Below are 67195 nucleotides of genomic sequence, written 5' to 3' on the forward strand. Positions count from 1 at the left end.
CATTCTATATATTCGTACATATATGGAGTGATCAATAAAATCCTTAACCAATATTCCTTCTTGAATTTTCTCTCTCCTGCTCTTGATCGATGCGTTGTTGTGCGATCCTTACAACTGGTATCAGAGCTAAACGAGATTCACCATGAACTGTGAAGATGGAAATTACAAAGATTGAAATTGAGAAGTTTGATGGATCCGACTTTGGTTTCTGGAAGATGCAGATTAAAGATTTTCTGTACCAAAAAGATCTTCACGAACCCCTGTTGGGGGTGAAGCCGGATACCATGACCATGGAGTAGTGGAAGCTCAAGGATCGTCAGGCCTTAGGGTTGATTCGATTAATGCTATCCAGAAACGTGGCGTCCAACATCATCAAGGAAAAGACGACGTCAGACCTATTGAAGGCATTGTCGAATATGTACGAAAAACTGTCGGCTATGGACAATGTGTATTTGGTGCGGAGGTTGTTCAATCTACAAATGTCTGAAGGTGGATCTGTTGCTGATCATATAAACGAATTCAATATGATTGTAAGTCAATTGAGTTTGGTGGAAATTAATTTCGAAGATGAAAATAAAGCATTGATTTTGATATCATCATTACCCATGTCGTGGGATACTGTTGTTGCTGCGATCAACCGTTCTCGAGAATCTAATAAATTGAAGTTCGATGAAATTTAAAATGTAGTTCTGAGCGAAAGTATCGCAAACGAGAAATTGAAAATTCATTTGGTAGTACTCTCAGTATTGACCAACGGGAAAGAAGTAAACCGAAGGGCCCAAACAAAGGGCAATCAAAATCAAAGAGTCGAGAAAAACCTCCAAATAGACCAAACATAACGTGTCTGAATTGTGGGAGAAAATGTCACTTTCAGATAAATTGTACAAGACCAGAGAAGATTCTTGTCACTTTCAGATAAATTGTACAAGACCAGAGAGGATTCTTTTTACAGATAGTCAGGATGTCTTATAGTTGGAGAGGAACCCGATCTATCGTTCAAAGACAAGACACAGAAGGTGATACCATTTCACTCGCAGGTTAATGAAAAATGACGATGTATTTGGAGAAGATAGATGGTGCAAGTAATCCAGCAAACATGTTGACAAAATGTGTGAATGTTGGAACATTGAGGTTTAGTGTGAGTGTTGGAACATTAAGGTCAGCTAACGTGTTAGAACTCATCATAGAGTTTTCATATCAAGTTCGGATCGTCTAACCCTTCTCACAGTTGGGTTAAACATGGATTTGGACCATCTAACTATGCTCCATATGTTTTTAGATATATTAAATATAAAAGAGAAAAATATATTTTTATATTTGATATATTAAATATTAAAATAACTAAATATAATCGATATATTAAATAAAAAATATATTCAAATTTATATAAAACTTAGATCGGTTGAATTTATATTGAGATATTTAAATATAATTTAAATAAATATTATACATGTATCAGATATTCAAACATATTATTCTATATTTGGCAAAATTCTATCCAAGCTCATACAAACAAAGACTCTTAGGTTAAGTCAAATGTGTATTAGACATTTTTCTCTTCATACGACTCACGCACCCGCACATGAACCCCCAAGTGACTCTATATACGTATCCCTAGACCTGGTCTGAACCCCCAAGTGACTCTATATACATATCCGTAGACTTGGTCTTCAGCTAGCGTGCACTCATGCTGTGGGTATACCACGAAGGGAAGGGATCGCGCATAGTTGTACATAATATCGTATCATGTCATCGTAGTGTATGCATCTGTATTGATCATAATGGAGAAGTATCCTAATTCACGTGAACAATACAATATGCATGAGATCCTCATCGTTTAAAATAATAACACATATCAGTGATATAATACATATCTTCGTTCATTTCATGTCATTACATAAGGTAAAAGTACATTAAATACCATATTTTTTTCAATTTAAGTTATTAAACAAAATCAAAGTCGATTTGAAATCTTATGTTCATGAATGACATGTTCATTCCCCATTCACAAGAGAAATGACCATATGATTCAACCAAAACGCTAAGAGGCTAAGAATTAGTTGACGATATTAACGATCCCATTTAGTAAGCTAAGAATGGAGGCTAATAATAATACATCGTAAACAACGTCTTAAATTACATAAACACGTGGCAAAGAAGGCAACTTTATTCTTTATTCAAAAGTAGTTTTGAGCGTCTAGTTTGAGAGATAGACAATAAGATGAGGATATTATTCAAAATTAAAGTTTCAAGCACAGTGCTTTGTGCAGAAGCACCGACGGCGGAAGCCCCTGCAATGGCCGCCGTCAAACCCCTCTGTCTTGCAGACACTGCCACAATTGGTGTCACTGAAGCATAGACCGTTGAAATTGTGGCTCTGGGATTCGCATACCCTCGCCTCTGCTACTATTGGCCCCATCCCTGTCCCACCAAGAGCCCTCGCCTCTGCTACCATTGGCGCCATCCCTGTCCCACCCAAAAAAAAAAAAAACAAATGACTTGTTTTAAAATTTAAAATATAGCACATATTTCTTATTTTTTTCGATATCCTTATAAAAATGTTTAGTTTCGTGCTCAACTAATATGAGATCTCACAATCCACCTCATTTCGGAGCTTAGAGTCTTCGCCGATACTCGTTCCCCTCTCCAATCGATGTGGGTTCTCACAATCCACCCCTCTTCAGGGGTCATCTCCAATCGATGTGGGTTCTCACAATCCACCCCTCTTCAGGGGTCATCTCCAATCGATGTGGGTTCTCACAATCCACCCCTCTTCAGGGGTCATCTCCAATCGATGTGGGTTCTCACAATCCACCCCTCTTCAGGGGTCAGTGTCTTCACTGGCACTGACACTGGCGTGAATTGTAAAACCCCACATTGGTTGGAGAGGATAACGAAAAGAACGCTCGACCACTCACATTGGTTGGAGAGGATAACGAAAAGAACGCTCGACCACTCACATTGGTTGGAGAGGATAACGAAAAGAACGCGCGACCACTCACATTGGTTGGAGAGGATAACGAAAAGAACGCGCGACCGCTCACATTGGTTGGAGAGGATAACGAAAAGAACGCGCGACCGCTCACATTGGTTGGAGAGGATAACGAAAAGAGCGCGACCACTCAGGGGTGGATTGTGAGACCCCACATTTTAGTTGGAGAGGGAAACTAAATATTATTTATAAGAGTGTAGAAACCTTTTAGTAGAGAGTCATTTTAAAAATCTTGTATGAAAACCCGAAATGGAAAGCACAAAAAAGATAATATTTGCGAGCGGTGGGCCTGTTATAGGTAGAGATGTTTATTTAACTCAGGAAACCACCTCAAACCAAGGATGAGAGACGGAACTAAAAGATATTTCATTGGATAAACGAGACTAGGGACGGAGATTACATTCGCCGTTTTCTGTCTCCGTCCCCACCCAATAAACATATTTTCATAATTCTNAAAAAAAAAAAAAAAAAAAAAAAAAAAAAAAGTAATCAATATTTCTAATCAAACATATATTTTCATGAACAACGTTGGACAAATGCTTTGAACAAAATTCAAGGCAAGCATGATGATTTTGAAGGTGAGGAGACAATTTTCAACCAGCATGCCATAAACACTTTCAATGACCCAAAACTTAAAAAGCAATGCCTCCAAACAAGCACAAAGATTCATTCAACAAACACAGAAAGCAAACCTGTGCCAAAAATGAGGAGCAGCAAGAAGATTGCAGCTGAAAAGAACTTCATGTTCAAGTTGTGTTCTTGAGTTATGTTGGATGAAAGTTGATACCCAAGTAGGGTTTATATAAGGGTTGAGAGAGGTATTAAAATGATGATGATGATACACAAAAGGCATATAATGAGCACTTGGTTTGGTTTAACTCAGTTGTCTGATTCAATATCCCTTTGTCTCCCACCAAATTTCACTCTTTAATCAATTAGATAGCAACTGGTTTTAGACTAAATCATAATAACTGAGTCATGGGGATTCTTAAAGTTAAACCTAAAATCTTGCCTTTATACTCACAAACCCACTTTAATTACCTCTTGTTTTAGCACATGAATTCAGTTAGATTGAGTTGGGTTCCAAAAAATCTTTTGACCAATACAAAAATTTTGATTAGTTGAATTGGTACCAGAATAACTCGCTTAACCCTCTATTTTTCGAGTAGTTGGATTTTTTTTTAATTATTTAAAAAATCTTGTTCAAATATTAAACATTCACCGATCACACCTCATCACTAACATTAGTTATAAATAAATATTTTAAATTTTTTTTGTAATAGCTTAAGCCCACCTCTAACAAATATTATCTTAGACTATTATGCATTGTTGTCGGCCTCACGATTGTAAAAAAAGTCTACTAGTGAGAGTTTTCCACACCATTACAAGGAATGTTTCGTTCTCCTATCCAATCAATGTGGGATCTCACAATCCACCCTCAGTGTCCTCCCTGGCACACCCATCACTACTAGATATTGTCCGCTTTAGCCCGTTACATATCGTCATCAGCCTCACGATTTTAAACGTGTTTTATAATTCTAACACGTTTTTAAATTGTGAGGTTGACAGTGATACGTAACGGGCTAAAACGGACAATGTTACTAGTGGTGGGCTTGGACCGTTACTTTTTTTAAAAAAGTAGAGTTTGATTGGATTGTAACTCTATTTTCGGGTTGGTCAGGTTAACCCAACTCAACCTTATAATTGGGGTTGGATAATTGAGATTATTAAATCATAATTTTGTGCGTCCAATTTTGAGAAAGTTACGGTTTAATCTTGTAGTTGGTATGTTAAGGTAAAATTCTCTTAACTTTTGTTAAATTTCATACCCTCGAAAACACTCTTATTTAGATTCGGTCTCCGTTCATTCCTATCTCTTTCTTTTTTTACCGGAGTATTACACTATAGGACTTAAAAATAATAATAATAATATAGAATTCATGATTAAAAACGTTAGGCAAAAGTGGGTTTACTACCTTTAAGATAAATTAAACATCGATTATTCTTAATTAATTTCAAACACAAGTGGGCTACTTGATCATGGTTAATTATTTAAAAAAAACAAGACACTTCCTTTCCAAATGTAATTTCGATGTCCAAAAGGACAACCTGCGATGTCGGCTGCTCCATTAAAAACAAGACAAGACTTTGAAAATTAGGTCCATTGATTGAACGTGATACATGATTTTATGAACATTTCGATCTCTTTAGGATGAAAATCAAGAAATCCAACCCTTTTACGTTTCTAAACTCATGCATGTATTATAGTAATCAAAGATTTCCGAGTCCCATCATAAGATTTACGTTAAATATTCAAAACGAGATTACTAGAACTTCGTATCATTAAATGTGCTCGTCGTGAGACATAAAAACTCGGACACCATTTAAAAAAAGAAGAATAGTTTGAGCGGGTATAACATAAAAAAAATTGTGGGTTCTTGTTACTTGACACGTATTAGTGTGTAATTGGCTAGAACCTTGTCAAACCAAGTTACATTCGTGAGCTAGCCATAAATGACTTCTTGTTATTGGAAGTAGTTGGTGACAATCTTCATCATAGTATCATCATAAACATAGGAGGAGTGACCTAGTGTTTGTGTCTTACCAACGAAGATACATATGTGGGTCAGCCATGCAACATTTTATGAGATCTTTTGCTTGCATAGAACAATATGAGCTATGTGATATAAACTTGTAACGATTACTCATCTGTGTACATAGAAATTGCGTTGAAGCTGTGTGTATGAACTTGTGGCAATTACTCACATATGTGAGATCTCACATGGGTTGGAGGAGTGTGGAAACCTCTTCTTGTTAAACGAGTTTTAAAAATCTTGAGGAGAAGCCTAACAAAAACAATATTTGTTAGTGGTGGGTTTGGGCTGTTACAAATGGTATTAGAGTCAGACACCGGACTGTGTGCCAGCGAGGATGCTAGGCCTCGAGGAGGTGGCTTGTGAGATCACACATCAGTTGGAGATGAGAACGAAACATTTTTTATAAGGGTGTGAAAACCTCTTCATAGTAGACGCGTTTTAAAAACCATAAGGCTGACAACGATACGTACGGTGAGCTTGAGCTGTTATAAATGGTATCAGAGCCAGAGATCGGGCGATGTGCTAGTGAGGACGCTAGGCCCCTAGGGGTGGATTGTGAGATCCCACGTCAATTGGAGAGGGGAAAGAAACATTTCTTATAAGGGTGTGGAGGTCTCTCCCTAGCAAATGCATTTTAAACATCGTGAGACTGACAACAATACTTAACAAGCTAAAGCGGACAATATCTGCTAGCGGTGGGCTTATGTTGTTACAACTCATTTGTGACGATGAGAATTATGTCATCACTTTGTGATTGTAACTCATGGTGTCTACTCACCTAGGTGCAATATCTAGTTTGAAAAGGTTCCAAGTCCCTCAATTTTACAATACATTTTTGTTATACATATAAATATCTAACATCAACTGGAGACATCCTTTCAAAATAATTTTTTCATGACGAGGAACGTTGCTAGTTGCATCATGAACCCGTGTCTTCTTATTTTTATATTTAGCCTCCACACATTCGTATCAGATCGAAGTTCAACCATCCTCATTTATTCTTAATTCTATCGAAACAAACACTAGAGTAATTGAGATTAAAACTTTAGCTTAAAGCAGATATGAACATATGAAAAGTTTCACTTTCTTAAAAGCATTAAAGTTTTGTTTTTTAGGCTGTTTTTGTAACAATGATTACACCCTGTATGTGAAAAAGGGTGTAGATGAGAATATGGTGGGGACTAATGGAATTGAAAGACAGCTCAAAAAACCCAAATCATATGGATCATGGAGGAATGGAGATCTAAAGCTTCCGCAACACTTAGTGCTCTATGACTCACTCAATCTTCACTTTCAATCTCCTTTTCTGGATCATTCTTATGCCAATTTAAGCGCCAAAGTGGTCTCCCAATCTTTATATAAACCGCTTTCCACATTCCACATTCACTCACTCAACACAAAATCCTCTGTTTCTCTCTGTGAATATGAAGTTCTTTTCAGCTGCAATTCTGCTGCTCCTGCTGCTTCTCGGCACTGGTTTGTTTGTTGTTCTGTTCTTTGATCTTTTTGTTTTCTTGTGTTCTTTGAGCTCGGTTAGATGATTAAAATGGTTGATTTGGTCCAGGGATGGCGCCAATGGCTACAGAGGCAAGGACATGCGAGTCTCCGAGCCACCACTTCAGGGGGTTGTGCTTCAGTAAGAACAACTGCGGCCATGTCTGCAAAACAGAGGGCTTCCATGGTGGGCATTGCAGAGGCTTCCGCCGCCGCTGCTTCTGCACAAAGCACTGCGTTTGAGTGGTCTTTGTTGATTCAAATCAGTTGTCTATCAGTTGAAGTGGACACTGATGAGACCTTTATGGGCGTGATATTATAGAATAAAAGTGGCCATCTTTTGGGTATTGTTGTGTTGTGTAAGGGCGTTGTTTCATTTGCTTTGGTTATGGTTTGGATTAATGTAATGTTATTCATATAATGGTGTCTTTCATGCTTCGTTTTGGCTCACTTGAGCTATTCTTTGACACTCTCAGCTTCATTGTATGTTTTAACCTCCTGTCTTCCCATACATTGATATCAAGCTAGAGTATGCAAACTACACTTTTGTCAAACCCCTTCTCCTCCATTTCTGCTTTTGAGTACAGCCCGACATGGCAGTAGGCGTTGATCGCTGAGGTGTAACAGCTAAGCCTACGTGGTTGATCGCTGAGGTGTAACAGCTAAGCCTACGTGATCCATTCCCATGAGAGCCAACGTTCTCTCTGGCACACCACCTGTTGTTTGCAGATATTGTCCCTTTTGGACTTTCCCTTTTGAGTTTCCCCTTGTTTTAACACGTCTGCTAAAAAATGTTTCCACATCCTTATAAGAAATGTTTCGTTCTCCCCTTCAACCAACGTGGAATCTCACAATCCACCCATTTGCCCCTTGGGAACCCAACGTTCTCATTTGCCATACCACTCGGTATCTAGCTCTACCATTTATACCATACAAAATCACAGTTAGCAAATATTATTCTCTTTGGGCTTTCACTTGTCCGACCTCCCACCCGATCAGCTTCTCGTAAACCCTAACCCCTTCTCAGGGCGTAGCCATTGACAATTCCACAGAAAATGCAGTCAGACACTCCAATTTTAAAGCCCTTCATCAGTTCCACAATCTCAAGTGCCTTCTCTAATGACCCTTGTTGAATATACATCAATATGAGCTTTAGAAACATTGCAGGATCTCTCAAAAACTTCTTGGCTTTTGCCTCATTGTAAAGATCTTCAGCCAGTTGAACTTCCTAAATGCTTGCAAAACTGCATATCAAATCCTCTTCAATCCCTTTCTTCCTCATATCTCTAAGAACTCAAGCGACTCGAACACTCGCCCTAATTTCACTAATGATTAGCAAAGAATCCCATCAATTTTTGCCGAAAAGGGCGTAAAATTCACAATCTTACTCTCAACTACTAACCAATCTAGAACAAGTATCAATATCAGTGCAAACACCATAATCATCAAAATCTCAAGAAACTAACAAAATAAAATCCCAATTCTTCAATCGCACTAAGTACCTGATTAGATGCCTCAATGCCGATTTCACGTAATACTCGTAGATCTAATCCTTCAGGGAGTTCAAAAGCTTGAAGAAGAGTCCAAACCGATCTCGGTTAGGGCAATGGGGGATTGTTCGGGGATCGGGGAAAGGCTACCGGAGGAATTTAGATGAAGAGATCGAAGATCGAGAAAAAGAGAGCGAGATTAGTGGCTGAGATGATAGGATTACCTGAAAGAGCTCAATGGAGGCGGTGACCAGTCAGTAGAGCCGGTAATGGCCATCGGAGATAAAAGTCCGAAGGCAGGGGAGGAGGATCAGAATGCTATGCGTATGTACCTTTTCCGTAACGACGATGGTTAAGTCATACACTGAATTTGTGCCACGTGGGAAGTTTCTGGACACATAGGCCTTGAGGGATTTTCCACGTCAGCATAATGTAATACGGCCATGAATAACTAATTAAAATATAAAAAAATTAAAAATGAAAATATTACATAATTTAATATTTCACAAATTAAATAGAAAATTTTAATTTTATATAAGAAAGTAAAGGTGAGGGGTACCCAAGAAAATAATTAGATGATTGGGGTGCTATTGTTAATTTAAATTTCTATAGGGGCATTTATGAAAATTCGAAAGTTCATCAAAACCAAATAGGCCCTAAGCTTGCGAACTGGTGGACGCCATGGGCCAAGCAAATCTGGGTTAAACCCTAATTGGGTTTCGTTCTTTTCATTTCTCAATTCGGTGCTGCTTCAGGTTCAGTCCCGATTCGGTCTGGTCATTTTCAGAATCCCTTCGCTTTTGAATTTCAGTCCCGCAAGCAGTTCGATTCGCAGTGGCGCGGTTGGTCTATGCCCATAAACCCTAAAACCTTACAGCTCAGGATTTTACCACCCATTACTCTAATATGAGCATCCATTGCTTTAAAGAAGATGAAGCTTTCCGTTGAAGTTCTTGCATTTGCTTCACTCTTCTCAGCGATGTTACCTTTCTTTCGCAGTCTTTTCCACGTTAGTCGCAGAGCCTCTTACCGAGTAATCTCTCTATCTTTAAATTCCTCGCATCCGGGTTGCCTTTCTTTCCATGTATTTAATGGCCCATCATCGCTAACGTCAATAAATGGCTATCACATTTCTTGCCCCTTTTTCTGGTTCACTAGCTTTCTTTGTATATTTCGGCTCCCTTTTGTTAGTTACTCGATTACAAATGATTCTTTTGAACTTTTAGACATTGATTCCCTTCGTAAAATTATACAACAGGACCTCTGGAATGATCCTAAGATTGTTGTTTTATTTGATTCATCACTAGCGCCCATTTGGGTTTCTAAGATTTTAGTTGAATTGAAAGAAGATCCAAATTTAGCCCTTAAGTTCTTCAAATGGGCTGGAACCCATATTGGTTTCCGCCATACCACAGAGTCTTACTGCATTATAGTTCACATGCTGTTTCGTGCGAGAATGTACACAAATGCCCATGATATTATGAAAGAAATGGTTTTGAAGAGCCGTACTGACTTGATTTTACCCGTTTGTAATGTATTTGATATTTTATGGTCGACTAGGAACTTTTGTGTGTCAGGAACAGGAGTCTTTGACGTTTTGTTTAGTGTTTTGGTAGAGTTGGGTCTGCTTGAGGAAGCTAATGAATGTTTCTCAAAAATGAGGAAGTTTAGGACTCTTCCCAAAGCACGTTCTTGCAATTTTCTCTTGCATAGATTATCAAAGGCAGGGAATGGACAGTTGGTGAGGAAATTTTTCCATGACATGGTTGGGGCTGGTATTGCACCTTCAGTTTTTACCTACAATGTAATGATAGATCACTTGTGCAAAGAAGGGGATTTGGAAAATGCTAGAAGTTTGTTTGTGCAAATGAGGACGATGGGCTTTTCTCCAGATGTTGTCACATATAATTCTTTGATTGATGGCTATGGCAAGGTTGGTTTATTAAAAGAATCTGTGTATTTATTTAATGAAATGAAGGATGTAGGTTGTGTTCCTGATGTAATTACCTATAATGCTTTGATCAATTGTTTCTGCAAGTTTGAGAAGATGCCTCAAGCTTTTGAGTATCTCTCTGAGATGAAGAACAATGGGTTAAAACCAAATGTTGTAACCTATAGCACATTGATTGATGCTTTTTGCAAGGAGGGAATGATGCAAGGTGCCATTAAACTTTTTGTTGATATGAGAAGAGTTGGGCTTTTACCTAATGAATTCACATACACTTCTCTGATTGATGCCAATTGTAAGGCAGGTAATTTAACCGAAGCATGGAAGTTGTCCAATGATATGTTGCAAGCAGGAGTTAATTTAAACATAGTCACCTATACAGCTCTAATGGATGGCCTTTGTGAGGATGGAAGAATGATGGAAGCAGAAGAAGTGTTTAGGGCAATGCTGAAAGATGGAATATCTCCCAACCAGCAGGTGTACACTGCTTTGGTTCATGGCTATATTAAGGCGGAGAAAATGGAAGATGCTTTGGAAATATTGAAGCAAATTACCAAATGTGGCATCAAACCAGATTTAGTTCTCTATGGCACCATTATTTGGGGTCTCTGTAATCAAAACAAACTTGAAGAAACTAAGCTTATTATTAAAGAAATGAAAAGTCGGGGTATCCGTGCAAATCCTGTTATATATACAACAATTATAGATGCTTATTTTAAGGCTGGAAAAGGCTCAGATGCATTGGATCTTCTTCAGGAGATGCAGGAAGTAGGTGTTGAGGCAACCGTTGTAACCTACTGTGTATTAATTGATGGCTTGTGCAAAACAGGTATGGTGGAAGTGGCAGTTGATTATTTTGGTAGAATGTCTGATTTTGGTGTACAGCCTAATGTTGCAGTTTATACGGCCCTTATTGATGGTCTTTGTAAAATTAATTGCATTGAATCTGCCAAAAAGTTGTTTGATGAAATGCAATGTAGGGGTATGACTCCGGATAAAACAGCTTTCACTGCTCTAATTGATGGCAACTTGAAGCTTGGAAATCTTCAGGAAGCTTTGAATTTGATTAGCAAAATGACAGAATTAGTTATTGAGTTTGATTTGCATGCTTATACGACCTTGGTTTCAGGATTTTCTCAATGTGGTGAGCTGCACCAAGCGAGGAAGTTCTTTAATGAGATGATTGAGAAGGGCATACTTCCCGACGAAATTTTATGCATATGTCTATTGAGGGAGTATAACAAGCTTGGACATTTGGATGAAGCCATCGAATTGAAGAACGAAATGCAAAGGAGGGGTTTAATTACTGAAAAGTGCAGCCATGAAGTTCCCAGTCTAAAAACTTGAGGAGTCCAATCCAATCGTCTTTGGTTTATGGAAGCAGAGTTTGTATTTCAATTGCAAGCCCATGTGGTATTTAGTTGGAATTCAGAGTTATATGATGACTGAAGAAACTCGCCATTTCAATGGGTTTCTTGTTTTATCGGAAGAATTTGCAGGCCCTGCTTGATGATTATGTTGGTTTTGGAAGTACTGGTGCAAAATTTTCCATCTGATAAGATTCGATTCGATACTTCTAGTTTTTAAATGACATTTTGCAGAAAAATCCCATCATGTTATGCGTTCTTTGATCATCAATCTTCTATGAATGTGAGTGACAGTCTTTCTCATCCTCTTCCTCCTTTTTCCTGAAAGAAGATCTTTATTTAGATATAGGTTACTAGCATGCTATTTTTTGCATTTATATGAGATTATAAGTGATAACTTTTTCTTCAATGATTTTGCATGATGCTTCCCTCTTGCTTATCAACTAATTTTGCATGATGCTTCCCTCTTGCTTATCAACTAATTTTGCATGTCGGTTTGCAGGTCCAGAGAGGTTCCTTCATCCTGTGGCACGAGATATTGATTCCCATGGAATCATTCTGGTCGGTTATTATTACAGATGGAAACCTATTCATTCAAGTTGAAGGTCAGCACTTCTTATAATGAGCAAGGTGATAACCTCATTCTTCATGCTTGTTTATACTTGAATTTCAGTATTCAGCTTTGTAAGCATATGGTCACTTTTGTAATGGATAAAGTGGTTAGAAAAGCTGCTCTCTTCTCCTGGGACTGGAGGTTCTCACAGGAACCAATCTTTTTCTGCTGTTCTTTCCTCCATTGAGGAAGAGTGGAAGGTTCTTATGGAGATTATTCAAAGCTTTCAACCTAACCCAAGAGAGACTCTTTGAAATGAATTCTTGATTCTTTCCAGTTGTTTATGAGCATCTCCTTATTTTCATTTTCCATGATTGGTCATAGTATTTGGCCAACAAATCTTGCCAGGAGGATTTGGGTGGCAAAATTCCTATGAAACTCTGAACATCCCTCTGATCTCCTTCTCTCAATTCTATGAATACGCCAAGTCATGCTAACTTACCTTCCTCCTCAAATTTATGGTGATTGCCATGGACATCAATCATCTTTTCATTCATTGTCTGTTTGCTTACAAATGCATGTTTTCTCGATCTCTCTTTTGCCCCTGTAGGTTTGCCTGAGAGTATGAGTGCAATTGCGTTGGTGTTTGGCTTACAATTCCATACTGACATCAAGATTTTATAAGAAATCCAAACAGATCAAGTCAACGAACCAATAAACCCATCTGTATTTGCAATTTTGAAACTATACAGAATAGAATAGACCAATACCAGTACCTAATTGACCAAAACTGATCTGATTCAATCAGTTTTGGTTTTCATGGACATGCCTATCCGTCTCTTTCTGAGTTCTGAAAGCCTGTGGTGCCCCCCCTTTGGTTTGTAGGCTTGTTCTCCGGTGGTTGGGAATATTGTGTATCTTTTCACTGGAAACGTAAGTGGTCAAAATACGAGGGTCTTTCATGTTCTTTATACAGGGATTCCAGCCCCCTTTTGGCTACAGTAATGTTCTTTTATTCTATTGGAGTTTCAGTTCATTTAGAAGGCGTTTTTATAGCCATTCTACTACTACTATTGCTAGCAACTGGACAACTTTTATGTAATTTCGAGTTGATTGGGGGCTTGAGAGTTGTCGTATATTTCTCTCCCTTTCAAAATGTTCTTCCCTGGAGTATAACTCAGTGACCTTTTTCTCTCCTCCAAAGATAGTTTCCTTTGTGAATAAGGAGCCACGTCTATGGTGTTTTTATTTTAAATTATAAAAATTACGTTGAACTTTGTCTTTTGATTAAAAAATACCTATATCCTTCAAAGATTGTTATATTACCTTTGACCTTTCATAAACGATTCCAAACTACTCTTAGAATAGAAAAAACAATTAAAATGTTGGAAGAAAAGTCTTTCTGATTCAATCCAAGTGTTCTAGTTATTGTCATGTTATTCTAGACTACCACCATGTCGGTTTTCTGTCTAATATTCTATTGGATTTCTACTGACATGATAGTTTTGAAATGGTTACGAAAGGTCAAGGGTAATATTGCACATTTTGAAAGAATATGAGTATTTTAAAAATGAAGATCCAAGTTCTTAGGCAGTGTATTTTAATTATCTATCATAGAGGTTGTTTTTATTTCTATTGTTAGACATAGTTTGCTACAGAATTATGATGATGTTGAAAAGCTGCATTGCTTATCACTTAGCAGGGGTTGACTGAGTGAACTGATTATCAGTACAATCTTCACTTCTGGACGTTGATTTTGGCACATCCATTCATTTAAGTTGAGCAGAAGCAACAACTAAGATGTGTCACATCAGCATAGTAGAACTTGAGTTAGTGATGACTCGTTCCCATAACTGTTCGTTATCGATCTTCAGGAGTCATAGTGTAGGCAACAAACCTTAGAACGGATGCCTTAGATCAGAGCTTAGTTTCACAGAGAAGTTTGTGTCGTCGTTCGGATTGTTTGAAAATTTGTCGGATTTATTTATAGCATATATTACATATTTGTTTTTCCATTGGAAGCCACATGATGAAATGATTTTAAGATATGTTTGTTTGAAATTCTCAGATGCTTGGTTCAAGAGGAGGCTTATTTTGGCACATCAATTATAGAAGCCACCCATGTTTATGGGGTTGCCATACGCCTGCTTTGAGAGTTTCGCGTGCTATGATTGTGACTTGTCTGGCTCCTAATGTGTAAATGCAAGTTTCAAATCTCAAAAGCTCTGGAAGGAGGAAGCTGCACAATAATTTGTTGTAGCCTTGCAGAATGGAGCCCAGAAAGGTGAGAGGTTATGTAATGTACGAATTCGTTATGTTAAAAAATCTTCATAAACATTTCATCTCGTACTTGCCATTTACGGTTGAGTTATGCGTACTCTGGTGTTACTAACCATATCGAACTGAACATGGTTCAAAACTGATAAAATGCACTCCTTCAATGACTACGACTAGAGTAAGTACAATACCATCATAGACTGTGTTATGGGTGCATATTCAAATTTGTCGAATCACTCATGTTATGATCTTCTACATTCTAGGTCTTTCCGTTCATCTGACTTATGTTATTCATGTAGCATTCAAGTCGAATGACTCTATAAAATTACGTTGATACTTTACATATTACAAGTAATGTAGGAGACATCTCTATTTTCCTCTCAGAAATCATTAGAATTACTACTGTTTAGCTTTCAATTTGCCTCTGACCATCAAATGAATTGTGAATAACCCGTTCTCCTCTCTTTGAAATAAGGGACGCTTCTGGGTCTGTGGTGCTTGAAATAATTGAGTCTTCTCCATGCTATTATATCTCTAGAGTCAATAATTTTATATGAAGAACTACTAAACTCAATTACTTGTTGTTACTATACCCGACGTATATTGAAGCCATGTATATGCACTTTAGCCTTAGCAAGAACGATTGAAATTTGTTGTGCGTTGATCTTAAAATTGACGAGCCGAACATTTCGACTTCCTTTCTTGGTTGGTGAAAGACTCATACTTCCACGTTAGGAATGGAAGTTGCACCAAAAGAAAGAATGTACCCCAACAAAGATAGAGGAGATTGTGGCACTTGGCTGACCCTTACCCAAAAGATTGTATTGTAACATGTAGACGTCAGTTTGTTGTATGACTCTGAGCTAGCACAGGCTATGTAGTAACCATGCCACACTTTCTTTAAAATTAGTGAGTGACCTTATTAGATGTCAATCCGAAAACTTTCTTCGTTTTTGTTGTTGCCACCTATTTCATTCCTCATTCTCGTAAAATTTCATTTATTTTTGTGAGAATTTAGTTTTCACGAGTNTTTTTTTTTTTTTTTTTTTTTTTTTTTTTTTTTTGCTGTTTATTATTATTTTAATTTTAATAGCTATTTTAAAGTTTTTATTTTTCAATATAATCTTAATTTAATATTATAACAACATAGTTTTTTATTTTAAATATCATAGTTAGTCTTAAAATTAACTAATTTTAGTCGTGTGGGGGAGGGGAGGCTAGGATTTGGGCGGGACAAGGATATGAAATACTATTGTCTCCTTGTTTTTCTAATGGAAAAAAAAATGTTGCCTACTCTCTCCCGATTCTCTGTTCTCCGTCTAAACAAGAAATTCCCCCCTCCTCCCATTCAAGGCATGTCTCCATGAGTAAAATTAACATCTCTATTCTCGTTCCTAGACCAACACAACATCAAAAAAATAACACTAGTCTAAAGGGCGGTAGCAAGAGCTATAGGCTTATTATCCGATGAAAGTAGTGACTTCTATTTGTGGGCTTCTACTTTTTCAGTCCAATCTCGATCTGAATTGTGATCGAAAAATAAGTTGTCTCGTTTCAAATCCTATCCAATAGGTTGAATAATACCAAACTTAATGGATTTAAGCAAAGAATATATATATATATATATTAAAGGAGAAAAAATGTGAAGAAAACTTGGTGAACAACACATTAATTTGGTGAAAAAAATCGGATATATTCAATGACATGTGGGCATAAACGTAAATTCACTTCATGCTTAAGGCTAAAAGTACGAAGTTTTTAAAAGTAGGCTAATTGTCCAAACTCAAAACTTAAATGGGCCATTTTTAAAAACAAAAAAAAAAGACCCTCTTGCTTTTGCTTTGGGAGGAGGTGTGGATGTCAGACTTAGGTTTCGGAACTGCCTTTGCTCATCTCTGAAGCTCAGCTACGGTCAGCCTCGGGTACGCTTTCGTTTCCTTCTCTCCCCATAGCCGTTGAAATCCTTTTCTTCACATTTTTCAAATCCCTTCTTCAAATTCACTTCAATCCCTCCCCATCAATGTCTTCCTCTCATCTTCATCTCTTCTCTATCACAGGCAATGAGCTTTACGCGCTACGGTTTTGGTTTGAACGCAGAAGAAGACAGTGTTTTCTGTGGTTGATGCTCTTACTTGCTTGGAAGATATGACTACAAGAGTTCCAGTGCAGCACTACGATCTGAGAACGGCGAATTCATTCATCGGCAGTGCTCTTCATGATCTCAATACTGTAGATGGAAGCCCTTCTGACATTGAAGCCATCAGCGACGTTGATCGCGATGCCGTCACGGAAGATCGTTTGGATGACGACCAAGATTCCAGTGCTGTTGTGAGTGTTCTTCTTTCCCTTTATGTGTCTCTTTACCTTTTCTTCAGGATTTGTCGGATAATTGTTGCTGCTAGACGACTGAATACTTGTAGCCATGAGGTTGATTGTCCTTGTTTCCATTTCCTAGCCTAGTGAACATGGAAAAATCATAATCCGAGGTCACTGTTTCAACTTAGAGAGCTGAATTGCGCGTTTTCAGCTGTTAAATAACTGAAGGCTTCTTGCTTAGTTGCGGCTCCTTTTCTCACTGTTGTTCATATGTTCTTCATTTTTTCTATAGGACTGCATGCACGAATCCTACAGAAGTCCACTACCCCTTCATACTGTGGGAGTGGAAGAAGATCGCTCAAGTCTTGATAATAGTGGGTCTTCCAGGTTGTCTTACAATTCTTTAACAGTAGAGGGTAATGTCCACATATCTGAAACTTATCAATTAAAAGGAATTCTGGACTTCCATCTCTGCTAAGCCTTCTTGGACTTTTGTTTAGATCGTTTATCGATTGATATAAACTGAGTTTTGGTTCAGATATTTCACCTATTGAAGCAGCACGAGCAAGATTTCTCCAGATCGTTGTGGATCATTTTATTGATGATCATGTACTTGAAGTGACTGAGACTGACAATGATTATATCTCTCAGTCTGGGCAGGATAAATTGACAAAGAGGAAGACAAAGGAGGTCCAGTACGAAGGGGATCCAAAATTTGTCTTACCCTTGATGTATGTAGCAAATATGTATGAAACGCTTGTTAATGATGCAAATATTAGGCTTTCTTCCTTGAGTGGCATCCGTGATAAAACTATTGGGGTAGCCCTTGAAGCAGCTGGAGGTTTGTACAGGAAGCTGGCTCAGAAATTCCCCAAAAAAGGTACAAAATATTACTCTTTAGCTGTGCTCCAAGGGGCAATGTGACGCTCTTGACTCCCAAGGGTTACCATTTTTCTCTCCAATGATTGTTTTATAGTGGAAATTCCTGGGAAAAATAGTATGGTAGTATTTCTGGAAAAATATTGTTTGTATGGGAACTACTCTTAAAAAAAATATATTTGTTAGAATAAAAGATGAACGAAGATGTATTTAGATGTCTGTTTTTTAAAACCTATTTTTCTTGAACAAATGAAGCCATCTAGCACCTTCCTTTTTGTATCATATGGTTCATTGTGAAGAGTGCAATACATAGAAATTGGCTTCTTTTATTGAGTGGCAGCCAGATGAAACTAGATTTTCTTGATACTTTGAAATTGTTTAGCAAAAGTTTTTTTTTTTTTTTCCTTTTAATCATGTTACTTCTTCTATCTTAATGACATCATATCGCTAACAGGCCCTTGCACATATAAGAGAAGAGAACTTGCAACTTCTCTTGAAACAAGAACTAGGTTTCCAGAACTAGTAATTCAAGAAGAAAAGCGGGTCCGTTTTGTGGTTGTTAACGGTTTAGACATTGTTGAAAAACCCAATGGAATGCCTATTGAAGATGCTGAATGGTAAGTTAGAACATATAATTTTACATAATCTCTCATTTCGTGTAAAGGTTCCCAAATATCATTGTTTCATTTCCATCAGTTTGTTTTCCCTGAATTTGTTTGATGCAATAGATTGTAAACATTTTTTCTTTTGTTGTACTATATCATTTCTATCCTCAGGATGAATGTAACTCAAGATCTTAGTGATACCCTATTTCTTCAATTTGAATGATACTGATGATGAAGACTTAGCCCATTGCAAAGAAATTTAACTTCTAGATCGTACGACAGGAATCTATGACTTTGCAAATAATTTTTTTTTTCACTTGAATCTGATCTGCAAATTCATTCAAGTTTCGTAGATTTAGTTGCGAATATAGGTCAATATATCGCTGATTAATGACTCCACTGTGTAGGTTTAGACGATTAACAGGTCGCAGTGAGGTGGCTGTGTCTTCTCAGGACTACAAATTCTATTCACCTAGGCACAAATATAGGCGAGTTGCAGCAAATTCTGTGTCCAGCATTTCCAGTTTGAATGTAAGCATAGTAATTTTCCAATATATGTGATCCATCTTTTATATCTCCGGAAACATTTTCCATGAATGTATTTTGCCGGTAATTTTCCATAATATATCATGGCTGTAGCTTTGGTATTATCGAAATGGTGTCAGCCACGCTGTATCGATTTTCCTTCATTTTGTTCGTTATAATAATTGATAAATTGTCGATAAACCTGCATATAATTATATTGTAGAACTGAAGTACAAATGTTAGACTCATGCCTTACAGAATTGTTGGAGAAATAATGTTTGATGTATTATTTTCAGACATTTTCGAGCGGTGACAATTCGTCTACTCTGACTAGTGGTCAAGCATTCCGCTCTCTAAGCGAAGTAAGAATGAACAGCACCTTTTCTCTTTGGTGATTAGTCTATCTGTTTAATCTTGATCATTATGCCCCTCTAACAGAATCCACCATTACTTACTGATTGGCAAAAACTAGAGTTTTGAGTTCTCTAGAGTCAGTCAGTCTTTGCTTCAAGAACATTTATTCTAGGAAATGGTGGGAGTGTCAACATGGCAAAGTGATTTATATTATGCCAAATGTCTTGTTTGATCCTAAAAACTAAAAAACTGACTTTTCTTTCTTGTCGACGACCTTTAAATCAGCAACAGACACCCTGCAAACATCATATCCAACAACTGCCTCATCAGCCTCAATTTCAGTCTGTTCATCAGTCCATGCACCAAAGTCAACATACTCCCCACTTTGCTCATAATCATCAGTGTGGTCAACCTTCACAGTTACCGGACATTTCTCATACTCATCATTCTCCAACAATGTCACAACACATAGCTTGCTTACAACCTCTTTCAGTTGTTCATGTCGGTGGGCGCTTGCATCATGGGCTGGTAATTCCAAATCCCCCCTCCCACAACTAAGAATACCCCATCCGAATTTTTCGTGGTTGTGTTTAATTATTGTGTTTAAATTAGTATGTGGGATAAACTTTATAGTAATAAGCATTCTGAAAAACATGTTAATAGGAACAACTGGTCCTCTTATCGTCTGAAAGTTAATCTTTAAGCTGTCTTACAATGCTTTATGTAATGCTTGGGCAATCTCTTCTGCCAGAAGAGTGATTCGAGAATCTTAATTTTCAGCACCATTTCAAATGTTCCGGATTCCCCTGCTTACTTTCAATGAAGGATCCTGAAATCTGAATGCTATAAAATATCTAACTTGATGATGTTCTAATTCTATTTCGATAATTCAAGCCCCGTGGGTTAAAAAAGTCACCTGGATTTCTTCGTATCCATTTTGTGTGTATTTCTGATTTACTGATTTATTTGCAGCCATCCAGTCCTGCCAAGTTCTGTGACGAATGTGGAGCTCCATATTTAAGAGAAAGCTCTAAGTTCTGCTCAGAATGCGGTGTGAAGAGGTTAGGAATTTGATGTGTGTTGTATAATGATATATCATTATTAGTCCTAAAGAGCTGAATGTTGTATTTAGTTCTCATCAAGTCAGTGTGTATATCAAGTTTTCTGCAGTCTTTGTACATAAATTTAGATCTCCAAGTATACATAAAAACAATACAATGTGATACTTTTGGAAGTAGATAATATAAAATCACTCTTACCCGCCATATTGCACTGTTTCGTTTCGTTTTGTTTCTTAAATTTTCTTCTTATATGTTGATAGCATCAAATTACTAAATGGGGAGCCCCTCGGTCATAGTGACATAGTGCATTGTTTTTGGGGTTGTATCTTAATCAGGTGTTTGGCACGTAGGTTCATCATCTAGCCTCTCTGATTTTGGAGTGTAAGCTGTAGTTTGGCATATAGATTTAGAGATCTTGGATTTGTGAAAATATTTTATTGTATGAATAACATATTAGATTTTTTAGAATGCTAATATATATATATATATATATATATATATATATGAAAGATTTACCTCGTCGGATCGACTTGAGAGTCCAACGACATTGCATTGCTAGAATTCATGTTGTATACATGAAAGAGGTTGACCTCTTTGCTTCTCTCATGTTACAATCCTCTTCCCGCTAAGCCCTCTTTCTCCTTGAGTGACGTTTCATCCCTAACTACAACTGAATCATTGATTCTTCAATATCTGTCGGTTCGGACCTCCTCTTAGTTTCATCCAAACTTATATATGTATTGACGTCTCACATTAAAAGGGATATCGATACATATGAAAGTCATATATTTAGTATATTAGGAATAATATGCTAGTTTATTTAGCAATTAAAGTTTAATAATTATGCTCTAAACAATTTTAATAAAATAATATAAACTTTTAATTGTAGATAATTAGTTTACTGATGAATAAATCATGTTACATTTCAAAAATTAAATATCGTGGTAGAATAAATTATTTAAAATAAATTATCTTATCATTTTTATATAATTATGATAAGTTATTAATAAAACAATAAAAAATAATAAATGATGTACATTTATTTTATTATTCATAATATAATAAAATAAATGTAAGAGATTAATGAAAAATACGCACAAAATTCTATTATTTACCTTTTAAAATAGAATCAAATTTACTGGAATTTCAATCTATTTTAATTTTATTTGTAATTTTAAATATTCAAATTTACTTGTCGAGAGAGCTTAATATTGGCCCGTTAACATCTATTAATTCCTCTATAATTCAATTTTTAAATACGTTTTTTAGCATAAAAATTATTATATTTTTAAGTAATTTTGATTTAAAATTAACTTTTAAAAAAGTAAAAACTTATTTGAAATTTTATTGAAAGTATTTTAAATTTTTATCAATGAATTGAAAAGACCGTTATGAAATTTCAAAATAAAAATTGATCTAGAATCTAATGCTCAGCCCAACGTTCAAGAAAAATTGAAGTGAAAATTTATACTATTGCCTTTTTTTCCTTCTATTATTTATGTATTTATTTATATTAAAGTATAATTTAATAGTTTGAATTTATTATAATTTCAATGATCTAAATTTAGTTTATTTATTTTTATTAAACAAAAAAGTTAGTTATTTGAAGTTAATTTAATAATAATTTTCAAACAAAATATAAATGTGAATATATTTTTAAAAAAATATAGAGAAGAATTTAATAGAGATAAAATAATAGACATTTAAAAATATAGAGAAAAAAATAAATTTCAAAATACTTGACTAAAATAATATTTAATATTTATATATAGGTTAAATTATAATTTTATGGTCATCTCTAAAATTAAAAAAAAAATGTTTAATAAATATTAGATAAATTTTAAAATTTAATTAATAGGTAGATTAAATATAAATTAAAATTTTATTTAAAATAAAAGTCAACCACTTTTAATTTTTATGTGTAATAAATTTGTAAATTTTAAAAATCTCCAAAATTCACTAAAAACCAAATAACACAAATTTGAAAAGAGAAACGAATATTTAAAATCCTTTCTTGAACGCTCTTTAGGCAAGTTAAGTAGCTAAACTAAACGACGTAGTTTTAGTAGTCGGAATTCCAACGGGGACGGCGGCGGCGGTAGGTGGGGATAACTTGCAGAAACAGGCTCCGAAAGTTCCTCTCTATCACATTCCAAAACTGTGCAGTTTCCCTTGTCCTCGAAATCGCCGTCTACCAAACTCGAATCGCCAAAATCCTCCGGCCACCCTTAAACCCCTTTCTCTCTTTCTCCGTTCGCCGCCATAGCCATGAGCTTCACATTTGCTTCCATGTCTTCACCCTCTTCTTCTTCTCTTTCATCTATCTTTATTTCTTCTAAATCGAAACCAGTTCCACCCCCGAATCTCCGCTTCGTCGCTCCCCTTTCTCGCACTTCTGTTTCTTTGCATCGTTTTAGGGTTAGGGCTTCGTCTGTTCCCGTTTCCAGGAACCACCCTGTTGTTCAATGCTTCAAGAACTACGCCAGAGCTGCGATTCTCATTGGTGCTGCCGCTACCATGGTTGGGAAATTTTCGCATTTGCCTGCCAGAGCGGAGTCGCCGGTGGCTGTAGAGGAGGAAGCTTCGAGAATGGAAGAAGAACAGCGGATTGTTGAGGACTCGGACCAAGACGGGCAGCAATCCTCACCGTTGAATGATTTTCTCGAATCGAATTCTGAAGCTGTTGAGGCTCTTAAATCGCTCCTGCAGCAGAAACTTGAAAATAGCGAGGATGAAGAAGCGCTGAAAATCTTGAATCAATTGGTATCTGCTCAGTCGTCGGTGACCGAGTGGAAATTTCTCAAGGCCAGATTGCTCGGCGAAATGGGCAAAACGGAAAATGCACGAGAAGTTTTCGAAGAGATTTTGGCTGAGAATCCGTTGTCATTCGAAGCATTGTTTGAAAACGCATTGTTAATGGATCGTTGTGGGGAAGGGGAGGCAGTGCTCCTGCGCTTAGAACGGGCTTTGAGAATTGCTGAAAACGAAAAGAAGGCGAAGGAGGCCAGGGATGTGAGGTTGATAATGGCTCAAATACAGTTCTTGCAGAAGAATGTAGAGGGGGCCTTGACGAGTTACAAAGAATTGATCAATGAGGATCCTAGCGACTTTAGGCCATACTTCTGTCAAGGAATGATCTACAGCTTGCTTGACAAGAACGAGGAAGCCAGACAGCAATTCAGCAAGTACAGGGAGCTCTCACCAAAGAAATTTGAGGTTGATGGGTACCTACGGACTCCATTGTCAAGGATGAAAATCTTCGGATCAGATGAGAACTAAAGGAGGGCTCTTAGAAAATGAGTAAGCGAATAAGGTGATACTTTTTTTTGTATGCTGATTTTTGTTATTTAGCTCATCTTACTCATAGTTTTATCTGCCAACTGCTTGTAGTTCAATTGCAGGATGAAATAGGAGCAAATTGAATCTAATGAGGACAGGTTTTTTCCTTTCTTTAAGCATAAACTTCACTAATATATGCAGTTTTGTTTGATGATACTGTATTAGACCTATCAAATTAGTTGAATAAATGCAGAAAAGCGCTTAGTAGTTTAACATGTTGCCAGTTTGTATGTCTGCATTGTTCTTTTTTAAAAATTTGGACCATTCTCGATTTGTGTATGTCATCCTAACGCATGGGTCATGCTAATCTTCTCTGTATCGTTCCAATTTTATCGAATGTCCCCGAAGGGACTGTCTGCATTGTTCTTTTACTTCCTTAGGATGTATAGAAATGATTGCTTCCTTCATCATGAAAAGCAAGAGAGAAAGGAAAGAATAGTTCATATCTTGAGGGAATGTCTGATCTTCAAATGAATAAATGAAAGAACATCCAACTTAATCATCCTTATTTGTAGAGTTTCTCATAGATTTTTCTGCCTAATTTTAAGTGATAGTTGTAATGGAAGAGTTGAGAGGAGTATACTTAAAAGGTTTATGTAACGGCCCAGCAGATTTTGTTTCTTTGGGCTTTCTCTTTTGGGCTTCCCCTCGAGGTTTTTAAAATGTGTCTGCTAGGGAGAGGTTTCCACCCCTTATAAAAGATGCTTCGTTCTCCACCCCAACCAATGTAGAATCTCATAGTTTAGATCTGATTTAGTGTCTTTCCTTGAGATCTGTGTGACAATATGTGAGATTGAGGAAATGAAAGTCAAATTATATGCTTCTTGCACTAATATGATCACTCCCACCTTCTCCTCCTTTGCATGCACTTATCTTAATTGATTATCAGGGACAAGTCTTGATGATTTGAAAAAGAAGATTGCATTAGCAATCCAATCTTTGTTTTGGATAGGATCAATGAAAGTGATCATTGGTAAAAGGATACAGCGACGATGACTAGAGTTATTGTAGAGAAACGATATGTTCAAGAACCGAAAACCAAAATTCAAAAGAGATATCCCAACCGGGTTTTAGCTTTTAGTTTTGAAGATGTGAAATGATGATGGATCTTGGGTGATTTTAACTTCGATTCTTTCGTTGAAGTTGTATGTTTCTTACAGGAGAGCCTGTGTTCATCCACTGTGTGCTATATCATATTCTATTGAATTGATATATACCATGTTCTGGTTGAGAAAGAACTGTGCATAGTTGTTAATATCTTTAAAATGTGGAGATCATCTGTCATAGCCTTCCAAAGTGTACTGTTTGTGGATTTGGGCACTACAATTTGAAGTGTTTTAAGGACCCAGAAGATAGAAACCTCATCCCTTCTCTTTGATCTTTTGATATATATATATAGAAGTGACGATGATAAGCTTAATATTTGCATTCAGTGTGCCTGTGGCTTATGGCTTAGTTAGTTCATAATCTTGGTCAATTACTACTTACTATGTCTAGTAGGCTTACTTGCTTTTCATCAACCCTTTCTCTTGAGGATTGTAGTAACCATAGCTAAACTCTTGAGTCGATCTAGTAGCCTCTAACATTCGGTCTATGACAACTTGACTAGATAGAAAACGCTAGGCAAATAAACGTATGAATGAAATCAAGCACAATAATGCATTCAATCAATTAAACTGTTACAACAATCCCTAAGAACAATGAACTTAGCTATGCATATTCAAAGATCAAAGGTCGATGATTTGATTTGCTATCTTGTTGTGTTATTAAATTAAATGCATTCAATCAAGTAAACAGTTTCAACCATCCGAAGAACAATGAACTTAGCTATGCTTTATAGTGTGATTAAACTAAAAATGTTAAAGCTCAATTTATATACTTGTAGGACATCACTTTTAATTTAGCATATAGAAGAATTAGGTTGGATTGAATTGAGTTCGAACATTTTTTAAACTCAAATTCAATTGTTTGTATTACTAATTTTTTTAATTCAATCCATCTTTATTTAATAATGAACTCAATTCACCTTTATTTAATAATGAACTCAATTCACCGTTAAGGTTTGCATATATATTTTAAGTTTTAAATGACTAAAAATTTTGTTTTAAAGAGTAATTGGAAAATAAAGGAGAAGCAAAAAGTAGTCGAAACGAATCGGACGGCAACTCCGACACCCAATGGCACTCGAGTTCTCTTCAAATGGTATCAGAGCCAGATACTGGGCGGTATTCTAGCAAGGACGTTGGGCCCTCAAGAGTGTTGGATTATGAGATCCCATATCGATTGGAAAGGGAGACGAAATATTACTTATAAAGATGTGGAAACCTCTTCCTAGTAGACGCGTTTTAAAATCATAAGACAGACTGACAACAATACGTAACAGGTCAAAGCAGAGAATATCCGCTAGCAATAAGTTTGAGCTGATAAGTTTGAGCTAATATTATATGCCATAGAGAGTTAAGAAGCATATGAAACGTTAGTGAATAAGTGTGCTAAGCATGAAATAATTGAAGAGTGTGAAGGTCTATTTTCCATTCAACCCAATTGATCAAAGTAGCCTCCAACACAGAGAACACCACAGGAATCCAATTATTGGTAACAGAATCATTTCAGCTCCTCCAATTATACTTTCATATCAAATATTTCTCCCACAATAATGTTATTTTTCCTCTCTCTCTCTCTCCCTCTCTCTCCCTCTCTCTCCCTCTCTCTCTCTTCCCCCATTACTCAAATCTCCCGACCAATATATCTGCAGCTGACACTTACTTCACTGTTAATACTCTCTGTGTTGAAGGAGCTCACAGACATGACATACATCAATATCAAACACTCTTTTCTCAGCCATCAACTCGATTCCGTTTGATTGGGCAGCAGCGAGACAACGGTTACCCCGACCAATCACCTCTACATCGTCGTCATTGTCGTCATCGTCTTCTTCTCCGTGTTCATATTTCCTTGCAATGGCCCTGGTGCTGGCATAAAACACAACCAAGGGCCAAAGATCCACTTCTGACCAACCAATTCAAAACACAAGAACACATCAGAAATCACTCCCATTCTTCATTTTCTTCTCNTTTTTTTTTTTTTTTTTTTTTTTTTTTTTTTTTTTTTTTTTTTTTTTTTGGCTAAACCTTCCTCTGTTCTTGTAGCTTACATTAAAACTTTGACTTGGGGTTATCTTTTATGTTACAGAGCTCAATGAGAGAATACAATCCAAAAATCAGAAACTTTTGTGTTCCTCGCACCTGCCCAGCATGTTTTTGTTAGAGATCTTACCAGGTTGTGCTAGGTAAAATTCTATTTGCAAGATCTTCATTTATAGATACAGGAAGTGGTAGCATTTTGCTCAGTATGCCTGGTGTTTCTCTCATGCTGCATATGTTACAATTCAAAATCTCCATTAATATATGATCATTCTGCCCAAGAACTGAGTTTGGAAGGAACTCATTTAAAGATAATAAAATGAAACCTCCACTTACTCATTTAAGATAGCAATAATGTTATTCCTTGTCCGACAGAACAGGTCTATGTTATCCTGCAACTGCTTGAAAAGATAATACACATCACAATGCAGTAAAATGACCAATGGTAGCAAAACGAGCAGCCGAGCTGGATGATACGAATGAAAATAAAACAAAGCAAGTGTGAAGAAAGCTTTGGAATATTATTTTGGGCACGCTCTTTAGGATAGATTTGTCTACTACGAACGAACTTTTAGATAAGGCACAACCAACATAAATGAACTATCATAAGATGTTCGTAAGCTTCATTTAGGAAACGTTCAGTTTATACCGAGGTATTAGTTACGTGTCTCGGAAAGTGACAGAAAAGTGCATTCCTTCAGGAGTATAGTGTTGACATTATGCATTCGAGGTTTTTAAGAACCCTGCAAAATTATCCAAGAAGTCCTCTCTATCATTTCATTCCCACACCCTTATTCTCCAAGCAACATTTATAAGCTACTAGACAGATCCTTCAAGTGATTTCATAAGGAAAAAGAAGTAAGAACAGATGGGCCTTCATCTGTTTTAAGAGCATCCAATTTTGAGAGTGAATCTCACAATAATCAGATGTTGGTACTAAACTCATGGGAATTTGATACTCATCAGTAAATAAGTAATCTAGACAGATGAAATGTGACATAATACTTCAATATTAAAACAAGATAATTTACTATTAGATACTCACCTTGTACATGGAAAGGTTGGCAGTAATTTGACTGAAAGCTTGAGCATTCTGTTCCAGAAGATGAGCAGCTGCACTGCTAATCTCTGAGACTAATGAAACGAAACGTGTCGATAAAAACTTGAATAACTCGTGGTGGTACGTGCTACTATGAAGAAGTATAGAGGAAAAGAATTTCAAGACGCTAACCTTCAGAAGGCGAATTTACGTTTCTGTTTATATTATGCATCATATGAGAATATGCAGCCATGCTGGGTCCAGGGGCTGAAGGTGTGTTTATTTTTAAAGATGACTCCACCAGCTTATCCTGAACATCCATAAGAAATTGGTTCTTCAAACCAATATCAGATCATAAAGATATTAGAGGGAACATGTGACAACTACCACTACTATATCTTCAAAAACATTCTCGGTTCAACTTAGTGTCCTATAATTGTAACGGTCCAAGCCCACTGCTAACGGATATTGTCCTATGTGGGCTGGCTTTCCCTTTTAGGCTTCCCCTCAAGATTTTTAAAACGTGTATGCTAGGGAGAGATTTCCACACCCTTATAAAGAATGTTTTGTTCTCTTTCCAACCGATGTGGGATCTCACAATGGGGTCCCACATCAATTGGAGAAGGGAATGAGTGCCAGCGAGGATGCTAGGCCCCAAAGGGGGGTGAATTGTGAGATTCCACATCAGTTGGGGAGGAGAACGAAACATTCTTTATAAGGGTGTGGAAACATCTCCCTAGCAGACACGTTTTAAAAACTTTGAGGGGAAACCTGAATGGGAAGGCCCAAAGAGGACAATATCTATTAGCAGTGAGCTTGGGCCGTTACATATATTTCGTAACTATATGCCTTTCGATTTCAGTTTGATTCTTTTTTATGTGAGCTTTCATTTTGTATGCACCTTGCATTCTTTCTCTCTGAAACGAAAGGTTTGGTCTTATCATTCAAAAAGGGGGGGAAAAGTGGCACTGCATCCCAGAAAGCTCATAGGATTATGTTTGATTCAGAAAATTTTTAGGCTCTGGGCATCAACATGAACCAAAAACAGGGAAATATCCAGAAGATTAACGAATGATCTTACAAATTCATGGAATCCAAGTCACTCTTACATGTTCTCATAATCAAACTTTGAATGTGAAGAACACAGGATTTGACAAGATTTTCAAGAATCTGATCCAGCCTAACATTAAAGCCATATGAACATCCTAGTATGCCTTTCTGTTCTTCCCCAAAATAGGAAAATAAATGATAGCAAACACATATACATAAAAGTTCCATACAGGTACCTTTCGATTGTTCACTTTCTTTCCAATATGTTCTTCAGGCTTCCTTCGTTTTCTCTGTAATGAAGTTTATTAATCTTCTATAAGAACTTAAAGAAGGAAGCCTAGTGGTGTTTTACACACACTAAATAACTCATACTTACAGTCATCCACCTACACCTTAAAGCAACGTCCCGGACGGTTTTATCGCGTATCATGGCAGCGATCTTGATATACCTCAAAATGCTTGGTTCATCAGCAAACCTATCAAATGGCAAGCAAGAACGATATAGAGTATATTGTCAAAGGAAAGTTGATATCTACAGTTAAGAAAGAAAGTATAGCCATTGATATCTGTATGGTTTTACTCATAGAACAAGAAAGAAAAATGGACTAGCCATGAGAAGAGCTTTCATTTATAAGCAATTGAGGAAGGAAATCCGACAGAAACATAAGTTAGGAGATTTTAAGAAAAAGAACTTACCTGACAAGACCTTCCTCCAATTTGAATTGTTCTTCCACAGACCATTCAACTGCTAACCCAGCATCATGCTTGAGCCCTGGAACAGTATCAAGAAGCAGAGAGCCAGATGAATTGGCAGCTTGGCTGATAACAGGATGGTTGTGGTTGTGGTTGTTGTTGTTGTTGTTGACGACACTCGAATTCCCCGAAAACATTATGGCGGGCGTGTTGTTAACCCCAAAATAATTCCCCATTGTCATCATCTCCGAGCTGCTGGTTGTTGCTGTAGATTGAAAAGATATGGCATGCCGATTCAAAGCGGAACGCAACGTTTCGTCACGGTGAAACCCCGTGTTGGATTCTGCTGCCATGGTTACTAATCCTCCTATTTACAATAACTCTCACAGAAATCTCAGCTGAACCATATCCAACCTATAAATTCAGATTCATAAAACCCCAAGAAGGCACAAATTACTCGAAAAGAAAAGGGAAATAAGAGCAGTATCAAAGATTATACGTCCATAATTCGCACTAAAATCCCACAATTCCAACACAATCGGGCAACAGAATCAGAGGAAATGCAAATTTGAATCAACAAGACCCCACAATTAGCAAGCAACAAACTCAACACAAAGCATTCCTAAAGCTTCAAACTCCTCAAATCAAGAGATAAAACCCATGAAACAACAAAATTACAAGAACCCAGATGAAAAAAAAACCCCAAAAGGGGGAAGCGAAAGAGAAATTACTCACGTTGAATTCATCTGGGTAACGATCGAAGCCCTAAAAGCACCAAATGAAAAGGAGTTGCAGAGAAAACAAGAGAGAAAGCGAGTGAGAAATTAAGGGAAGGGGGTGGGGATAACCTTTATGGGTGCAACTTTCCGACGAAGCTCTGATTGGCTTTAATATTCCTTTATGAAATCCATTCATAAATGTAGAGAGAGAGAGAGAAGAACCCTTGAATTCTAAGCCACAGCTCCAAAAACAGATTCAAATACTGAAGAATTGGAGGCCTCACTGAGCCACCACCGAACCCACAAAGCCCTACGCCCAGTGATTTTGAAATGGGTCATTTGGGTCACTCAATTTCAATCCTCCCACGGCTCCACCAATGAAAAACTTGGAGAAAAAGCACAAAATTATAAAATTTAAAAGAAAGAAAAAAAAGGAAAAGAAAGAGAGAGAAGAAGAGGGGGTTTGTTTAATTTCAAATAAACAATGGATACGTTGCTGCAGATCTTGGAATTCAGGAACAGTGCGAATCCCCATAAGCATTTGATGCCAATTATTGTGGACTCTCCACCTTTGCTTTTTTAAAAAAATAAAAAAAAAAAAAAAAAAAAAAAAAAAGTTAGAAATGAATTTTGCTATAAAGAGTATAAATATGAACAAATTGGGTATTATTATGAGTGGAGTGGTGGATTATATACAGTGAAGGCATTTCTCATAAAACTAAGTAGCTGTTGTCTCACGCCATCATTTTCGTCTCTTAATTTTTATTTTATTTTTTTTTATTTTATTTTATTTTATTTTATTTTATTTTATTTTATTTTATTTTATTATTTACCTTCATCCAATTATTCATTTTTCACCATTTTCACAATATTTCTCACCCTCTTTTATAAATATAAATATAATTTATAATTGTGAAAATAATTATGTAATTCCCCATTTACTGCTTTCCCTAGAAGCATTTTTAATTATAAGGGCTTTAATGGAAAAATCTGTACGAGTTTTATATCAACTCCAAATTTCGGGTTTGTTGAATTAGTGACTTTGACAACTCTAATGAGTCCACAACTCAACCGAACATTATTTTTAATTAAATTTTTCAATAATCTAAAATATCAAATATTCTTAATTTTTATAATAATCTTAAAAGTAGGGTACTAATGGATTGGTTTGTGACTATTTTCAGATTGGTCGTGCTCATTTGACCAAAAAATGAACTCCTGAATCATACAAACTTTTTTATTTTTCAAAAATTCAATGTAACCGAGAAAAATCTAACAAAATTTCATCTTTATGGTTTGAGTTTACTAGTCCAAATTAATTAGATTGTCGGATAATATAAAAAGTTTGGATTGCAAACATTTACAATAATAAGTTTAATTTTGTCTTATTTCAAATTAGTCCACAATTTTATAGAAATTTATCTTACTATTAGTTTGAAAAATAAATATTTTTATTTTAATACATTAACCATTTAAATTATTTTTTTTTTCTAGTTATTTAATAATAAAAAAGATTAAAAAAAATGAAAATATTGTTTTTTTATTAGTATTTTTAGCTTAATTTTTTAAAAAAATAAATTGATGACACGTGCAGGAAGTGAGATTAGGCACGGTGTGGGGCCCACAACGAAGAGTTTGAGTTAATAAGCTAGTGGGTTCCACCCTGAAGAGTTGGAGATAACAACCCAAATTTTAAAAATAAAAAAATAGTTTTTAAATAATTTTATTTTCATTTTTTAAATTTAACTAAAAATCTAAATGTTTTATTAGAAAAAGGTAAATTTATAATAGAAAACATACCAATTAAAGAAAAAAAAATTAAAAATTAAATAAAATCGAAACTCAACTTTAAACATTAAAAAGGCTATTTTTATTTATCGAAATTTTAATTTATAATTCATTTTATTATTATTATTTTGTATGGTCCCTCTCTAGGAATTATCGATAATAAATTCCAATTTTAAAAAAATTAAAAATTAAATAAAAAAAATATTCAGTTAAGAACTGATTCCTCTAGTTAGGTTTTTAATTAACAATAATAACAATGATGCTTTTTTTTTCATTTTTTTTTTCGAGTGAATAACACTAATTAACCATTTAGATATCATATTATATAATATGATAAATAATTTATATTATCCATAAACTTACTGTAAAAAAGAAAAAAATAATTACAAAGATAAAATAAAATGAAACGAAATTAATCGAATTTCAATCCACATATTTCATAAATCCATGACAACTCATTATAACCAAATTCGTTATTTAAAAATATAATTTATAGCAATTTTATACAAATAAAATTAAATTGATAAAATGTCATCACTAGTGTCTAATAGAGCTCACTTATCATGTCCTTTTCTGACCAAGCATGAAATCCTAACTAATAAGATTATCAAATGAATTGTAATGATAGTTGATATGATCGAAAAAGATATGAGTTAATATATGCTCTAAAGTTGAAACTATCATAAAAAAAAAAAATTTAAAAGGTCCCTCAATTCAATTATTTGAATTGATATCGGGGACGTGAATTAATTATGTATAAATTTTTTCAAATGATACGATTAACACCAATAAATTACACAAAATTGAAAGTATAAGAAACTAAATTGTGATTATCTACAACAACAATAATGGCTTGGATGAAAAAGCACACAAACAAAATCCTTGAGGATTTTTGTCCGTTGCAATGGAGGAAAGAAGGAAAAAGAAAGTGATGATCATCAACAAGAATTCATGCTCCAATTATAGTTCTGATAGGCTATGTTGACTGGACCTCCATCTCCTAAAAGGTGTGTCAAAAGCCCTGCTTTATTCCCATCCAAGAACTTCATTATCCACCTCAATATCTCTTTCTCATTCCCAAAGTCCACCCCGAACCTGCAACCCATTAAAACCTCCTTCTTACTAAGCATCCACGTTACGACTCAACTTCAAAACTCAAATCAATCATCCCAGATATCCCTATACTTATACATACTTTCAATTTTGCCCCAACTAACCACGACCCAAGTTAGGACTCAGATCTTTCTATCTTAACCGGTTGAAGTAAGGTGGGACTCAGACCTTTCTATCTTAACCGGTTGAAGTAAGGTAGGACTCATACCTTTCTATCTTAACCGGTTGAAGTAAGGTAGGACTCATACCTTTCTATCTATCTTAACCAGTTGAAGTAAAGTAGGACTCATACCTTTCTATCTTAACCAGTTGAAGTATAGTAGGACTCATACCTCTCAAATAAATCATCAGCACTCAGACCTCTATCTTAACCAATTGAAGTAAGGTAGGACTCAGACCTCTCAATAGGACTCAGACCTCTCAAATAAATCATCAGGACTCAGGCCTCTATCTTAACTAATTGAAGTAAGGTAGGACTCAAAAGGTAGGACTCAAACCTTTCAAATAAATCACGGTTCGTTAAAGTAGGAGTTAGTAAAGAAATGAGAAAGGAATGATGACAAACCACTTGATAATGCCAGTGAGAAGGACAGTTCTTTTATCCAAGTCAACCTCCACTCCACCAGCTTGGAAGAACTCCCTTGCAGCGCATCTTAGCTCAGCTTCGACGCCTTGAGGGCTAAAGAATCGCACTCTTGGGCTTGACTTCGTGCCACTGCACAGTCCAAAGTGAATCAAAGGATTCACTTCCCCAAACGCAAGCTGAAGAAGGGCTTATTACATTCAGTACTCTTTCAACAAAAACTAACCTAAACTAAGTATCATAGACTCATAAATTTACCTCCGCTCGCTTGTCACCGCTGCTGAAGGGCTTGGCAAAGGAATAGGGTGGCCGCCTATTGCCTCTTAGAATCCCATTCTTTATGGCAATGAGCGAGTATGGCTGCCCACCGACCAAGTATTGGAAGTCAGAGAAGAAGGATTTTCTGTCTATTACGCCCTCCACCCGTCCAAATCTAATCAACCCATGGATCACCATCGCGTTGTACATGTTTAAGAAGAATGCTAGCTTTTCGTTGTGGGACAGTGCCTTGAGGTTCACGCGGTGGAGCTCTTGTGTTAGATTTATGTACCTGCCAAAGGGTATTAATTAATGTTATTTTTTAACGTTCATCAATATTTTAAAACTTTTACCAATTGGGTACCTTCGAAATTCTTCACTGTTGCTAACCGCGAGATAATCGACATGTTGAAGGTCGTTAGAGGCGTAGGATTCTAATATGGCGGACATGATCTTGGCTAGTCTTTGGGCAACCATGGCAGCAGGCATGGGCTCGTTGTCGTTAACCGAGCCTCTGAAGTTGAAGCACCGAGATATGCATGACCCATGCTCGAGGAAACGATAGAAATGGTACCCATCTTCGAACTCATTCTCCCTAGAAAAACAACATACCTATGCCCATTAGCGAATTAGATAGACAGAAAATTGAATTTTAAAACTCTAAACTTTAAATTTTGTGTCTAAAACTTCCAAAAGATGAACACTATTGCTCAAATGCAATGACGATCCAGATAAAGATTTACCCAAAAACATGATGAATAAAGAGCTTTTGAGCCATCTGCTTTCCAATTCCCACAGCCTACATATATATCAAATTCAAATTCATCACCGAACAATATAAATATAGAAAATTTGTCGAAAACATATCTTTTTTAAGACCCAATTGAAATTTTTGGTCAAATTTAATATTTCTTTAGATAGATAAACACAAATTTAATAGAATTTGGATTAGTTTAGTTAAGGAAAGGAATATACGAAAATCAGTATATGGTCATTTGATTAATTCCCATAACTATAAGATCCATTTTTGGGAAGCGAGTCCACCTACTAATTACTCGCACAATTTACAATACCCTCTTCCAATTTATGATTCCCTATCCATCTATCATTTCACCCGCTTGTTAGTTGCTCCCCATCATTAATGTCCCCCGCCCCACACGGACACACCCTTCACCATGTCCCTCTTCCCACCCTCGACTCACTCAAGGGCATTCTCGTAATATCACTATTCTTGCTCGAGACGGGTCCAAATTTAAACTTTTAACCTTTTGGTCCAAATTACACCGTATGTGTCAGTTGAACTAACGCGGTTAACGCTGTACTAACCCTTCACCATGTACTAATGTCAGTATAAGCTCCTTTCATTCATATACTCTCGAGCAAGATGGTAGTATAGAACGTTATTTAAATTTGCGTATTGTTTGAGGGAGACCATATGGGATGGGATTTTTTGAATTGAAAAGCAATCAGGTGCTTCGCGGACCATGATGTAATGAGATGGTAAGTTAAGACGACCGTAGGATTTGAAAAGAAGGTTCAAAAGACATCCATCCAACGGCCAGAAAACAGAGCAGAGAACTTAATGACTATGGAGGAAAACAGAGGATTTAACTAAGGATATTATAGAATCATACCTTAGTACGCCCACAATCAAGGCGCTGAATAAGCGCCTCCACCATATCGCCGCCGGAGAAGCAGTTCTTCACGATCTTCATCTTGATCAGACGGTCCTGAATCGGCAATCTCGATCTTAGAAATTTCACGATCTCCAGTAATCCGTCCGGCGATTCCTCCTCTGGATCGTCGAAACCGTACACCGGCGTAGCAGGTGCTTCGTCGGGGCATTTATTGCTTAACATATCTTTGATTCTCCGGTCAAATTCACCGCTGTTTCTCAGTGAGTTCAGCGCCACCAGACCGCCAAAAAGCTTCTCGTTGAAGAAAATTTGCGGCACCGATGAACTCCCCGTCCGCTTCATCAGCTCCTTCTCTCTCTGAGGAAAAACGTCGACGTTTATCTCAACAAATCTCAATCCCTTTTCATTCAAAAAACTCCTAACCGCTTTACAATCCCTACAATTTGACCTCGAGAAGAAGCTGATTCTTCCCTTCAGTTCTCTGTTTTTATCCTCATCGCTCTTCATCTTCACGACGACTTTCAGGCCGGAGAGTTTAATTTCAGTAACGCCGGTTTGGGACTTCCCGTCGTCGTCGGTGTCGACGTTCTCATCTCTAAGTGACGAAATCCGTTTGAAAATCGCTACCGATAAACTACTGCTTCTCTCCCGTATAAACTTCCCAATCGACGGCATATCGACGGAGATATTCTCTGCCAAGCTCTGCGACTGTTTGTACGGCGGTTCACCAGCAGAGGAAATAGCAATCCCAGGTGGGGGCTCGGGTTTAGGAAGCTGAGAATGAGGCTCCAATACGCGTAGTTCGCCACTACTACGTTTCGAATCATGGTGAATCGGATCCTCTGTTTTCTCGGAATCAAACGACGAAACAGAGGAAGAAACAGAACAAGGGGATTCACTATCAGAGAGCTTCGATTGGTTCTCATCAGCAACGGAAAGGTTCCCGGAGAGCTTGGAATGATCAGAATCATCCATAAATGGAAGTCGAGAAACAGAGGAATGAACGTCAACCACCATTAGAACAGAGGAATTCGCTGTAAGAAGAAAATGGAGAAGAAAGGAGGGGAAGGGGTTTAACGTTTTAAAGGGAGGAAGAAGGAAGAAGAAGTCAAATGGGACCCACAGAGACCACAATTTTTTACAATTAACCAAAAATGAAAAAATAATTTTAGAGACGGTTAGAGGGGGAGACGGGGGAGTGACCGGGGCCCACAAAGGTCACGTGACGTGAGGGGAGAAGGCATGTGATGACTTTTTTTTTAATAAAAAAATTGCGTAATTCCACGTGGCAATCTCTTAGTCCAAATAAGAAATGGATATCTATTTTAGTTTGTTCGGCGTCAAAACCGAAGACGACGACGCTTGTTATTGTATCTTATGTCGCTCCCTCGCCACGTCACTCCACGAATTTAAACCTTTTTTTAAATTAAAATAAATAAATAAATAAATAATGGATCGTTTATTTAATAATTTTTGTCTTTTATTTTCTCAACNTTTTTTTTTTTTTTTTTTTTTTTTTTTTTTTTTTTTTTTTTTTTTTTTAAATATCTTGTATTTTTATATATAAATTCTTAAACATTTTATTTATTTATTTTAATTGAAATTGAATCCTAATTTGACTAAAATAAATCATTTATTTTATTCGAGTGGAATGGATAATGGGCAGTTAAATAAATAAGAAAATTGGAGGAAAAAATATTATTATTATTATTATTATTTTATATATATTTTTTTAAAAGGGTTTTACTTGTTCAAAAAAGGGGGAAGTTATTCCCATGAATTCAACATAAATGGATAAGCTTTTGGTTCATCGTATATAAACTCAACTTTCAAACTATATAAAAAAATTATATATATGTATATTTTGGACCAATTCTTTATTTAATTTAATAAGCTTTTGAATTATTCTTATAATTTTCTCGAGTTTTGAATTACGTCTCAGTATTGTTGAACATGTTCCACTTGTTTGTGACGTTTTAAAATATATATATATATATATATATATATATATATATATATATATATATATGTTTTTTTAAATAATAGGAATAAGATGGTTCGATGGCTTTATACATTTAAATTTTAAATATTCGAGATTGATACGTATTGGATGATGTTGATTTAAACATGTAATTTTCATAAAGGTTTATAATTGTAATAATTTGTGTCACCTTCAGTAAAGAATTGATACATAAATGAACTAAGATCATATTCGAATGAAAGTTATCTTGAAAATTGAATGACTGAAAATGACTTAAGAGAAATGAAAGTTACTACTTATATCACTTAGATGTGACTTAATTATGGGAACTTCACGGGTTAAGAGTGCTTATTTGGAGCAATTCTATGTTGGATGACCTCGTATGGATTTGCTTGTGATGCAGGTGAGTCAGAACAAAACATATTAGAATGACTCGTGTTGGTCTGTGGGGATAGTCTTCACTCTTAAAAAACGGGGAGTATGTGACGTGATCATGTCACAAAGGATACAGAAAAATGTCGGAGATATCCGATGTCAAGTCTGAATTCCAAATCCTGATTTGAATCATAGGTATGAATCTTTACATAATTAAGCAAAAATCCAATTGAATGCTTAACGAGATAAACCAGTAAGGAGTACACCGAACAAGAGAACTTTGTCCGGGACTGATGCCTCTTAGAGATTAAAGGACAGACAAGCTTACAAGTCATAAAGTCATACACGTGTGAAAATTGATTTAATTATCCATTTTAATTGTAACTTGGGTTAATTACACGTAAGTTTGACTTTTTCTAAAAAGTATTTAAAAATTGAATGAAACACGGTCATAGCATGGAAGAGTTGACGTGGAATACACATTAATAATTAAAATAAGTATAAGTTGGAATGAGAAAATGTTAGAACCAAACTTTGGGTTAAAATTAGGTGATATATAATTATAATAAATAGAATTCGGGTTTAGGGTCGACATGTGATAGTGACGCTGAACGCTACTAAAGTTGTACCTAAAAAATCTTTCCGTCTAATTCAAAATTTTAGATGGATTGAATTGGTGACTCGAGCAACCGCTTACAACCCAACCCAACCCAACCCAATCCTCATATATATTACATTATAATTATGAGACACAGTTCAAATTTTTAATCCGAAGAATAAACCGATCATACTGAGCTTTTTTTTAGTTCATCAACCTATAGAGCAGGATAATTCGAACCTCTAACCTCTTGATTTAAAGTATATATTTTAACCCGTTAAAACATACGTTCCACACGAGCGTTAGTTTCGAAAAAAGTGGTGTTCGAGGAAAAGTCGATTGGAAGGTGAGCGTGAGTGGGGGTGGAAAGTAAGGCAAAGGTCGTCCCCTAATGTTGTGTTGTTCTATTAATTATAAACACATCAAATCAAATTGGAAAGTTTTGGCAATTTCCAACCACAAAACTCAATAATATTACTCCCATGGACCCTCCCAATCACATTACTTTATCGGTTAATATCGACCGTAGTTCAATTGGTTAACGTCTTTAACTAAGAGGTTCGAGATTTGAAATCGCTCGGTTTCAGGAATTGAACTAAAAAGTAACGTGGGAGATAATTTATGAGGTGTCGATAGACAGTTTTCGTCCATACATTAATGATAATAATTTTTTTTATAAAGGTAGAGCGTATTAATGTTACTTATAAAAATTTTATGTGTATTTTTTAAGTACATTACTATGGTAAAGATATTTTAAATCTTTTTAAGTTAGTATTTATTTTTTAAAAGTTAAAAAATAAATAATTAAAATCATATATCGGCCCCGCTTAAAACGGGAATTTCCAGGCTGGGGAAAATGGGCCCAACAATAGAAATGGGCCTGATAGATAAGCCCAGATATGGAAAGCTAGAGTAGTGGATGACGTGGCAGATGTTCTTATCCGTGAGTGGAGGAAGGAAATGGGTGGTGGGGCCCGCACTTCACGTGTCAACTCTGAGTCCCATGTTTTTTTCCCAAATGACAAAAACACATAAGCTTATATATTTTATTTTTAAAATATTTACAAAAAATTAATTTTATTCTCCATTTGTTTTGCTCAATTCTTCTCATTTTTGTCTTTTTTATTATTTATTTTTTATTTTTTCCTCTAAAGAACAAGCAAGCCAAATATAAATTTTGGCAAAATCTTCATGCCTTACGCTCCCAATAATTGTAAAAAATAAAAAATGTAATAATTAATTATAAAATAAAAAAAATTGAATTTTAAATAAAAACTAAAAAATTAATTATAAAATATTTGAATTAAGTAATTAAGAGGTTTAAATCACCTTTCTCTAGGTTAAATTTTTTTAAAATCAAATATTTTAGTCAATTTGAATGTTGACTTTGTTAAGTCAACTCCAGCAATATTAACCATATTTGACATTTGTAATTGAAGTTAGTGATAGAATATTTGACATTTGTAACTGATGTTAGTGATGACGTGGATAAATATAATTTTTTAAATAATTAAAAAATTGTAACATAATGTTTTAAATTAATTTTTTAAAATAAAATAGGAGAGTGACTTAAAATTTTGGGAGGCTCCCAAATTAAACAATTTGAAGGCAAGTTGGTTGAATTATTCACGAGAATTTTAAATAATTTTTAAAATTATAATTGCAAATAATAATGCTCACAGGAAGCGTGGAAAAATATTAATAAAATAAAAGCTTACACGACATCGCCATCGCCATCGCTCCAAACGAATCCTTCTCCATTGCCCCCACAAATATGCTTCTCCTTCCCTTCCCCCTCTTTCACTCCTCTTTCTCTCTCTCTTTCTCTCTCTTCCGCCATTGTTTCTCTGCAACTTTCCTCCACAGCCATGACTCCGCAATCCACCTATCTCCAAGTCCACATCGCCGCCCAGCATACTTTCTTTCTCAGCGAGGTGTTTTTGGCTTCGTTTTCTTTTTTCCATTTCTCCTTTCCGATCGTTTCTTCCTTTTTCTCATCTTGTTTTCTTTACATTTTGTTTTGCAGAAGGTTATTTCGGCTTATTCCGCAAGATTCCGGCGGATTAGCAAGCAGCATAGGCGAGCGAGAAGGCGAACAACCACAACAACTGCATTTGGTGCTAGTTCCAGCGATGATTTCTCTAATTCCGCTATTGAGATCGATGATTTTCCTGGAGGAGTGAATGGATTCGAACTCATCTCAAGATTCTGCTACAACCGCGCTCAAATCGACATCACTGTCTCTAATGTTGCATTACTCCATTGCTGTGCCGTGTTCCTTGGAATGACGGAGGAGGTCGCCGCTGGGAACCTCATCCTCCAGACTGAGAATTTCCTCGACGGAATCTTTTACTGGTCGTGGAGTGATATATTGTTGTGCCTTCGGAGTTGCGAATCCTTTTTCGCTTTTGCAGATTCGTCAGGGCTTTTGCAGAAGCTCGTTTGTGCTTTATTGGCCAAGATTGCACAGAATTCCAATGCGAGCCTCGTCACTCCTTCTTCCTCTTCTTCTTCCTCCTCGCCTGATAATGCGTCTGGTAATTCAAGATTATCTACCAAATTGTGGTGGTTCGACGACATGTCGTTATTGCCTGCTCGGATCATTGAAAAAGTCGTACAGGGGATGGGGAGCTACGGGAGCAGCAATAACAGTTTGATTCTCACCAGATTTCTCCTCCATTACCTCAAAACCGCTGCTCAGAGCACTGTTGGGTACGTGTTACACTAACATTGGATCCAAAAGCTTCAACTATGAATATTAATCATATAATCTTATGTTTCGATAACAGATTAAACTCGTAAGCTTAAGAAATAGGTATCAATGATCACATACATATCCTTATGATTGGACTAATGAACTTGAGCCTTCTCTTTAGGAATGAGCAACTATTGATTGAAGGTCTCTGGTTAACATATTAAACTGCAGTATATTGAAGGTTTGATTCATATGTTTAACAGGTATGGGAGTGGGCGGCCGAGGGGAGAGTACGGCGGGCTAGCCGACACCGCAGTGCACGGGGTGGTAATGGTGGGGAAAAGTATGTTTTCTTGCCGGGGGCTGTTCTGGGTGTTGAGAGTGGTGTCTGGTTTTGGTCTGAGCAAAGATTGCCGGAGTGGGCTGGAGAGGATGATCGGCGGGATGCTGGATCAGGCCAAACTGGATGATTTGCTGATCTCCGGCCACCACAAATGCACTTACGATGTGAATCTGGTGATAAGATTAATCAGAGTATTCGTGAACAACGATGGAGCTTTGTCTGTGCACAAGCTGAAAAAAGTGGGGAAACTGGTTGATAAGTACTTGGGGGAAATTTCTCCTGATCAAAACCTCAAAATATCCAAATTCTTGGGAGTTGCCGAGAGCTTGCCGGACTGTGCTAGAGATTGCTTCGATGGAGTTTACAGAGCAATTGACATCTATCTAGAGGTGAGTAGAACAAGAATTTCAAGCTCATAAACCTCATTATCATTCCATTTTTGTATTGAAAATCAGAGGTAGAATGAGTGGCAATTAATCTGAAAAGGATTGTTTATTGTGTGTATTGTGTTCCAGTCTCATCCAAATCTTTCAATGGAAGAGAGGTCGAGGCTATGTAGATGTCTAAATCATGAGAAGCTGAGCCTAGAGACATGCAAGGCCTTGGCAAAGAATCCAAGAGTGCCGCCAAGGATAGCAGTGGAGGCACTGAAGTGTCAGGCAATGGGAGGTGTGTTAAGAATGAGATAGAAAATATAATTGGGAAGGTGTATATTATCATTGATATTGATATCCTTTAAATAGGATACAAGCCGGTACAAATGAGGAAAATATAAAATAATTAAATACTAGAATAAAATAAAATATACTATAAATCTAACCATAAATGGAAGAATATTAAGATATAATATCTAGGATATATTCCATAAATAATATATCTCAACACTCCCCCTCAAGTTGGAGAGTGTATGTTAATCACGTCCAACTTGTCTTTAACTTGTCTTTACGGTAGGTCAATAACACCCAAGTTGTCTTTCACTCTTGTCTTCTCAGTAATGAAAATATCCGTAAAAAAAAAAGACCGCCTTTGATTGGTTTGCATTTTTAGACTTTCAAGAAATTATTGAATTTTCAAGAAAGATGCAAGACTCAGAAGTAGGCCGCCTTTGATTGGTTTGCATTTTTAGACTTTCAAGAAATTATTGAATTTTCAAGAAAGATGCAAGACTCAGAAATAGACCGCAATGATTGACTCGAGGATTGGTAACTTGTCCCATTTAATTTGATTTGGAACAAGTGAATATCCTCCCTGATCACTTCTCGGTCCATGCATAAATGCTTTAGAAATAGACTGCAATGATTGACTCGAGGATTGATAACTTGTCCATTTAATTTGATTTGGAACAAGTGAATATCCTCCCTGATCACTTGTTGGTCCATGCATAAATGCTTTAGTGGATAATGACACCAAGATCGGTGCTTTGGATCACTTGAGAGGCTGTGAAAGAAAATACGAACATCTTGAATTTGTCACCTTAGAGCTTGGTGAGAAATTTGAAGATGCTTATAACGTATTCTTGATATTGGATGATTGACGATGGTAAAGACTTCACTGATTGGTTAGGGTTTGGCTTTAGGTAATACTCCCCTTGGACTCAGAGTCCAAGGGGGTATTAGGAATACCACGATCGATGCTTTGATATTAGGAATATCAAGATCGGTGCTCTGATACCATGTTAAGAATGAGATAGAAAATATAATTGGGAAGGTGTATATTATCATTGATATTGATATCCTTTAAATAGGATACAAACTAGTACAAATGAGGAAAATATAAAATAATTAAATACTAAAATAAAATAAAATATACTATAAATCTAACCATAAATGGAAGAATATTAAGATATAATATCTAGGATATATTCCATAAATAATATATCTCAACAAGGTGGTCGTTCAAGCAAAGAGGAAACGACGGCGACCGCGTCGGCGATGGCAATGGTAGCAGCAGCAGGGGAGGAGGATGATCGGAGCAGTACTGAGTATTACAGCAGCGAGTGTCAAAGGGTTTTATCAAGTAGCAGCTTTGAGTCAGAAGGGTGTAGCAGCAGCACAGGCCAAGACACCAACAACAACAACAACAACCAAGACATGAAACTAAACCTGCAAAGGATGCAATGGAGAGTGGTAGAATTGGAGAAAGTTTGTAGGGAAATGAAGAGTAACATGTCCACTTTGGTTAGACAAACTGCCATCACTTCACCACCTACTTACCACAGAGCCTTGCCTAGACTATGTTAAACTAAATCGACTCATCTCGTAAGTATCTTCTCACACACCATCATTAACTTTTTGGTCGAACAACATGTACACACACCTATGTAGCCAAGTAATGTCACATACCTATTGTATCTGTATGTATAAATCCATCATTTGATTGCTTCATACGAACACGAAACTCATCGACCCACGAGCGAAGTTTGAGATCGAAAAAGAAAATGCAAGTTGAGAGGAGTTTTAAATTTAGAGTGAGAATCTTAGTGAGAGTAAAATAATGGGAAGTTGAAGCATCTTGGTGAGGAAGAGAAGAAAGAAGTCAAAAAGAGACAGAAAATGGTAAGAAATGGAATCAGATTTGTCTGGTGAAGAAAACCAGTGGCCAAAACCGAGCTGATTTAGCAGCTTCAGCTATGGACAACCAATTGGATGCAGACACGTGTACTTGCACACATGAGCTTGCCATTTCAGTCTCCTATGTTTATTTAATCATTGTCCCTCAATTCCCAAAATAACTATCTATTAAACATAGATCCGATTGGGTTTTCAGACGTTAATTTACATTATGCAAATTTATAATCATCCATTTTGCACCCTCCATTTCAAATGGATGAACGGTCTAGATTTCGTAAACAATGTACTTAGAGAATTGAGAGAGAAACCATTCTCATATATATATATATAGTCCAAATTGTTTTATTTATAAGAGTTTAAAATTTTTATTTATACGAAAGATTAGGAATATAAAATGATTTTTATCCTAAAATAAATTCAAAAGTCTACGGATTAAAATACACAAAAACCTAAATTATCATAAGGAATACCCAAAATTTTATTTTAAAAATACCCATAAATTATTAAAAGTTTGGATAATATTCTTAAATTTGAAGAGTTTCATTAATATCTTAACTTTTTTAAAAAAGTTAAAAAATAACCTTGTTATTATTAGGAATCATGACTCTCCACAATAATATGATATTGTCGACTTTGAACCTAAACTCTCCTGGCTTTGCTTTGGGCTTTCCCTTTGACCATAAGCTGTCATGGTTTTGCTTTTGGCTCCCAAGAGACCTCCTTCCAATAAATATAGTATTCTTATAAATGGGACTCACTCTTAATGATCCTCAACAAACCTGACTAGTTACTATTATTGTTTTTATAACAAATAAAATAAGAAGTTCAGCAGAATTATTACCATCACAATATACGGATGAAAACAATTTATTGACGCATCATATCATAAAATATATATAAATATTTTGAAGTTACTTTTGAATTCATGAAACAATAAATATATATTTGAATTTAGATAAAAATATTGAAGTTTTTTAAAAAAAGTATTTTATTTCTCCAAAACTAAATATTTTAAAAAAGTTTATAGGCAATTTAAATTTGAAAGCATATTTAAAAGATTTAAAAAATTGGTTGGTTTATTGGTGATTTTGGAATATTAAAATAAGAAATATTAATTCCCGTGACACGATGCGGTGGGTGTTTGCAGTTGAAGGGACCAATCAACACATTTTTATTAATTAATCGCAATTTGGCAAAAGCACTTAATTAGAATTGGGCGCCGCTTCTCCGCTACAAATAATAATAATAATAATAATAATAAATAAATAAATAAATAAAAAGCACTCTCTACTACACGTGGCCAAGGGAAAGCGCCAGGGCTTTGGGCATGCTCCATTTTCATTATTATTATTATTATTTTCATTATTAAATCTTTTATTTTTTATAACTTAATTACAATTAGTAATTGAGATCTCAACTTATTATAGAATCAATCCTATGGATTAAAACTATCAAAATATTATAATTTATTGTTTTAATTTCTTTTTTAAAATTTGTCCACATAACTTATTTATTGTTTTACTAGGACAAGTTTCACTTTAATATCATTTGTCACGTTTTATTTCTAGGATTCGAACAAGATTTGTACCTTGAATTCTGCGCCTCATGACCCTTACATTCCTCCTATGATATGACAACGTTACTTAGTTGTCTTAAGTTGTTTATAAGAGTGACGACTATCCTAAAAAATCGATACCCATGTTCTTTTTAAGTGTATTCTGTTCTTATTCACATGTTCCTAGAATGTCAGCTGTTAAGTGTCGAATTTGAATTTCAAATCTTGATTTACATTTCATTCACACAATAGAAATATTGCAGTCGACTTCGGTTTTGTCTACAATTAAACAAAACTGAAATTGTGATGTCCCATATTGAAATTGTGAGGGGAAGTCGAAAAGGGAAAACTTAAAGAGGACAATATCTAGCTAGCGGTGTATCTGGACCGTTACAGAAAGTTAGGCAATTTAGATTGAAGAAATATGGAGAAAGTTCAATAGGGTTGTCTGGTTGTTCTTTGATTTTTTATTTTTTTAATTATTAAGAAAATTCTACTTATCCTTAATAAATATTATATTATTAATTAAAATCTTATAAATATCAAATATAAAATATACCACGAATATTAATTACAAAGAGTTAAATATTCTTAATATTTTTAAAAGTATATTCGTCTTATTGATTAGACCAACAAAATATAAATATAACTTGCAAATTAAATTAAATTTTTTATTTTTAAAAATATCAACGAGATCAAAATCGAATATTCAAATCATATAGACACGCGATAAAAGGGTTAGAATATCCGAATTATTAACAAAAATTCGTGTGAAAAATTAAAATTTTAAAACAATGTTTATCATACAAATAATAATTAAATGTAATTTAGAAAATAAAATGTACATAAATAGGGTAAAATAATTCAGTATTAAATTTTGGGATTTAAAATTTTATTTTGGGCTTAGGGCTCAAGTGGCCCAAATCCCTCCTCTTTGGGCCGGCCTTGAAACTGGCAGGCCTACGATTCTCCTATCCTCCCTCGCCATTTCTTAACTGAATCGCCACCGCGAGCCTGGCGGTAGAAACCCGCCGTCCGTCCNTAAATTTTGGGATTTAAAATTTTATTTTGGGCTTAGGGCTCAAGTGGCCCAAATCCGTCCTCGTTGGGCCGGCCTTGAAACTGGCAGGCCTACGATTCTCCTATCCTCCCTCGCCATTTCTTAACTCAATCGCCACCGCGAGCCTGGCGGTAGAAACCCGCCGTCCGTCCAATAAACAGTGGCATAATCCGATTTGGGATTGACATCTTCAACAATGGCACCGTTCCTCTCCCCTCAGATTTCCTTCGCCGTCGAATTTCGCAGCAGTTTCATCTTCTCTCCTTTGGGATAGTTCCTATGTTTACTCCGGTGAGGCTTTCGCTCTTCTTCTCTAATTGATAATCGACCAAATTGAACTCTGCAGCCAATTAGAGTATGTCCGATCAAACTTCCGATAATACCAAGCCGCCATTGAAGTCCCTTTCCTTACAAGATTGGGAATCCTTCTTTGAAGACTTCCACAGCGGTGGACCTCGTCTTCACCGATGGACTTCTCAATTTTCCATCACACCTTCTTCTCTTATCGACTTGGTTCTCTCCTCCATCCCCAAGCGGGATTTCCCTCTCAATCTCAAGCTTCAGCTCCTCCATTTCATCGACGAGTTCGTTTCCTTGTCCGATTCCCCTGACTCTGCTGTATCTGAATCCATATTAGAGCGTTTGGTTGATACCCTTCGCGTGGTTGTCCAATCTCCGAACTCCGATGGCCTTCATTTTACCTTCTCTCTCAAGGAGCAAATTATGGTCTCCACCACATCCATTTTCATTTCCCTCGATGCCTTGAGGAATTTCGATGTTCGATTGCTGGAGAGCTTGATTGAATTGCTGCTTACCGTTGTTAATCGCCCAAATCATGGGATTGATAGACAGACCCGCGCAATTGCGTCCGAGTGCTTGAGGGAATTGGAGAAGGCTTACCCTTGTTTACTGTCACTTGTTGTGGGACATCTATGGAGCTTGTGCCAAAGCGAGCGCACGCACGCATCCCAGAGCTATATTTTGCTATTCACAACCGTCATCAGTAATATTGTTGCTCAAAGATCGAGCGTCTCGATTCTCAGCACGTCCGTTCCTTTGGTTCCTTTCAATGTTCCGCCATCTGTTCTTGCCCCAGATTCGAGCGTGAATAGGGAGGTTTCTCCTGGATTGAATTCTAAAGAATTGAGGAGGGCGATAGCGTTCTTGCTTGAATCGCCACAAATTCTTACTCCGCCTGCTATGGTTGAATTTATGACAATGATAATGCCCGTAGCTTTAGCTTTGGAGTTGCAGGCGTCAATGTTGAAGGTGCAATTCTTTGGAATGATATATTCCTTTGATCCTATGCTGTGCCATGTTGTTTTGATGATGTATTTGCATTTTTTAGACGCATTTGATGAGCAAGAAGGCGAGATTGCTCGCCGTCTTTTGTTGATTTCTAGAGAAACACAGCAACATCTGGTTTTCCGTTTGCTTGCACTCCATTGGTTGTTGGGTTTATTCAGGACTGATAGTCCACTAGGCAAAAAGATGACTTCAGCTGCTGAAATGGGTTTGAACTTTTATCCGGCAGTGTTTGATCCGCTTGCTCTTAAAGCTTTGAAGCTCGACCTTCTTGCCTTCACCTCAATACGTAATCAAATGTCCAAACCTGAGACTGTTTCAGACCAAGATTCAGATTCTGGAAAGTCAGTGGTGAAGCTTCTTCAAGATGGTCTGGTATGCGTATCAGCTTTCAAATGGCTACCTTCAGGAAGCACAGAAACTGCTGTAGCTTTTCGTGCCTTCCATAAATTCTTGATAGGGGTGTCATCTCATTCTGTCTCCGACTCGAACGCCGATAAAATTCTTGTGGATTCCAGCATCTTCCGGATGTTGCAGGTTCTACACTGCTCTATTTTCCCATTTCTGTTGTGTTTAGTTCTCCATTTTCTAAACTAGCAAGTAATAAAGTTAATTTTTCCATGTTGATCTGCTGATTGTTGTTCTGCTGTTGAATTTTGTCTTAACCATGAAAAGTGTTACTCTAAAGAGCATTATTTTCAATCTTCATGGTTTCATACTGCTTATAAGGCTAAGAANGTGAATTTTGTCTTAACCATGAAAAGTGTTACTCTAAAGAGCATCATTTTCAATCTTCATGGTTTCATACTGCTTATAAGGCTAAGAAGCATGAAATTGGGTTTAGAACCATGAGCTAATATAGCAGTATGCCAGTATCCAATAAACTTTAGAGTCCAGGTCCAAAGCACCGCACATTGTCTGCCTGTAACATTCACTAGTGGTAACGAATGCTGAATTAATTTCCAATTCTAGTGATATTTCTCTCTGGTGTTTTGGTTTGAGAAATTGCTTCTGGTTTCCTCCAATGGGCTAGAAGGTTAAAATATGTGTGAAACCTGCCCTCTGGAGGATTTGGAGGAGGAAATTAAGCCTTAGCCACGAAAAGTACTCTACTAAAAGTGTTACCCTTTAGAGTACTACTCAACTTTCATACAAAACACATACTACTACAAAAAAAGTACTCCACTCATTCTGTTACCCTTTACTGGACTACTCAACATTCAGAAAAAGTACAAGCGCATAAACTAAATACAAGTAAAAAACTAATAGGTCTCTTTCTCTAGTATTATTCAATATAGAAGTGGAGACTGTTTCGGGTAGTGGCGCATTAGTTATATCAACCTAATGAAATCATCCCAAAGATAGAGACAACGGTCAAAAGATAGAGGGGTACGTTGACTCTATTACGCCGTTCTCCAGACAAGGTAGTTGGGAACAGGGCATCCACCCTCCCGGACTACTCTGATAAAATGCTGGAGGAGACAGGATCACACATTACATGCTAGAGACAACGAGAAGCCCGTTTGTTCGTGACAAACCACTGAAGGCCTCTCTCTTTCTGCTTAACATATTTGTTAGAATGGGGAATAGGGGTCAACAAAAAAAAGAGAATCAACTGTATTTTGATGTTTACAATATTTACCTTCCAGGAGATGCTTGTGGAGTTAATATTGGAAAATCAGAGATTGGTTCCCGTTATCGTTGCTTTCACTGACCGGTTGTTAAGGTGTCAAAAGCACAGATGGTTAGCAGAGAGCCTGCTCCAGAAATTTGACGAGCATTTGCTTCCAAAAGTTGCAATAAACTACAAACTGGTGTCTTGCTTCTCAGTATTCAATAGAATGGCCGAAAATGATACGATACCTCCCCGTGGATTGCTTGGACTCTTTGCTAAGTTCATGCTGTTTCTTGTTGAGAAACATGGACCGGATACGGGGCTGAAGTCTTGGTCTCTTGGAAGTAAGGTACTTGGCATTTGCAGGACGTTGTTGATGCACCACCAAAGTTCTCGATTGTTCCTTAAAATGTCTCGTCTTCTTGCGTTTACTTGCCTCTATTTTCCCGACTTGGAAGTTCGTGATAATGCAAGGTACATTAAATCAAGATTTTCTCGCGTTCTTTCTATTGTCTTCTTTTGATCCAGCTTCTTAATTAATGAGTTAATTTATTTATTTATTTCAGGATCTATTTACGTATGCTGATTTGTGTACCTGGAAAGAAGCTTAGGGACTTGCTAAAACTTGGAGACCAACCCTTTGGCATTTCTCAATCTCTTCATTCTGGTGCTTTGTACAATGTCCAGTCTCCACGACTTTCTCATGATCTAAAAAAGTCCAGAAACATCTCATCCTATATACATTTAAAACGAAAAATCCCCTTACTTGTAAAGCAATCCTGGTCATTATCTCTATCAACTCTAGGAGTTGAAGATTATAAGCTTGGTTTGTCAGAGGGTATCAGGGACGGCGAACCTGTGGTTGAAGAAAGGGTGACTGAGTTCTCTTCTAACATTGAAACAATTAATCTAGCTCAGGAGCCGTTGCGTGTGATGGACTCGAAGATTTCCAAGATTTTGGATATATTACGGAGACATTTTTCATGCATTCCTGACTTCAGGCATATGCCAGGGCTTAAAGTTACAATATTTTGTAGCTTAAGTTTTGAATCGGAGCCATTCAATCGCATTTGGGGAAGTGATACATTTGCTAAGAATTTGGATGATACGGATAACCATCCTGCAATGTATGCAACTGTGCTCAAGTTTTCTTCATCTGCACCTTTTGGTTCTATTCCATCTCGTCATATACCTTTTATTTTGGGAGAGTCTACAGGGGATGAAGGCAGTCCTAGTAAAAGGGTCTCCTCATTGGACATTGTTCCCGTTCAGAATGGTTATGGAAAAGATGAAAGATTTAAGGCTCTGGTAGCAGTTGAATTGGAACCAAGGGAGCCCACACCAGGACTCGTCGATGTCTCAATTGAATCTACTGCAGGAAGTGGCCAGATCATTCGTGGTCCTCTTCAGAGTATCACAGTAGGACTTGAAGATTTGTTTCTTAAAGCTGTTGTCCCATCAGATATTTCCATGGATGAAATCCCTGGTTATTATTCAGATTTATTCAATGCTCTTTGGGAGGCATGTGGAACATCTTCCAATACTGGGCGAGAGACATTTTCACTGAAAGGAGGCAAAGGAGTTGCAGCTATTAGTGGAACCAGATCAGTCAAACTACTTGAAGTCTCAGTGGCTTCTTTGATTGAGGCTGTTGAACTCTACCTGGCTCCTTTTATCGTGAGCGTTATAGGCGAACAGCTCATTGAAATCGTGAAGGATCGAGATATTATCAAGAACGTCATCTGGGAGGACATGGCATCTGAGAACTTCTCACAACTGACCTCTTCAGTACCTGATCTTGATAGAGGCCCACTACGTCTTACATATTTTTCAAATGAAGATGAAATGGGAAGCAACCTCAGTAGCTATAAGAGAAACATGGGTCACTTTCATATTTTGATATTTCTTCCACCAAGGTTTCACCTTCTTTTCCAGATGGAAGTTTCCGATTGTTCAACCTTAGTTCGAATTCGAACCGATCACTGGCCTTGCTTGGCTTACGTCGATGATTACTTGGAGGCTCTGTTTCTCGCATAAGAGGATATCTATCAGTTTATCTATCACCTCGGACGAGTCTATCTAGTTTTGTTGTAGACACTTGCAAGATGAGGGTATTTTTTTCTTGGAAACCCTTGGTAGATATACAAAATTAGTAAATTCTTGTAGTTTCTGCTCAAATTGTATTCTTTCTGTGTACGGAAGAGGGCACTTTCTTTAAGTTGGGGATCATTATAGCAGAGGCTTAAAAGTTGCAAATGTAAACTTAGTCTGTATTTACGATGCATACAGGTTAAAACCACGTGATATGATTTCTTGCTTTGAGACTTATGATCATACATTTTTCTCATTATATTTATATCTCAGAGAGTGTTTTCAAGTGTTGATAAGAACGACATTGGAAAACACAAAAGGGATTGCTCGTTCTGGCTTGAAAAATCAGGTTAGTATGTGTATAAGTTTTGTTTTGATATTTGGTCAAATACTCAAGATCTTATTGATATCTGTTTGTAACTCGTTTCTGAATTTCTTTTTGCCAGGTTCAAGCATTCAGGATTATGCGCTCGCTCGAGAAAATTTGCTAAGGTAAGACACTAGAATGAGCTCGTTTTTATGTGAGTTTCTCTCTGTAATGTTTATTGGATGCAGTATACAAAGCAAACAGTACACTTTTTGATACATAGTTCAAATTGTTCATTTGTGTTGAGATTTGTTGGTTGTGGTCTTCTTCCACAGCCCCTTCTCAGTCAACCAGCTTCAATGGTCTCATCATCTCATTGTCTTCATGATCCAATATCTGCAACAATCATATAGTAATGCATGTTAGTTATGATCTACGCTTGCTTTAGAAACATTTAGTCAATAATATGAACTTGCTACTTACGTGACAATGGTAAACATAGCCAGGCTCTGCAGTTGCATCGAACGGGTATGATGCGTTCGATTGTATGTTGGAAAACCTCACCAGTATCTTTGTCACATATCCAGGCATCATCTTGTAGACATTCTTCCACCCTTTCTCATGACTGCTTACCTTAATCCGTTTTCCACGTGCATGTTGTTCAATTTTGCACTTCACTGCATCGTTTTTTCTCGTCATGCAATCCTTAAACTCTTCCAGCCGAACCAGCTCTGTCTGGTCGAGTGCGGCCAGTAGCCCGAGGTGAATGTGTAATGGATGATTGTCCTCTGTCAGATTGATCACGTACCATATCTCTGTGCTCCCTACCTTTGGCTTCTCTGTCACTGGTGCTTCATACCTTTTTCCGTTTATGTATAGATGGATTGGCTCGTCGATGTCACTCGTGTATTCGTACATGGCAATGTACCGAGTGTGCGATGCATCGGATAGTTTTGGTTTCGGGTACTCTATTAGTTTGCTGGGAACTCTCTGCGTTTCAACTTCTTTCTTTCTTGAAATATAAAATTTCATCACTTTGTTGTTACCTTCACTTGCGGGATCCCCGGATGGATAAGGGTAGGCTGCACCGTTGGCTAGGATGACTGTGTCACTCATTGACTTTGAAAAGTCAACCACCACGTCAGCAATCTCTGATGGTGCCAGTAGGATCGCCTTGGAAACTACAGGTTTTGCAAGGTAGGCCGAGTCCGATCCTACATGTATGAATCTAAGGCCATTGGTAAAGAAAAATTTGAAGAATCTAGCGTTACTAGCATTGATGATGCGGAATCGATACTTGCGACGTCGTACTGTCAAACGTGGCCAGGCTTTACCGTTGACGACAATAACATCGCCGAAGTATTCAGGTTGCCACTGGGGATGTATAGAGGGATTATTGCCGGTGGAATTCATGAAGATGGAGCCATTGTAGAGAAAGCTTCGATCAAAGATGACCAATGGACGGTCGAATTCACGACCGTGAGGGAGTCGGAGAGGAGCCTCGACATGGGGGTGACGGATTATATAGGATCCAATCAGGCCAGCAAGAAGGTTGACTCTAGTCAACCCCATGGCATGATCATGGTACCAAAGATTACCAGGGTGCTGGTGATTGTTATAGTGATATGTCTTGTTGGTCCATGAGGGTCCTTTCTGCTTGAAGCCATTAGTGAACCATGAGGTTGCATGCCCATCGCTGCCAGGCTCGGTGATGCCGCCATGGAGATGAACCACCGTCGGGATGCCACGATTCCCGGCAGGGATGGCAGTCGGAATTGTGGGGTCCCATGGAAGAATATGCCGGTCAGGGAGGTGATTTTCCCACGTCACATACGTGGAGATGCCATGGATGGCTTCGATTGTAGGGCCAGGAACTGTTGCAGAGTCCTTGGAAACACCGTAAGCAAAAACAGGAGTCGGGGGAAGATCTCGGTGAAATTTCTGCACAGACAAAGGAAAAAAAAAAGAANGAAACACCGTAAGCAAAAACAGGAGTCGGGGGAAGATCTCGATGAAATTTCTGCACAGACAAAGGAAAAAAAAGAAAAATTACTTTTTGGGTTGAAAAAAACAACACCCATTTTTCCAAAATTTGTCCTCACTCATCTCAAAGAAAACCCAGATTCTTAAGAGGAAGAAGAAACAGACCCATGTCTTGAGGAACATGCCAAGGCGGAGGTGCTTGGAATGGCGGCCATGGAAGCCGGAGAGTGTGGGGATTTCCGGCAAGTCGTCGACGAACATAGGCAGCTTCTTGGGATTTATGANACAGACCCATGTCTTGAGGAACATGCCAAGGCGGAGGTGCTTGGAATGGCGGCCATGGAAGCCGGAGAGTGTGGGGATTTCCGGCAAGTCGTCGACGAACATAGGCAGCTTCTTGGGATTTATAAGCCGTTCAGAACCAAACCCAGTTGTTGCAGAGAAACAGCAAAACAGGAACAGAATTGGGAGCATCATTGTTCGAAGAAAACTATGAACAATGCTTGAATTGGAAGAAAATGGAGAGGGAGAGGGGATTATATGTGGTCTGAGACAGTGGGAAACGGGTCTGGAAGTCAGAGAGACAGCGAGTGTGTCAACTTTAAATTGTTTTTGTCGGTTTGTGCAACTTTTAATTCTCCACCTCAGTGCTTTTTTTCTCCACTAATCAGAACAAATTCTGGGAAGATTTTTTAGTTTTCCCCCTTTTTCTGTTCCTCTCCCGACCACGGATTTAGATCCATTAAACAGAGTGGAAGAAGAGAAGGAAAGCTTAAAAAAAGCAAGTAATTATTAGAAACCAAACCCCTTTTAGGTTGAAAAAACCAACACCCATTCATGGAAACCATCTTGTTGTTCTGTTCCGTTCTGTTCAGAGAGAGTAAAATCAATGAAAACAAGAAACAGAGCCATGTTTTGATGAACATCGGTAGCTTATTGGTTGGTATGTTTAAGGATGTTGGCCATGGAAGCTTCTTCACAACCAAATTTCATTGGCTTGGGATGGCAATGGATTTGAGATTTTGGATTTTGATTTGTTTGGTTTAAAAAATGAGAAGGGTCTCATGGTGTTTAAAAGAACCGGTGATGCGATCGACTCGATAGACCCAATCTAGCTTACACCATTCGAATTTGATTCAACTAAATGAAAATGTTACGTAAAAGACTTGAAAAAATTGAAAATTATTACTTATACTAATAAGACCCACTTTATTTCCCGTTAGTGCGAGACACTTGTTGGAGTAGGGCTAGACTCTTTTAATAGTAGACACGTTTGGAGACTTTGATAGGAAGTCTAGAAGGAAAAGTCCAAAAATAACAATATTTAGTAGCAGTGGACTTAAATATTAAAATAAGTTCTCCAAAGTTGATTCGAATTTGAAATATGATTTCTAAGGTTCTTTTTCATCCAAATTTTTTCTCTTTTAAAATATTTATTAAATAAAATGCTTTTTAAGTAAAATATTTGTTTTTTTCCTTTTTGAGAAAATATAAAAGTCAAAGAGTTCTGTTGAGAATTGTAGTAACTCCTAAAATGAACGTTGGAAACTCAAAAAAAAACTAATTACCATAAAAAAAATATTAATATTTATAGAAAATTACAAAAGTAGCCTTTTATAAATTCCAACGTGGTTATATTATTTTAAATGATATTTTATCTAATTAATTGGTTAGTTTGTATTATATTTAAATGTTGTAAATATTAATGAATGAAAATTGGACTTTCCAGCTTTAAACTTTTAATCTCACTTTTATTTCTCATTCTTACTTGCACAAAATTACTTGAACAATCACGAGTAACTTTTTAGCAATGATACACTTCTTTTTTAATTATATCGGAAATATTATGAATTTTAAAAAAGTATTTATAATTAATTAAAAATATTTTTAGAAAAAAAAATCAATTTATGATTAGTCCAGAAAACTATTGATAAAAATAATTATTATGTATTTATTTGATATTATTTTTTACGTTTAAATAATATGATGTACACTTAATATTTAAACATTAAGAGTTTATTTCTATTTAATAATTTAAATTGACAAAGGTTTAAATCAATAAAATTAATTATTTTATTTCTTAAATGGTGTTAAAAAAAAAAAAAAAAAAGAGTGTACATGATTAGGTCGGAAAAATCTTTCTGACCACCGTGGAAATTTTGGATTGGTTGGGTTGAGCAACTTGAATAGAATTCTCAACCATCTATCCTCGAGTTGGGTTGGATTATTAAAAAACCCTACTGTCTACTCTAAATGTTTCATTAAGTCTATAAAATTTAAATATCAAATATTTACAAATCAGAATGACATTAAATATTCTTTTAAAAAAATAAAAGGGCACTATTAGGTTGTTCGGTTTGACCTGATTGACCCAACTAAAAAATGTCTACTCCAAACCAGACTAAATTTTTTTCGGTTTTTCAAAAATTCAACTCAATCCAAACTGAAAAAGAAAAAATTAATTCAACCCAACTCTTACGATTGAGGCCCGATAATTCGGGTTGGTCGGACATGAACACCAAAAAAAAATATATATATATATATATATATATAAATGGAACTATTCTCCCTTTTTTATATTTATATTATTATTATTATTGTTCTAAAAGACCTACCAAACTTACCATTAATTTAATTTATTTAATAGGACTTCTGCCCTTCCCGAGATAACTACTATATAATAAATAAATAAAAAGTATATTTATTTATTTATTAATTCTTATTTTTTTATTTAGACCAATTCTTGATAATAACATTAATTTTTTTTTTTAAATTTTGGAAATAAGAATAACCGTTATTTAATTAAAATTTAAAAAATTAAATTTCAAAATCCATCTTGGGTTATTAACAAGTAATTGATATGATGTCAAATTTATTAAAACAATTTAAAAATTCCTTTTTTTTTTTAATCTCTAAATATTTAAAATTTTATTTTATTCACATCTCTCTATTCATAATATATTTCTTTTAGTTTCTAAATTTAAATAAAAAAATTTAATTTAATCCTTAAACCAAGAAAATATTTGCAAAATAATCAATATATATTAACTAGGGGTAAAAATGTCTATTTAACATGCGTCGCCGCAGGAACCTACCTCTAAATAAAGTGGTGAATATCCACTGAAACGAGGAATGAAGAAAGATTTTTCTATATTAACTGAATGAGACTGGTGACGGAAATTATATTTTCCATCCTTGTCTCTACTCCCGATCTCGCCCAAACATAAAAAAAATTAAAATTCTTTTTAGAATTTATTCGTAAATCAATAAAAAAAATAGAATTTAAAAATATAAATTAGAATTTATACGTTATTAAATATTTGATTATTATATTAATTGATTTGAAGAGTGTGTCTACCATGCTCTTACAAATTAAAAAATAAAAGATTAAAAAAAAGTATTTATTGTTTGGTTTCAGCACATCATGATCGTTTCTTATTTATTTATTTATTTATTTTAATAAATAAATATGCATTTAGTAGAGTTGCCTAACTATTAAATATAAAATTGATTAATAAAATAAAAATAAATAAATTTGTGGGAGGAGAGAGACAAAATGTAGGTAAAGAAAGCCCTAAAAAGAAAATAAATAAAAAACTAAATTAATAAAAATACAATATTCCTACGGTATTAAAAAATACCTTAAACTTTTCAAAATAGTTTAAAAAATACCTTTTAACTTTTAAAAATATTTGAAAATTACATTAATACCCTTAAACTTTTTTTAAAAATTTCAAAAACACCCCTTAAATTTAAATAATAATAATAATAATACCCTTAAACGATAAAATATTTTTGAACATTTTTTTAAAAACTTGAAACGTATTAATGAAATTGTTTAAAATTACCGGGTATTTTTTGAAACAAAGTACCAACTTTTAAAAGTTTAGAGGTATTTTTAAGACAAAATACAAAATTTAGGAGTATTTATGAAATTGTTAGGCAAAGAAATTGCACGAGAATACTGATAAAATTTCATATTAAATATTTAATCGTAAATAATTAGTATAATAATCGAATTGAAGACTTAATTATTATGTTATATTTTAAGAATCAAATATACCTAATGACCTTGACATTCTCCTACATCTTCTGTAACATGATTGTTTTACTTACTTCTCGGCTCTAAGAGTGAAGAATATCTCTACACATCAATACAGGTCTTTTCAACATGTTTTGTTCTCATTCACATGCATTTTAGGAAAATTCTTAAAAGGTCACTTAACATAGAATTGCTCAAGCAAAACACGTTTAATCATGAAATTCTTATGATTTAGTCAAAGGTGCATTTTTTTGGTATAGATAGTAACTTTCAATTCTTTTTAAGTCTTTCATAGCCATAATATTCTCAGGATCACTCTCATTCGAATGTAATTTTCGGTTCATTTATATACTCCTCCTTTACTCGAGTGATACACATAACTTTTAAATCCTTCAACCAACTGGGTGTTAATAAAGAGGCAATAAAGTAGATGGAGCCGAACGTGTCACGAGAAATTCAATTAAAACAAGATGTTCACAAACATTAGAGGGAGTGTTAATAGATTGGGTTGAATCTGATTAAGACATTTTTTAGAGCCAACATAATTGTTAGAATATTTTTTCGGTTCAAGTAACCTTTATAAAATATTGAACCTAACTCAACCTAATTAACCATAAATATCAAGTTGGATTGTTCGAGTCATTTATTTAAATTTTTAAACCATAAGTTCGAACCTCAAGATCAATGTTCTTCAAATGTTGTTGTGATAAACTTAGTTATAAGGTTTGTAAAAGAACACGAAGTTAGTTGGGATAAACTCGAGCACAATTTGCATGAACTAGAAGTAAGCATTGATATACACACACGCATTAGTTTTGAAAAATAATAGATTATGCACACGCGAAATTTAGAAGGTTACAATTGTCTCACATTTCGTTTGCCAAAAAACTTCACTGTTATATTTTGTCGTACCATTCTATTACCGTTCTAGATTTAGTTTTTAGTTTGATATAATTAAAATAGATAACAATATAAATAAGCATTATTGTATTCATAAGGTGAAAGTGAAGTAACTCGTAGTAACTCGTAAGTATTAATATAGTCTAACCAAAATAAAGTACAACGAAATATTTATACATCTTGTAATTTAATGTTTTTATGTCACTCATTTGAGTATAATATTTTTTTTTTCCTATTATAATATAAGTTTCTGTATATTGTAACGGGCTTTATTTATATATACATAATCGTTCATCACAAATAAAAGATGGAGAGAGAGAGCAATTATATTCTTGTGGTATGTTTCAAAAAGTTCCATACAAGCACGAGGTCTAATAGCTAAAAATCGAGAGTGAGTGAGAGCCTAACGACTATAATTTTGAGCTAAGATAATCACGGGAGAAAATGACTACAATGTATATCTTTCGTAAAAATTAGGTTAAATTAATAAAAATACTCTTAAACTTTCTACGGTATTAAAAATATGGTATCAGAGCCAGACACCGGACGATGTGTCAGCCTTCTCGTTGTTCCCCGAAAGAGGGTAGACACGAAGTGGTGTGTCAGTAAAGACGCTGGCCCCAAAGGGGGTGGATTTAGGGGTGGTCCCACATCAATTGAAGGAAGGAAAGAGTGCCAGCGAGGACCCTGGCCCCGAAGGGGGTGGATTATGATGTCCCACATTGGTTGGGGAGGAGAACAAATCACCCTTTATAAGAGTGTGGAAACCTTCCCTTAGCGCGTTTTAAAGCCTTGAGGGTAAGCCCGAAAGAAAAAGCCGAAAGAAGACAATATCGGGTGGATCTCGGTCTATTAAATATTTTAAAATTTTCAAAAATATATTTTAATTTATTTATTTTTTAATTAGTGTATAAATTGTGGTATGTTTAAGATTAAACTCACCAAAATTCTCGACATATATCTCAGTCAAAAACACTAAAAATAAACAATTTGGACATCTAATCCTAAAAAACAGCCCCTATTTTAAGCAAAGTTCATCGCTACATAATCTTTCCCATACAAACCATTTCCTCATCACCTCCTCCATCCACTATTACTCAACCCCCCCAAAAAAAAAAACGAAAAAAAACCACAAATCTTTCTGCTCAAAACCCACTATTTATCTCTTTCCCATCTTTCTGGTGGAAAAGAGCTTAATTCAATCTGGGTTTTGATCACCCATTTGCAGAAGAAACCCTCTTCATGTAAACAGGAGGTGGCAACAAACAACTTAATAACATGGTCGGGAAGGTGGTCGTTTCGGGTGTATCCTTTATTCTCGTCGTAGGTGTCGCTCTCGCCGTCGTTGCAGTCGTTAACAAGAGAAATGACATGGCAACTGAGATGCAGACTCTGTCCCCAAAGATGAAGGCAGTCGCAAGCATTTGTTCGGGTACTGATTATCCAAAGGAATGCCAATCTACTCTTTCCGCAACTGCACAAAATTCCACTTCTGATGATCCTAAACAATATATTAAAGCGGCCATTGTTGCCACTATTGAAGAGATTACAAAAGGCTTGAATTTAACGGATACCCTTCGAGTGGAGGCTGCTGATAATAGCACCATCCAAATGTCTGTTGATGATTGCAAGGACTTATTGCAGTCTGCTATTGACTCGCTTCATGCATCTCAGTCCACTGTTGGGGACCCTGATATGCACACTGATGCAGACCGTGTCGGTGATGTTAAGACATGGCTCAGCGCCGTCATTTCTTTTCAGCAATCTTGTCTCGATGGGTTGGAGGAAACTGATCCCGATCTCAGACAGAAGATGCAAGGCGGGCTTGATTCTGCTGGCAAGCTTACCAGCAATGCTCTTGCTATCCTGGNACAGAAGATGCAAGGCGGGCTTGATTCTGCTGGCAAGCTTACGAGCAATGCTCTTGCTATCCTCGNTTACCAGCAATGCTCTTGCTATCCTGGATGAAGTTGTGGGGATATTGGAGAAGCTTGGCTTGCAATTGAAGGTTCAACCAAGTGGGCGTAGGCTTCTTGGGACGACAGAAGTAGGAAGCGATGGGTTCCCGACATGGTTGATGGGGGAAGACAGGAAGCTGCTGGCAGCTAGAGGAGGCACCGGGCGAGTGAAGCCCAACGCCGTGGTTGCTAAGGATGGTAGTGGGCAGTTCAAGACGATTGCCGCTGCATTGGCTGCATACCCAAAGGTTCTAACGGGAAGATATGTGATCTATGTGAAAGCAGGGGTGTATGATGAGTACATCATTGTGACTAAAAACATGGAGAACATTTTCATGTATGGAGATGGCCCTAGATCAACTATTGTGACTGGCCGTAAGAGCAACCGCGATGGCGTTACCACCCAAGACAGTGCCTCCTTCTGTAAGTAATTCGAGAAACCCTAAATCCCTAAATCGCGAAATCCGTAAAACCCTAAATCTCTAGATTGTTGAGAAACTAACAAATTGAACCGTAAAATTACCTCGCAGCGGCCATAGGAAAGGGATTCCTCTGCAAATCCATGGGATTCAGCAACACAGCCGGCCCCGAAGGCCACCAGGCCGTAGCCCTAAGAGTCCAATCCGACAAGTCCGCGTTCTTCAACTGCAGAATGGACGGGCACCAAGACACCCTGTACGTTCAAGCGAACCGTCAATTCTACAGGAACTGCGTGATCTCTGGCACCGTGGACTTCATCTTCGGCGATTCGAACACCATAATCCAAAACTCGTTGATCATCGTCCGGCGACCGATGGACAACCAAAAGAACACAGTGACCGCCAACGGACGTGCGGACAATCGGCAGAACACGGGTCTGGTGATCCACAACTGCAGGATCGTGCCAGAGCAGAAGCTGTTCGCGGATAGGTTCAAGATCCCGACATTCTTGGGTAGGCCATGGAAGCAATACGCAAGAACGGTGATCATGGAGTCGACATTGGGGGATTTGATTCAGGCGGCGGGATACATGCCGTGGGCTGGAAACTTCGCATTGGAGACTTGCTTGTATTTGGAGTATGGAAACAGAGGACCTGGAGCGATGACGAACAGGAGAGTGAAATGGAAGGGTGTGAGAGTGATAGGAAGGAACGAAGCCATGCAGTTCACTGCTGGGCCGTTCCTTCAGGGAAATACTTGGCTTCAGGGTACAGGTGGGCCGTTCTTCGTGGGATTGAAGAACTGAGAACAACTTTGTCGTGATTTGATTCCATTCGATTTCATTCCATTCTTGGGAATTTGTTTGGGGCCCTGTGTCTGTGCATTGTGGTTTGATTNTTTTTTTTTTTTTTTTTTTTTTTTTTTTTTTTTTTTTTTTTTTTTTTTTTTTAATAATAGTAATAATAGCCATCATAAAAATAATAATTAATCTACGAACAACCAAACATCATAATCTATTAGATGTATTTATATATTTATATACCAGATGAGTCCATAAATGATCATGGATTGGATTATAATTTGAGTTGATTTTCTGTTACGATAAATTGACGGGTGCAGTGCTAATACCTACGGGTGCAGTGCTAATACCTACGGGTGCAGTGCTAATACCTAAAATGTGAACCATATACCTACTACAGGCCACCATATACCTACTACAGGCCAATCAGCTAGGAAGAAGTGTAAAGTTGTTGAAACTGGCTAGCTGGGATAGAATAGAGATTTCCTTGGTCAAACTAGCAGTTACCAAGGAACCATGGTCAAACTAGCCGTTACTAAGGAACCATGCATTGAATAGGGAGCTGGTGTGTGGTTTCCTTGATCAAACTAGAAGATACCAAGGAACCATGCATAGCACTACACTGAATAGGGAGAGTTACCAAGGAACTATGCATAACACTGCATTGAATAGGGAGCTGGTGTGTGGTTTCCTGGTTTCCGGTTTCCTGGTTTCCCTGATCAAACTAGAAGTTACCAAGGAACCGTTGTAGAAGTTACCAAGGCAAACTAGAAGTTACCAAGGAACCATGCATAGCACTGCACTGAATAGGGAGAGTTACCAAGGAACCATGCATAGCACTACACTAAATGGAGTTGCTGAGTTGAATACACCAGTTACACCTAACATGTGGAATGGGTGAATACACCAGCTATACCTAACATGTGGAATGAGCGCATAAGGATGTTGTGCTCAACCTGCAGGCCTCACAGGAGGTTCTATAGTGTAATTTGTCGGGAGGATTGTTGGGAATTGTTGTCACTCCTCATAATGTTCGACATGTGATGTGAGATTATCTATAAGGGTCATGCCCTCCTGAACAATACAATTTTGCTTCTTATTTTATTGTGACCATTCTCGAGACCAAAAATACTTGAGCCGAGGGAAGTTGTGACAACGAGCTAATCCTCTTATAAAATATTAAACAAGTCGGCATCCTCTTTATTCTCATTGGACTTAATAAGTCTTCGAGCTTTACAATTTTTTTATAATTTCATTAACCAATCAAACACAAAATTAAACTTTAGAATCTTACACATATAGCTTTAATTTTTTTATATATTAAATTTATTAATTTTTAACATTTCAAAATTTATTAAACACCAAATTAAATTTTAATAGGCATTTTGAAGTTAAAAAAAGAATTAAAATTTTAAAAATTAATCGTTATTTGACCAAGCCCGCCCAAATGGCCCAGTTCAAAGCCCAAAGCCCAAAGCCCAAAGCCCAAAGCCCAAAGCCCAAGTTGCAGTCAATGCCTTTTTTTTATTCCTTTTTTTTTTTCTTTCTAAAAAGCTAATTTGAGAAATCAATCCATCCCCGTCCTGTTCTGTGCTGAACCCTCAAACTTCTCCTCGTAGTTCATCACTATCCGCGCCTCCTCGCATTTGCGCATCGCCGCCGCGAGGTCGTTCGGTGTTCGTCGAAATCGCAGAGCTCGATTCACTGTAAACTTCGTTGTACCTTTCTTGATACTTCAATTGCTTAGTCCTTCTTTTCTCTGTCTCTGTAGACTCCACGAATTCTGCCATGTTAATTAGCTACTCTTTGTTCTTTTATTCCTGGCCGAGGTGGGTTTGTATGACTTGATGATTTATGTTTCCTTGTGTATTCCGGGGCATATGTGGGGAAATTTGACAACCAGACTCAATCCAATTCAATTATCGTTGGGTTGACTTTAGATTCCTTTTTGTGTTCTTCTCGTTTTTACATGAAATATTGTTAACAATTCTCCCAATGCCTACTTGATTATTTTTTTACTGCATTTCTTTGTCCTCAATTGAATTTCTTACGATGATACTCCTGCAGAAGTTAAANATTGTTAACAATTCTCCCAATGCCTACTTGATTATTTTTTTATTGCATTTCTTTGTCCTCAATTGAATTTCTTACGATGATACTCCTGCAGAAGTTAAAAACTCTAAGCATGGCTGGTCCTAAGCCTGGTAGCTCTGCTAAAACTCCAAAAGCTGGTAAATATTGTTCCTTTAGTACGGTAGTTGTTTGTGCAATTGCTTCGTATTCCCCTCTTTGGCATGTGTTTAATAGTTCTTCCTTGCTAACTGGACAGGCGGTAAAAAGAAGGAGGTGAAGAAAGAGACTGGTTTAGGTCTCACTAATAAGAAGGATGATAACTTTGGAGAGTGGTATTCTGAGGTGCTGTTTCTAGCTTGATTTTTGTTTTCTTCATTACAAAGTGACTTTGTGTTGGGTAAAGTTATTTGTCTGAATTGAGTTTTTGTTTTCATCACACTTTAACTTGACAATACTTGAACATTTTTCCTTCAACTTAGGAGAGAAATGTTTTATTTTGGTTCATAAGGTCTTGTTTCTAGTTCTTCTATGCCACTTTTTTTTATTTTTTTTTCTGTCGTAAAATGTTGTCGATTAGTGGAATCATATATTATGTTAAATGAACAAAAAAGGAAATGAAGATTTCAAAATTTTTGTTTTGTAGCAAGCTCCCCAGTAATATTACGAACAGGCTGTTTTCAGTGGCTTGAATAATTCGTTTTCTAGTTTGTCTAGGTGGTTGTCAGTGGAGAAATGATTGAATATTATGATATCTCTGGCTGCTATATTCTGAGGCCGTGGGCTATGTCTATCTGGGAGACTATGCAAGTAAGGATGCTTTTCTTTCTATAGTCAATTTTACAATCTATTCTCGCTTTGAAGTTTGAGGATTTTATTTGTCACCGATGCAGGTATTTTTTGATGCAGAAATTAAGAAAATGAAAATCAAGAACTGCTATTTTCCACTTTTTGTGTCTCCCGGCGTCTTACAAAGAGAGAAAGATCATATAGAAGGTTTTGCTCCTGAGGTGACGTTTTAATATTAATATATGCAATAATAGTGAAACTTCTCCGTCTGAATTTGAAATGCTTATTACCTTTCCATTCCTCATGTTCTGTTTGTTCATTTTCAATTTTTAAGCTGATAAAGTGAACTTGGTTTAGTGCTGAAAAATTGGTATTTGGCATCCATTTGAAGGTTGCATGGGTGACAAAATCTGGGGAGTCTGACTTGGAAGTGCCTATTGCAATTCGACCTACAAGTGAGACTGTGATGTATCCATACTATTCTAAGTGGATCAGGGGTCACCGTGACTTGCCTTTGAAACTTAACCAGTGGTGCAATGTTGTGAGATGGGAGTTCAGCCATCCCACACCATTTATTAGGCAAGTACTCTTCCGTGTGTTTTTTTTTTCGTTTCTTTACCTTTCACTATGTTGATGGATTACTTTGGACCTGTTAACAGTTAGATGTTTTATCATTTTGTTTAATGATCTTGATTAAATAATTTTGTTCAATGTTCTTGATCAAATAATTTTGTTTAATGTTCTTGATTATATAATTTATTCAATGTTCTTGATTAAATAATTTTGTTCAATGTTCTTGATTAAATAGTTCTATTCAATGTTCTTAACTAAATGTGTCATATTTGCATAAGTCACTATAGTATTCTTGAACCTTTTAAGGATTTTTCAAGAACTTCATTGTTTTAAAATTATTTGTAACTATTTTGAGAAAATGACCAATTTTTATGAACTACTGACTGCAGGAGTCGTGAGTTCCTTTGGCAGGAAGGACATACTGCTTTTGCTACCAAGGATGAAGCAGACACAGAGGTATCAAACAGATACAGAATTTCAAATTACGAAATGGAAAATTGCTTTTGTCATGGTTGAATGTAGAGATTGAAACTAACTTGTCTTTTCTCAGTTTCTAGTGATGGAAATGAGTCAAATATTTTTGGGATAATGGTTTGAGTGGAAACTTAGGACCTTTAAATGGGAAGAGTAGAGATTTGATACATTGAATCTTTCTTTATTTGTCTACTATCGCCTTTGGGTTGACTGTTTGTGTGAAAATAAAGAAAGTAAATTTAGCATTCTTTTCATCTTCAGCTTCTACTTCAATACTAATGGATTTTTAAGAACATAATAAACTCGTTTGATTTGTTTGATGTCACAAGAGAGTGCAGTGGAGTCTTAAGATAAGGTAACTGTGAAGGTGTTGATCTTTTAGAATTTTTGAGATGTACAATTGTACTAATGGCATAATTATAAACTTTTCTTTCTTGATCAAACTTGGAGATTCAAGCATGCAAACTCCCTTTAATTTGAAGCTGAGTGGGGCCTAAATTGGCTGAGTTCTTCAAGTGATCATCCTCAAGTTCTTAGAACTCAAGGGATGAGTTTTCTTTCGTTGGAAAGCTTGATGGTTCAATTTAGATATCAATTGTGTCATAAATTTTATATTTTATATAATGCTTGGATAACTTTTTAATGGTCGAAACTGATTTTTTTTTTTTTTTAAAACAAATTCAAGTTTGGAAATTATTAGTGATTTATATTTGGAATTTTAAGTCATGTGCTCATATTTTTCCTTGGCATTACATTCTATCAATTGATTTGTTGACGATGAATCATGCCTATTGTTCATTGATAAACTATCCATAGCTGTTACGCTTCTGAATTGTCTTGTCTTTTCTTTGCGAAGAAAACAAAGGTGTATA

At 36.4% G+C, this 67195-nt stretch overlaps 12 protein-coding genes, 1 long non-coding RNA gene and 1 other non-coding gene across 28 annotated transcripts in view; 8 read left to right on the forward strand and 6 right to left on the reverse strand.

Moving 5' to 3' along the window:
- Positions 1-2150: 2150 nt before the first annotated feature.
- LOC111810786 (defensin Ec-AMP-D2-like) lies at positions 2151-3797 on the reverse strand. Its single transcript, XM_023697573.1, has 2 exons — positions 3685-3797; positions 2151-2466 (listed from the first exon to the last, which is right to left on the reverse strand). The coding sequence occupies exons 1-2, from the start codon at positions 3734-3736 to the stop codon at positions 2249-2251; spliced, it is 270 nt and encodes an 89-aa protein (XP_023553341.1). The 5' UTR covers positions 3737-3797; the 3' UTR covers positions 2151-2248.
- Positions 3798-6803: 3006 nt separating this feature from the next.
- LOC111781311 (defensin J1-2-like) lies at positions 6804-7621 on the forward strand. Its single transcript, XM_023661829.1, has 2 exons — positions 6804-7065; positions 7154-7621. Exons 1-2 carry the CDS (start codon positions 7014-7016, stop codon positions 7324-7326), a joined length of 225 nt encoding a protein of 74 aa, XP_023517597.1. The 5' UTR covers positions 6804-7013; the 3' UTR covers positions 7327-7621.
- Positions 7470-8909, reverse strand: LOC111781316. The gene is made up of 2 exons (XR_002812968.1): positions 8586-8909; positions 7470-8408 (listed from the first exon to the last, which is right to left on the reverse strand). It is a non-coding gene; the product is annotated as an uncharacterized LOC111781316 (long non-coding RNA).
- A 341-nt stretch (positions 8910-9250) lies between these two features.
- On the forward strand, positions 9251-14973 carry LOC111796449 (putative pentatricopeptide repeat-containing protein At2g02150). Of its 5 annotated transcripts, none has more exons than XM_023679091.1 (4): positions 9251-11350; positions 11651-12171; positions 12391-12518; positions 14510-14973. In XM_023679091.1, the coding sequence occupies exons 1-2, from the start codon at positions 9505-9507 to the stop codon at positions 11866-11868; spliced, it is 2064 nt and encodes a 687-aa protein (XP_023534859.1). In that variant the 5' UTR covers positions 9251-9504; the 3' UTR covers positions 11869-12171; positions 12391-12518; positions 14510-14973. The 5 variants fall into 5 exon arrangements, with proteins under 5 accessions (XP_023534859.1, XP_023534842.1, XP_023534850.1 ...); XM_023679074.1 differs by having other exon boundaries at positions 9251-10732; positions 10826-12171; XM_023679082.1 differs by having other exon boundaries at positions 9251-10506; positions 10612-12171.
- A 1574-nt stretch (positions 14974-16547) lies between these two features.
- Positions 16548-20662, forward strand: LOC111796472 (uncharacterized protein At2g02148). 3 transcript variants are annotated; one of them, XM_023679101.1, is made up of 9 exons: positions 16548-16640; positions 16776-17046; positions 17327-17450; positions 17573-17914; positions 18368-18530; positions 18926-19049; positions 19340-19405; positions 19683-19925; positions 20370-20662. In XM_023679101.1, the coding sequence occupies exons 2-9, from the start codon at positions 16864-16866 to the stop codon at positions 20469-20471; spliced, it is 1347 nt and encodes a 448-aa protein (XP_023534869.1). In that variant the 5' UTR covers positions 16548-16640; positions 16776-16863; the 3' UTR covers positions 20472-20662. The 3 variants fall into 3 exon arrangements, with proteins under 3 accessions (XP_023534869.1, XP_023534887.1, XP_023534878.1); XM_023679119.1 differs by having other exon boundaries at positions 19689-19925; XM_023679110.1 differs by having other exon boundaries at positions 16554-16640; positions 16816-17046.
- A 1835-nt stretch (positions 20663-22497) lies between these two features.
- On the forward strand, positions 22498-24012 carry LOC111776898 (protein SLOW GREEN 1, chloroplastic). Of its 2 annotated transcripts, none has more exons than XM_023656313.1 (2): positions 22498-23771; positions 23849-24012. In XM_023656313.1, exon 1 carries the CDS (start codon positions 22727-22729, stop codon positions 23735-23737), a length of 1011 nt encoding a protein of 336 aa, XP_023512081.1. In that variant the 5' UTR covers positions 22498-22726; the 3' UTR covers positions 23738-23771; positions 23849-24012. The 2 variants fall into 2 exon arrangements, with proteins under 2 accessions (XP_023512081.1, XP_023512073.1); XM_023656305.1 differs by having other exon boundaries at positions 22498-23758.
- Positions 24013-24046: 34 nt separating this feature from the next.
- Positions 24047-24149, reverse strand: LOC111782912. Its single transcript, XR_002813228.1, has one exon. It is a non-coding gene; the product is annotated as a U6 spliceosomal RNA (small nuclear RNA).
- A 2152-nt stretch (positions 24150-26301) lies between these two features.
- LOC111791511 lies at positions 26302-30957 on the reverse strand. Of its 6 annotated transcripts, none has more exons than XM_023672908.1 (9): positions 30571-30947; positions 30458-30487; positions 29726-30136; positions 29406-29505; positions 29266-29319; positions 28172-28313; positions 27986-28074; positions 27277-27338; positions 26302-27169 (listed from the first exon to the last, which is right to left on the reverse strand). In XM_023672908.1, the coding sequence occupies exons 3-9, from the start codon at positions 30073-30075 to the stop codon at positions 27070-27072; spliced, it is 897 nt and encodes a 298-aa protein (XP_023528676.1). In that variant the 5' UTR covers positions 30076-30136; positions 30458-30487; positions 30571-30947; the 3' UTR covers positions 26302-27069. The 6 variants fall into 6 exon arrangements, with proteins under 6 accessions (XP_023528676.1, XP_023528684.1, XP_023528689.1 ...); XM_023672916.1 differs by having other exon boundaries at positions 26302-26806; positions 27074-27169; positions 30458-30945; XM_023672921.1 differs by having other exon boundaries at positions 27986-28068; positions 30458-30957.
- A 2029-nt stretch (positions 30958-32986) lies between these two features.
- On the reverse strand, positions 32987-37092 carry LOC111791551. 2 transcript variants are annotated; one of them, XM_023672940.1, is made up of 6 exons: positions 35818-37088; positions 34927-34982; positions 34548-34778; positions 34184-34475; positions 33908-34104; positions 32987-33324 (listed from the first exon to the last, which is right to left on the reverse strand). In XM_023672940.1, exons 1-6 carry the CDS (start codon positions 36835-36837, stop codon positions 33168-33170), a joined length of 1953 nt encoding a protein of 650 aa, XP_023528708.1. In that variant the 5' UTR covers positions 36838-37088; the 3' UTR covers positions 32987-33167. The 2 variants fall into 2 exon arrangements, with proteins under 2 accessions (XP_023528708.1, XP_023528716.1); XM_023672948.1 differs by lacking the exon at positions 32987-33324 and adding an exon at positions 33331-33735 and having other exon boundaries at positions 33857-34104; positions 35818-37092.
- Positions 37093-40504: 3412 nt separating this feature from the next.
- On the forward strand, positions 40505-44165 carry LOC111791567 (BTB/POZ domain-containing protein At1g50280). Its single transcript, XM_023672959.1, has 5 exons — positions 40505-40708; positions 40801-41486; positions 41733-42201; positions 42328-42481; positions 43700-44165. The coding sequence occupies exons 1-5, from the start codon at positions 40643-40645 to the stop codon at positions 44050-44052; spliced, it is 1728 nt and encodes a 575-aa protein (XP_023528727.1). The 5' UTR covers positions 40505-40642; the 3' UTR covers positions 44053-44165.
- Positions 44166-47116: 2951 nt separating this feature from the next.
- LOC111799104 lies at positions 47117-52588 on the forward strand. The gene is made up of 4 exons (XM_023682510.1): positions 47117-48839; positions 49952-50391; positions 50484-52357; positions 52455-52588. Exons 1-3 carry the CDS (start codon positions 47355-47357, stop codon positions 51952-51954), a joined length of 3396 nt encoding a protein of 1131 aa, XP_023538278.1. The 5' UTR covers positions 47117-47354; the 3' UTR covers positions 51955-52357; positions 52455-52588.
- On the reverse strand, positions 52502-54997 carry LOC111799112 (multicopper oxidase LPR2-like). Of its 2 annotated transcripts, XM_023682529.1 has the most exons (4): positions 54709-54997; positions 54464-54582; positions 52799-54256; positions 52502-52711 (listed from the first exon to the last, which is right to left on the reverse strand). In XM_023682529.1, the coding sequence occupies exons 1-4, from the start codon at positions 54773-54775 to the stop codon at positions 52658-52660; spliced, it is 1698 nt and encodes a 565-aa protein (XP_023538297.1). In that variant the 5' UTR covers positions 54776-54997; the 3' UTR covers positions 52502-52657. The 2 variants fall into 2 exon arrangements, with proteins under 2 accessions (XP_023538297.1, XP_023538288.1); XM_023682520.1 differs by lacking the exon at positions 54464-54582 and having other exon boundaries at positions 54590-54997.
- A 5174-nt stretch (positions 54998-60171) lies between these two features.
- Positions 60172-62504, forward strand: LOC111790477 (pectinesterase-like). Its single transcript, XM_023671391.1, has 3 exons — positions 60172-61083; positions 61178-61621; positions 61729-62504. The coding sequence occupies exons 1-3, from the start codon at positions 60519-60521 to the stop codon at positions 62421-62423; spliced, it is 1704 nt and encodes a 567-aa protein (XP_023527159.1). The 5' UTR covers positions 60172-60518; the 3' UTR covers positions 62424-62504.
- A 1478-nt stretch (positions 62505-63982) lies between these two features.
- Positions 63983-67195, forward strand: part of LOC111803500 (proline--tRNA ligase, cytoplasmic-like) — a 5616-nt gene continuing 2403 nt past the window's right edge. Inside the window, exons 1-7 of the mRNA XM_023687936.1 lie at positions 63983-64123; positions 64585-64648; positions 64747-64832; positions 65205-65297; positions 65381-65497; positions 65668-65855; positions 66239-66305. Of these exons, the coding sequence (XP_023543704.1) occupies positions 64603-64648; positions 64747-64832; positions 65205-65297; positions 65381-65497; positions 65668-65855; positions 66239-66305 (597 nt within the window). The 5' untranslated portion in view covers positions 63983-64123; positions 64585-64602. The remainder of the gene's footprint in view (positions 64124-64584; positions 64649-64746; positions 64833-65204; positions 65298-65380; positions 65498-65667; positions 65856-66238; positions 66306-67195) is intronic.

The sequence above is a fragment of the Cucurbita pepo genome, chromosome LG01, assembly GCF_002806865.2.
Source record: "Cucurbita pepo subsp. pepo cultivar mu-cu-16 chromosome LG01, ASM280686v2, whole genome shotgun sequence".
NCBI lineage: Eukaryota > Viridiplantae > Streptophyta > Magnoliopsida > Cucurbitales > Cucurbitaceae > Cucurbita > Cucurbita pepo.

Bases quoted from the DNA above. Each gene is read 5' to 3' on its own strand.
- LOC111810786 (XM_023697573.1), bottom strand. From the start codon at position 3,736: ATGAAGTTCTTTTCAGCTGCAATCTTCTTGCTGCTCCTCATTTTTGGC. The intron at 2,467-3,684 runs GTTTGCTTTCTG...TGGGTGGGACAG, and splicing joins GCTCCTCATTTTTGGCACAG to GGATGGCGCCAATGGTAGCA.
- LOC111781311 (XM_023661829.1), top strand. From the start codon at position 7,014: ATGAAGTTCTTTTCAGCTGCAATTCTGCTGCTCCTGCTGCTTCTCGGC. The intron at 7,066-7,153 runs GTTTGTTTGTTG...GATTTGGTCCAG, and splicing joins CCTGCTGCTTCTCGGCACTG to GGATGGCGCCAATGGCTACA.
- LOC111796449 (XM_023679056.1), top strand. From the start codon at position 9,505: ATGAAGCTTTCCGTTGAAGTTCTTGCATTTGCTTCACTCTTCTCAGCG.
- LOC111796472 (XM_023679101.1), top strand. From the start codon at position 16,864: ATGACTACAAGAGTTCCAGTGCAGCACTACGATCTGAGAACGGCGAAT. The intron at 19,050-19,339 runs GTAAGCATAGTA...TATTATTTTCAG, and splicing joins CCAGCATTTCCAGTTTGAAT to ACATTTTCGAGCGGTGACAA. The intron at 19,406-19,682 runs GTAAGAATGAAC...CCTTTAAATCAG, and splicing joins CATTCCGCTCTCTAAGCGAA to CAACAGACACCCTGCAAACA.
- LOC111776898 (XM_023656313.1), top strand. From the start codon at position 22,727: ATGAGCTTCACATTTGCTTCCATGTCTTCACCCTCTTCTTCTTCTCTT.
- LOC111791511 (XM_023672899.1), bottom strand. From the start codon at position 30,075: ATGGCAGCAGAATCCAACACGGGGTTTCACCGTGACGAAACGTTGCGT. The intron at 29,320-29,405 runs GTAAGTATGAGT...ACTTCATTACAG, and splicing joins TAAGGTGTAGGTGGATGACT to AGAAAACGAAGGAAGCCTGA. The intron at 27,339-27,985 runs GTGAGTATCTAA...CTTTTCAAGCAG, and splicing joins CCAACCTTTCCATGTACAAG to TTGCAGGATAACATAGACCT.
- LOC111791551 (XM_023672940.1), bottom strand. From the start codon at position 36,837: ATGGTGGTTGACGTTCATTCCTCTGTTTCTCGACTTCCATTTATGGAT. The intron at 34,476-34,547 runs GTACCCAATTGG...ACCCTTTGGCAG, and splicing joins AACAGTGAAGAATTTCGAAG to GTACATAAATCTAACACAAG. The intron at 34,105-34,183 runs GTAAATTTATGA...GCCCTTCTTCAG, and splicing joins GCGGTGACAAGCGAGCGGAG to CTTGCGTTTGGGGAAGTGAA.
- LOC111791567 (XM_023672959.1), top strand. From the start codon at position 40,643: ATGACTCCGCAATCCACCTATCTCCAAGTCCACATCGCCGCCCAGCAT. The intron at 40,709-40,800 runs GTGTTTTTGGCT...TTTGTTTTGCAG, and splicing joins ATACTTTCTTTCTCAGCGAG to AAGGTTATTTCGGCTTATTC. The intron at 42,482-43,699 runs GTGTGTTAAGAA...TATCTCAACAAG, and splicing joins GAAGTGTCAGGCAATGGGAG to GTGGTCGTTCAAGCAAAGAG.
- LOC111799104 (XM_023682510.1), top strand. From the start codon at position 47,355: ATGTCCGATCAAACTTCCGATAATACCAAGCCGCCATTGAAGTCCCTT. The intron at 48,840-49,951 runs GTTCTACACTGC...TTTACCTTCCAG, and splicing joins GCATCTTCCGGATGTTGCAG to GAGATGCTTGTGGAGTTAAT. The intron at 50,392-50,483 runs GTACATTAAATC...TATTTATTTCAG, and splicing joins GAAGTTCGTGATAATGCAAG to GATCTATTTACGTATGCTGA.
- LOC111799112 (XM_023682529.1), bottom strand. From the start codon at position 54,775: ATGATGCTCCCAATTCTGTTCCTGTTTTGCTGTTTCTCTGCAACAACT. The intron at 54,257-54,463 runs GTCTGTTTCTTC...TTGTCTGTGCAG, and splicing joins GCATGTTCCTCAAGACATGG to AAATTTCACCGAGATCTTCC. The intron at 52,712-52,798 runs GTAAGTAGCAAG...TGATTGTTGCAG, and splicing joins GCTATGTTTACCATTGTCAC to ATATTGGATCATGAAGACAA.
- LOC111790477 (XM_023671391.1), top strand. From the start codon at position 60,519: ATGGTCGGGAAGGTGGTCGTTTCGGGTGTATCCTTTATTCTCGTCGTA. The intron at 61,622-61,728 runs GTAAGTAATTCG...ATTACCTCGCAG, and splicing joins CCAAGACAGTGCCTCCTTCT to CGGCCATAGGAAAGGGATTC.